Source organism: Bidens hawaiensis, unplaced genomic scaffold, assembly GCF_021521415.1.
Source record: "Bidens hawaiensis isolate Kalapana, Puna unplaced genomic scaffold, B.hawaiensis_p1.1 tig00059135_1, whole genome shotgun sequence".
Classification (NCBI taxonomy): Eukaryota; Viridiplantae; Streptophyta; class Magnoliopsida; order Asterales; family Asteraceae; genus Bidens; species Bidens hawaiensis.
In genome coordinates this window covers 1-66,861 of record NW_027500661.1, presented here as the reverse complement: position 1 = coordinate 66,861, position 66,861 = coordinate 1, and the positions used below count along the sequence as shown (strand labels likewise).

Here is a 66,861-nt window from a genome sequence, read left to right as displayed (position 1 = left end):
GCGGACAGTCGACATTGGCTGATTATTGCACCTATTTTGTAGCTTATTCTGATGGTTCATGTGTCGACACCAACAGTGCACGAATGCCCGACAGAATGTTAGGTGAAGTGCGTGGGAGTAACTCAAGGTAGAAACTGAAATTTAATATGAAGTTTGATAAAATAAAACTTAACGGTGGTAACTTTTAATTATAATTTCTATAGGTGTATGGCCTCGTCATTAGTACGTAACGGGTTTGTTAGAGGTTCTATGGCCCAAGGAAACGGGTGTTACCAACATAGGTGCGTCAACATGACTCTACAGGTTGCTGTTGATGGCATTTGGAAAGCTTGCCCGGAAGTTGGTGGGCCCGTTCAATTTCCCAGGTTTAACGGTAATTTGTGGAAAATGTTATTGAAGTTCTACAGTTTTCATTCTGTTCTTAAGCTTGTGTAAATGGTTTGCAAAACAGGCGAGCTGATTTGCCCACCGTATCATGAACTTTGTGGCGTGAACCCGGTTCTCATATCCAATCAGTGCGCCAACTCATGCAATTTGAACGGGGATTGTATTGATGGAAAGTGTGTTTGCTTTCTTGGGTTTGATGGCCATGATTGTAGCAAACGTAAGATCTTTTTGCGGTTTTGTACGTTATATATTCAGTATAATATCATTAAAGTTTCTTGACGGGTTTAATGTTTTCAGGGTCGTGCCCTAGCAACTGTAATGGACATGGAAAGTGCCTAAGGAACGGTGTTTGTGAATGTAAAAACGGGTTCACTGGGATTGACTGCTCAGCTGGTGAGTTAGTGTTTAGACTTTAGCCTTGCAATCTCTTTTTTTTCAAAATACCTAATTTAGCAACTACTTTTGGACGGTTTTTGCAGCGGTTTGTGATGAACAATGCAGCCTTCACGGTGGAGTGTGTGATAACGGGGTGTGTGAATTTAGGTGCTCTGACTACGCGGGGTATACTTGTCGAAACAGTTCATTGGTTCTTAATAACCTTTCAATTTGCAAAGATGTGTTAATTAATGACGGTAACGGGCAACATTGTGCACCAAGTGAATCAAGCATCTTGAGGCAGGTGGAGGATGTTGTGGTGATGCCTAATTATCACCGGTTGTACCCGAACGGTGCTAGAAAGATTCTTAATATGTTTATAGGCCGAAACTGTGATAAAGCAGCCAGACGACTCGCATGTTGGGTAAGATTTATATTTCCATAATGGTTTCATTATTTTTATGCTTGTAAATCTGCATATAATTATATAACTCGTGTGCAATGAAATAGATATCGATACAAAAGTGTGAGAAAGATGGTAATAACAGATTAAGAGTATGTCATTCAGCATGCCAAGCGTATAATATTGCCTGCGGTGCATCACTAGATTGCTCGGATCAAACACTTTTTAGCGATACCGGTCTATGCACAGGTTCAGGTGACATGGAGTCATGGTTTTGAAGCTTCTTAACTGTAAATTATAGAACAGCTTTTTTTCCTTGAGTATAAGTTTTCATGGTGTAATCTTGTTTATTGTAAAGGATAAGCCATGCAATTTGTTGAAGAAAATAACCCAAAAAAGAAAGAAATTTAGTGGAGTTTAAAATTTTAAACTTGCTTGTTATCTGACTTCTAACCCATCAATTCATCATTAATCTCAGTGATTTTGTAATCAAAATTTGGTAATTAAGTTTTTCAAATCCCAGCTGGACAGAATGTAATCAAGTAATCCGACCCGGAACAAGTGAACGTACTCGATGCATCATCATACGCATAGCTGTAGGCACTCGGGCACGCTGCTTTGAACATAACCGAGAACTGTGTCGGTGCACACGTGGCTGGCATTGCATGATCCCCGGTGCAGCAGAACTCCGGCGCGTTAAAAGCATCACATGCACTTTTACAAGCCACCACCGCGCCACCACCATCAACCACCCTCAGTTCCGCCGGACAGTTAATGTTTAGGTCTGCAATACACCCTGCGTACTGGCAGTCGCCATTCCCACCTGTCGGCTTTATGCCAATGCCGACATTGTACCCGTCCACAAGGCTAACATCATAAAAGTCCTTATCACTGTTACTGTTGCTATTGCCGCCAGCGATTGTGAACTCCGCTAGCGAAACTGGTGGGTCACCACCGCCGTTGCACTTAAGAGTACTGCCACAATCCCCGGTCATGCACTTACCGTTTCCATATTCGTCAAACGTGCATCCGGTTCGGGCCCAGAACCGACCAGACCAGCCTGGCATGGCAATAAACTGAACAGAGGCACCAGGGGATAATGAGAATCCGCCCTCACCTAATACAGGACCGGAGTTTCCACTGAGCGTTCCCGGCCAAACTGTATAGCTACAGCTGTTTTGTAACGTAAACACCGTAGCTGAAACCTCACCTCCTGCAGATCACGATTTAATTACATCACACGCATATATATATAGCGGTGGGATCCGGCAGAAATAGAATAAATAAACCTACTAAATGAATAAATAAATAAAGAATAGAGTAATTAAAGTACAAAAAATGAAGTACTCTAGTTTAAAAACTGTATAATGTTAGAATGAATAATTACTATGTTATTTGTACGCTTCTCACATTAAAAGTTGTTCTTATTTGATGCAAACACTACATACATAAAGATATCTCATGGCAATATGTTAAAATCATTACCGGAAATACAGTAAATGACAGTAGAATCGTTAACCACACACATAATTAACGAATCTATGAATTAAATAACTGCAATGACGTTAAAAGACCAAATTACGAGGAAGAGAATCAGTTGATATCATAAATTGAAGCGATAATTGCAGTATATATAGATATGATAAACGATTAGAATGTGCAATGTAGCAGAAATACGGAGTTGAAGGCGATTTATATCAATCAGGTAATGTTAAGTTAATAGTTATGATGGAACAAACAAACAGACAAGACAGTTGCATTATTACATTACATTCTAATGAACAACAGAAATTGAAACAGAATAATAATAAATGTGACACCTGAGATGATGAAGAAGAAGAAGAAGAAGATAGCGAACAGAAGAAGAGAAAAACAGGCACGCCTGATAATCTCCATCGGAGAAAAAGAAGAAGAAGAAGCACGCAAATGTTGTGTAGAGAGAGAGAGAGGAGGTTGTTTTGTTTACTCGCAACTTACAAAACCCCAACCAAGTATCCTCAACAGGGATATTTAAATCATATTCGAAAATTAATTTCTTTCTTGTTGACCTGCGTTTGTTTCAACCCAACTTTCATGAAAACATTTTTCAACCCTATTTCTATTAATATAATCAATCAATTAGAAACTTAAGGGTTTAAACACCTCAAGGCACCTGCTAGTAGGATTGTTTAAAAAGCTCGAATAAAACTTGATTTGAAACATCCTGAGCTGAGTTGCATCTCCGCTCCTCCTCCCCCTCCGACCAAACGGTCACAACCACCACCACCCTCCGGCCTCTCTCAGGCCAACACCCCCGTACGCAACCACCAAAATTCTCTCATGTGAGTGACAGTTGCATCTCCGTACACAAACACCAAACGTTCAAAACCTCTCTCAGGCCAACACCCCCGTACCACCACCAAACGGTCACAACCACCACCACCCTCCGGCCTCTCTCAGGCCAACACCCCCGTACAGGCCGCCACTCCTCCTCCGGCCATTCTCTGGCCAACACCTCACGTTTCTATCTCCGGCCAATTTTGGGTAGCCCGACAAAATTTTCACAGAATATTCCACCCACACCGGCCACCGACATTACGGAATACACCAAAACCTCACCGTGTTCTTCAACCTCTGTTTTAACAAACCCCGAACCCAGATCCGGTGGTAGTGAGAGTTTTCCGGTGAGTGACAGTTGCATCTCCGGAGGCTTCCAGTTGGTCTAGTGGACTGCTTGCTTAGTTACGCGGGTTTACAGATCCGGCATCTTCTCCGGCTGGAAAATCCGGCTTGCGGCAACCCCACAGATTACCCCAGATTATTGCTTTCTTCCCTTACCTTCCGTTGTGTTGTTATTATTATTATTATTTTCAGTATTATTATTATTACTATTATTACAACCCACTATTATTATTATTATTATTATTATTATTTTTATTATTACCTATTAATTATTATTATTATTATTATTATTATTATTATCGAGTGCCCAATTGCTTGCATTTGTGTGATTAGTTGCAACCATAGAGCGTAGGAACCATGACTATTACTTGAGACCATGTCCTGAAACGAGGGGTGTAGGAAAGAGTAAAGATAGGGAGCGTATATTGCGTTTGGCTTCTTGGAATGTAGGAACATTAAATGGTAAGTTGCTAGAATTGGTAGATGTGCTTAAAAGGCGTAGGGTTCAGATAGCATGCCTCCAGGAGACTAAGTAGAAAGGACATAGAGGGGCTGAGTGTAATGGGTATAAGTTGTGGTACTCGGGGTCTGATGGAGCTAGGAATGGAGTGGGGTTTCTAGTGGCTAAGGAAATACACACTAGTGTGGTGGAGGTGATAAGACATAATGACAGGATTATGGTGTTGAAATTAGTACTAGGAGAGGAAGCAGTGGCAGTAGTCTCCGCCTACGCGCCTCATGTAGGCCTAGGGGATCAGGAAAAGAGAGAATTTTGGGATTGCCTAGACGCAGTGGTAAGGGGCTTACGCGCCTCATGTAGGCCTAACGATGGTTTTCAAGCCGTACATGGGGGTTTCGGTTTTGGTGATAGGAATGAGACCGGAACAGATCTTCTAGAGTTTGCGGTGGCACATGACCTAAGTATTATAAATTCTTATTTTAGGAAACAATATTCTCATTTAATCACTTTTAGCAGTGGCGGACGCGACACGCAAATTGACTACCTTTTGATGAGGCAAGGAGACCGACGTTGGTGGAAGGACTGCAAAGTCATTCCTGGAGAGGCAGTTGTGACTCAACATCGACTACTAGTGACTGATATAGCCTTTAGAAATAAGCTGACTGTTCGAGAGAAGAAAGGTACACCGAGAATTCGATGGGGAAAATTGAAGGACGAAAATCTCCTACTGTTTAAGGATAAACTCATACTGCATACGCTGGCTCGACTAAATGGGGACTCAACTCATATATGGGAAGCTATGGAGACAAAGATCATCCAAGTAGCAAAGGAGACTCTCGGGGTCACAACAGGAAAGACAAGTGGGCATAAGGAGTCTTGGTGGTGGAATGACGCAGTGCAAGACAAGATAAGGGACAAACAAGGATGTTTTAGGGAGCTAATGAGGTGCACCAATGAGGAGGAGCGAGTGGAATTGAGGGACAACTACAAAACGGCCAAGATAGAGGCGAAGAAGGCAGTGGCGGAAGCAAAGAAGGCGGCCTTTAAACGGATGTATGAAAGTCTAGAAACAAAAGAGGGGGAACATGCTATGTTTAAGATTGCCAAAGCCAGGGAGCGTAGAAGGCAAGATCTAGGACCGGTGAGGTTCATAAATGATACGGATGGGCATGTACTGGTCAAGGAGCAGGACATCAAGCTAAGATGGCAAACCTACTTCCACAATCTTTTTAACAATGGGAGAGCTTACCAAGAAGAACATGACAACACAAACTTTCAACGACAACAATCGAATAACTGCTACTGCCGACGGATCACACGAGAGGAGGTGAAGGATGCACTTAGGAGGATGGGAAGGTCTAAGGCGGTTGGTCCAGACAACATACCCATCGAGGTGTGGAAGTGTCTGGGGGAGGAAGGAGTCATGTGGTTAACTACTCTGTTCAATAGTATTCTCAAATCAGGTAAGATGCCAGACCAGTGGAGGAGCAGCGTTGTAGTTCCTATCTATAAGAACAAAGGAGACGCCCAATGTTGTGGTAACTACCGAGGAATCAAACTACTAAGTCATACTATGAAGCTATGGGAAAGAGTGATTGAGGTTAGACTTAGACGAGAAACTCAGGTTACGGTCAACCAATTTGGCTTCATGCCGGGGCGTTCCACCACAGAGGCAATACACCTTATAAGAAGATTAATGGAAAAGTATAGGGAGAAGAAGCGTGATCTACATATGGTGTTTATTGACCTAGAAAAGGCCTACGACAGTGTGCCATAACAGGTGCTCTGGGAGTGTTTGGAGGGTAGAAGAGTGCCAAGGAAATACATAGAGATAATTATGGATATGTATACCAGGAGTGAAACAAGTGTCTGTGCGCCAGTGGGGGATACTGATTTCTTTCCTGTAGAGGTAGGTCTTCACCAGGGGTCAGCGTTGAGCCCGTTTCTTTTTGCAGTAGTCTTGGATGAGTTGTCAAAGTCGATTCAGGGGACTCTCCCGTGGTGCATGATGTTCGCAGACGATATTGTGTTACTTGCTGAGAAAAAACAAGATCTAAACATGAGGCTTGAGGAGTGGCGAACAGCCTTAGAGACAAAAGGTTTAAAGATTAGCCGATCTAAGACGGAGTACCTCCACTATGATTTTGGTGGGATAAACGACAATGAAGACGCACAGATCACAATTGAAGGGCAGGTGGTTCCGCAGGTAACGAAGTTCAAGTATTTAGGATCATTTGTACAGAGCGATGGGGAATTAGACAGTGATGTGACCCACCGAGTTCAGGTAGGATGGTGTAGATGGAAATCAGCCACAGGTATATTGTGCGACAAGAGTTTCCCGACTAAACTAAAGGGAAAATTCTATAGGGTGGCAGTTAGACCTGCAATGCTATATGGAACAGATTGTTGGGCCATCAAAAAGGCACAAGTGCGAAAGATGGAGGTAGCAGAAATGAGAATGCTACGTTGGATGTGTGGGCACACAAGGCTAGACCGAATAAGAAACGTTGTGTTTCGCGAGAGATTAGGGGTGGCGAACATAGCAGACAAGATAAGAGAGTGGAGACTGAGATGGTTTGGACATGTAAAGAGAAGACAGACGACGAATCCTGTTAGATCCGTAGAAAACATTACTATAGAGGGGAGGAGGGGTAGAGGACGACCGAAATTGACTTGGGATGAGAGGATTAGGCATGATTTGATAGACCTAAACCTCTCCGAGGACATGGTTGAGGATAGGAATTCGTGGAGAAGTAGAATTAAAGTTAAGGATCTTTAGAGAGAATTGAATACCTTAGGGCTTAGACTTTACTTATTTAGGTCACATACCATAATGGTATTTCCCTTACATATATTATTATTATTATTATAATTATTATTAGCTTTTATATAGCTGTTAAACTGTGAACTTATTATTAATATTATTATAATTAGTAGTAGTTTTTATATAACTGTTAAACTTTGATTTCCTTTATTTTGCTTCATACACATGTACTTAGAGCCGAGGGTCTCTCTGGAAGCCACCTCTTTATTCCTTTGGATAGAGGTACGGTGTGCCTACATCCCACCCTCCCCAGACCCTACTTATAGCTTTGTTGTCGGTGGAATTTCACTGGGCATGATTGATTGATTGATTGATATTGAGCTGAGTTGGCTCATTTTTGTAACCGAGTCAAAATCGACCTAGGCTCGGCTCGATCTCAATCTCGTTTAACTTCAAAATCGAGCTAGAGCCTTAGCTGAGTTGCTTCGTTTAACTTCGAGCCCGAGCTCGAAATCACCCTGGCTCGACTCGTGAACAGCCCTACCTGCTAGAAGCTAGAATAAAGATGAGCTTAAACTAACATAGTTTTAATAAATGAGCTCGTGCTCGGACTTCCTCGTGAGGCTATCGTGTATGCAGATTTGTAAGGAATGTTATGAATCAAGAAGTGTTTTGGATTGATTTCATGTTTGTTTGTGATCTAGCTAAACAAGCGTGAAAAATGTAAATATGAAAATGAAGGTGTCACATAAAAACATGTGTAAATAAATGTATTCTTAAAATTTATTCTTGTTTATTCTAAGTAACATATCATATCATATCATACAAATACATTTTATAAAAAAATTAAAGAATAGAACTTCTTGTGTAATCATTTTATTTATCAAATTAAAAAAATCATTATTATTTATAGTAGAGATGGGTGGGAAATCAAAATCTAGACTTCAAAGAAGTCGACATGAAACACGCATTATTGTATATGAGAGAGACGGGAAAATCAACTTTTAGTTGACACAAAACACGCATTATTGTATATGAGAGAGACGGGAAAATCAACTTTTAGTTGACATACAAAGCTAACCCGGGTCCCGTTATTTTTATTTGATTGATATATAAGACTTTCTCTCTAAATATTCCTTTGGTGACAATGGACACTCTTAGAAAACAATTCCAACTAGTGATTATTGTATTTTGATAATTAGAGCCTTAGATAGATCAAACAGACACATTCACACCCCCTAAATTAGAACTCTTTGAATCATATTAAGAACAATATATAATTCACCATGTCATCTTTGTTTTCTCTATTATTACATAATAAGTTATAAAAAAATCCCAAGATATGTATATAGAGCAGAAAGAAATTATTGAATTGTAACTTTATGAGTTTATGTCCATCCATCACAGTTTACAATTACAAAAAAGAAAAAAAAAATGTACATTTACCACTTATACAAGAACTTATTCTTTAGCAAACCAAAAATCATCTTAAAACAGTTTCCTAGCAGCAGATAACAAAACTCTACCTGCTTCCCCTAACAAGATTTCTTACCAGGTAAGAACAACCCCTTCACATACTCATGAATCGGCGACGGCCAGAAATTAAAAGCCTTAGCACACGCAAGATATGCACACGACAATACAATGTACACTTTGAACCAAACCGATGAGAAAAACGCAAGATATGCGAATACAGAAGTAATAGCTATTACTATTATGCAATTTACCAGACATTTAACTGTTGAAAGCTCGCCTTCGGTTCCTTCGTTAGGAAAATAACCTTGAGCTATGAAGTCCGAAAGCAGTTGATCTTTTAATTCGAATGTTTTTAGCAACCAAGTGTTGCACTCGGTTTCTGAAACCGGGATTTCTTCTAGAGATATTCGTCTTACATGAACATGCACTTCTGAAGGCTCCACACCAAAAACATTGTCCATGAATGTCGGGCATCGGTTCTTGTACGCGATTGTCACATCGTACACTGAAATAAGCAAAAATGAATTATATGTATTAGAGTAAATTACACTTTTTTGTCGTTAAACTAAGTAAATAACAAAAAATTAATGTTTACATTTTGTCACGTTTACATCATTTCCACTAACACGCGTTATTTTTTTCTGTTAAGTCTTTGCACATGATGGCATTTTCGTCATTTCTATTTTATGCACATGAAATAGCGTTAAAATTTTCTATTACATCTTTGCACATGATGGCATTTTCGTCTATGCACCCGAAATATTATTTCTAGTTAATGCTGAAAGCCAGATACTAACCTGCATCAAGAGAACCCCTTAATATTTCAACACAAGCATGAAAGCCTCTTGTTTTGGGCAGTAGCACATTTTTTAAAATCGGTAATCCATTTTCAGCAGCATATTGTTGGCTTTTTATGCACTTTTGTTCTCTGCATATAAAAACCAAACAAGTTATAAAATGAGTTAAAACAATTTTTAAAAATATAAAAGTTGAGAAATTACGTGAAATCAGTTCCTTCGGGAAAAACAGCAAGCCATAACGGGTCTGACGGGTTGGTAAAAATCGAGAGCCTTTTTCTCATTATAACTTCATCAACTTCCCATTTTCTTTCCACTGAAATAAACTCGAAAATATGAAATCCCCAACCGAATATTGGTAGTTTCATCAAGCTGCTTTTGAGGACATACTTGATGCATCCTAAAGAACCTTTTCTGAGTGCAAGATCCCAAAGATACATCCAATCGACTTCGGTTCTGTGATTAGCAATAAGCAAAACACGTTCCTTTTCGGGAACCGTTTCTCCAGAAAAGACCACTTTGGTTTTATTAATCTTCTCGAATAAAAACGGCCATAAAGCTAACCACATACCAAAAAGAAAATATGAAGCTTTTCTGCTGTAATGTATGCTAAAAAACCGAAGAAAAACTGCAGCAACCGGACTGAAATAAACCATAAACATGAAAGCAGTTGACAGGTAAACCACTAAACATGCCAGACCCCTTAAGAGTCTTAACGGGGTCAAAGGATAGTGTTTTAATCCATTGTTTGTGTCTGAGTTTAGGGTCTGGCAATCTTCCATCTTTACTGAGTTAACCGCGTGTAAAATCTCCCACTCTTTGCACTTGCAGCTTTGATTGTATAATGATCTTTAGCGTATAAAATGGTTTATATGTTCAGCAAACATCATGGTGACGTTAAACTCATGGGGCGTATGCATCGACTGAATACTGGAGCTTATTTCTGCCATGACAAAAGATATAACAAGTCTCGGTCACGCATAATGATTATTCATTAAATAAAAACTTTAAAGACAAGAAAAAGAAAAAAGAAATCAGCAAAAGAATTAATATCCAAGAAAGCACCAATCCTTAAATTGTTTGTACCATACATATGGGGTCCTCAATAGATGCATATGCCCATTATTTGCAACCACAAAAATAGTTGAGGCTAATTACTAAGGTCCAAGAACATGTAACAAGCCAATTAATGTAAGACACGTGGCAGCGTTACACAGCTATATAGTACTAATGCACATTCATTTGCAGCACCACAAATTAGACCACCAAAAAAGCCTAATTGTTTGGTTGTCAATTGCAGTATTTAGGTATCGTAACTTATGGTCCCAATATGCTCAAATCTATCTATACTTACAAATACACATACACTAAATTCTCAAGAAAATTATATAATATGACCAAGGGTGGGATCCGGTACAAATGAAACCTACCAAACGTACATACGTACAAATAATTATTTATAGTAATTATTAGACCTTCCACATCATCACCATTTCCATAGCCACACGACAATATTACGCAGGCGCCAAACCTGCCTTCCTTCTCTCGCTATCCCCATAACGCCCAAGAGAGCTCAAATAGGTGGGGTCCACCCCTTTTCAGCCAAGCATTTTTTTTGTTTTGTTTTTTTTTTCAATATCTAGTTACCACAACGCCCTTGTTAGTTAAAGGGTTGGTTAGCTAAAGCCCACTGCCTACGTGGCAGTGACGTTACGCGTTAAGTAACCACAACACACGCGTTAAGTAACCAAACCACAACACATAGTCTTATTACTCCACAGTTTAGAACTAGAATAATTACAGTCATTGCCATAATAAATTAATAATTACTTTAGTTACGTGTACGCTTCTCACGCTAAGAGCGGTTTTATTTAATCCTTAACACAACCAAGATGGATAGGGTTGACTTTTAAAGAACTCATCTCACAGATGTAATTCCATCTAACAACCACAAATAATATTATAATCAACTCAACACATCATTTATTTCACTACAACAACTAGCAGAATTAAACACATCCTTAAATAATATTAGATCTATAAAATCAAACTGCAATTGTATGAAAAAGTTTTTAAAACATCAAGAATTTAGTATAAATTAACCCTAAACTATAACATGTTAAAAATTAGGAACAATAATAATAACATAAACGATAATTGAATGCGGAATTGAAAATTAGATCTGAAATTGTAAAGTAAAGAATTGGTAGAACAATAATAATAATAATAATAATAATAGGAAGAGAGATGAATTATAATTATGCGTACCGAAATGAATAGACGGTAGAGATGATGATAATAGATGAAAATGTTATTATATGGGAACGACGGATGAAGCGTAATTGTTGAATCGAGAGGCAAAGCCAAATCTTGCTCTGTTTTGTGTGAGGGAGAGACAGACAATACAACAGTTCTGGTGAAGACTCAAATCGTATAATAAGACAGTTGGTAAACTTACACTTGTTATCCTTTGGGTTTTTGGTTTTGAACTTTTGTACCTTTGTTTTATGGATTCGATTGATATATATAGGGGTGTACACGAATTGAACCGGATTGGACGAGAGTTTGTCTGTGTCCGTCCGTTAAGCTTTTGACGGACAAACGGACAGTTCACGAACACTTTACCGAACAAAAATTCATGTCCGTGTCCGTCCATTTAGAAAGTGAGTTTATCTGTGTTCATCTGTGTGCGTCCGTTAATATTGTAAACGAACGTTAACGGACAATAATGAACAAATGAACATGTGAATATTAATGGACAACATACACTAATGGACACTAATGCACAAACATAAACGGTTACATATTAAGGGGAAGGTTAACGTACAAATGAAATTAACATCTAAACGTGAGAATAAAGTAGAGTAATTATATAATTACATCATAGAGTAATTATGAGTAATTATCATAGAGTAATTACATAATTACTCTACCTGTAAATATAATTACTCTACTTGATTCTCACGTTTAGCACATTAATTTCATTTGTATTTGATCTCAACCCTACATATTAATTCCAAACATAAATCCAAACAAATTCACCTACAAATTTGGAATTACACCATATAATATCCAAATATACTTAATACTTAATATATTAACAAAAAGTGGATCATTATAAGAGATATCAGACATATCTAGCAATACAAAAGTGTGATTAATAACACTAGAAATTCCATAATTAAATTACAATACTGGATAGATCTAAACACTTACAATACCGGACGGGCGTTACCGGAAGGACATTACAGGACGAACGTGACCGGATGTTCACGAACACTATCGAACGGACTTGGCCCTTGTCCATGTTCGTCCATTAAGCTTACCAAATGAAATTTTTTTTTGTTCATATCCGGTTCGTTTATTAAATGGACGAACATAAACAAACTTCTTGCTGAATGGATGACCGGACGTTCGATTCGCTTACAGCCCTAGATATATGCATTTTCAAATTAATGTAACTCTTTATAATAGAGTGTGTTAAGTTAGCAGTTAAAACCGATAGTGGTTATTGGGTTACCTTAGCAATAACTTATATTCGTGGGAAAGTCCATCATCGGCAACTCTTTTAGAACGTGTTATTGTTTATGATTGACTTGTGAGTAGTAACTCAGTTGTTGTTGATAGTCAAGTTACTATTGATTCATAATGTTGTTGATCGTAGTTGCTGCTAGCCTGTTACTCGTACTTGCTATTAGCCTAGTTACCACATGTCGATCTACTTGTTGCTGATCATGGTTACTGTTGCAACCAATTACCACTTATCGCCATCTACCATTGATGATCGGCTACCGTTGCGATAAGTTCTAATGCAACCTACCATAAATCATACAAAGGCAAAAAAACTTCCATTGGCCTTTAAACAAGCAGTAGCGGAACTTTTTTCACTATAGGTGTCAGGCATTTTCCGAACAATGAGAACTCCACCACGGGCTCTACCCCTTGAACCCCTCATGGGACGCTGCTCCAGGACCCTCACCAAGGGCCCGCAACCCCTTGAACCTTTGGTTTGTTGGTGGCTGGACTCATTAGTCTCGACTCTCGAGCAAGTACTTACTACACACCTTCTAACTTTTATCGACGTATATTACAATTTCATTATGGTATTAGATATATCTAATCATAATAAATTGATACTAATGACCCTTAAAACACCAACAATAAATTATGTTTGAGTGACATGCTCACACATCAATAAATGCACATTATATTGTACACGATGAAACTTAGAATCCTTGGGTGAGACACCTTTATTAATATCTTGATATCATTGGACTACTTAAGCCCTTTAATAGCAACAACAAATAGGTTGCAACAAACTTAGTGAATGGATTAAACACATATTTGTTATGTTACCTCTACTATTATGATCAAAGAGATTCATTTTAACTACGTTGAGGTCTAACTTGATTGTTACACAACTTTCTTTTTCACTTAATTGAACTTCATCAACATTAATATTTATAATGTTTGTAAATATTATCTTAAAAGCAATAATATCTTTCAAAAAGACTAAAACTAAATACATAAGAGTTTATAAGTATATAAACACACATATTTAGTTTGTTCTTCACTACGTTTAAGAGCTTAGCTCCAACTATGTTTGACAGCCCCAAACGAATAATTCGGAAAGGACCAAAACTGGAACTTATATAATAAAATGAGTAAAACCACATTTTAAGAAAATACTTTAGGGACTATTTTGTAAATTAGCATATCGGCTTCCAAGGTGGATAGAACAAACAAACCACGACCAGTACTAAATAAATCTATTTTTCGGTTCGAATCAGAAAAAGGAAAATAAATATGATCTGTCTTGAGTTATCATCATGTGTAGTTGTGTACTTGTCTTACACGATAAGACTTGCCACTTGGAGGACTTTTCTTCACGAGACCGCAATTATTTCAACTTTCAACCAGTAACCATCATGCTTTTCTTACTCTTCCTTAAAAAGAACTCAAAACCGTTTCCACAAAAAGATGCATTTCCACATTATTAACTTCTAAATTTATACGTAACAAAGATAAACATCAAACTTTCAAAGTTTATTGTTACATGTATATCTTTTGTGTGGGTTACCATAATGATTTAGTTAAAACGGATTACGTCACTGTCACTTATATAAAGCAGGCTTTAAATAACTCATTTTAACAAATGTGTTGTGAGTTAATTATGTTTAATTATTTATAAAAAAATAGACATGACTGATTGTTAATGGAAATGGACCCTATCTTTGAAGCCCGTTAGGCGCTAACAGGTTAACGAGAAAGGGGAAAGAGGAGTTGCCCCCCCCCCCCTCCAATTGATTTGGCCAGCATGGTGTCGCAAGTGTTAAGTGTTTTTCTTTTTTTTGTTTGAAAAACCAAAAATATTAGAAAACCAAAGAGAACCACTTATAAGAGGTAAGTAACTAGCACACAAAGAAAAATAAACAGAAAAACCTAAAGAACAATACAACAGAGGCAAGCAAAGACCCACAATAATGGAAAGTTAACAAAATTAAACCTACACCACCTCCCAATCCAAGCATGGCCTCTTGCTCCTTTGTTTAACCCATAAAAAAGACGCTGATTTGATCTCAAATACCATCTTAAACATTGAGAAAGAGATGTTAAAAATTATATCATTCCTCGAGAACCATATCATCCAACATGGCATGGTGGCATCTTTAGCGCTCCACTTGTTACTCTACAATGTGTAGTCTAAAACCTTATTTGAAAGTATCTATATATTTATTTTCTCAAAGTCACAAAAATAATTTGTGCATTATAAAAGTTATTAAAATATAAAAGAAGATAAAAATGAAAAGTGTAAGAAAAATTTATAGTCTTGAAAAAACTCTCACAAAAATATCAAGAAAAATGATTAAAAAAAATCACAAATCAAAATATAAATCAAAAACGAAAAATGAAAAGAAAAATACTAAAATGTTTCCCAGGTTTTTCTCGTTAAAAAAACGAAAAAGATACAATATCGAGAAAAAAGATACAATGACAAAAATAAACAAAAAACACAATGATAAGTAAAAAAGACACAATATAACGCAAAATATAACACAATATTGAACAAAATATAACACAGTTTTGAGTAATATAACACAATGTTAAGAAAAAATGACATAATGTCAACGAAAAAAGACACAATGAATGACGAAAATAAACAAAAAAACACAATGATAAATAAAAATACATAATAAAATTTTTTTTAGAACAAGGAAGATGTGGTGTGAGGGGGAGGAGGGGGGGACATATTTTTACGCCACAAATCTTTCTATTCCTCTTCTTTTTGTCCTTATTTATAGAATAATTTGACCCTTATTAATAATACATGATTACTTTTTGAAATAATTTAAAAGTAAATGCGATATAAAAGTATAGTTAATAAATCCTTAGAGCATTCTCAGCCTGTTCTCCTCTCTATCTCTATAATTATACTGAAATCACTATAATAATACTTTAATTAAATAATATTTTTATATACTTTTATCTTTCCCCTACTCACAACAAATTTCAACAAATATATAAAAATAAATAGGGGCAAACAAATTATCCAAAATTTTTAAAAATTACTAATTTTTCTCTCTTATCTACTCACAGCTCCACCTTATAATTTGCAAATCCCCACACAAAAACTAACGAGTTGGGCTGAAAAATGCTCTTAGAGCATCACCAATAGAAAATTTTTCAGAATGTGTTTTTGGGTGCTTACATGGCATTTGGCTAGAGATGACAAAATAACTCGAGCCCAAAGGGTATACCCGAAAGATAAAAATGCGAGTATAACCAACACCCGACAAATACCCGACGGGTAATTGGCAGGGCATGAGACTAAGTTTCACAACCGGGTATGCGTATGGGATTAGCAATACCCGGGCCGAACCCGTCCCATTATCATCCATACATAAATGGCTCGGCAAAGTATCATCTTTCTTTTCTCTCTTCGCTCTCCCCCTCACAAACTCATCTTTAGAGATTCTTCCCTTAAGAATCTTACCACACATTCTCCTCCCGAACCTCAATATCTCTTTCTTCCACCTTATTTTTTCTCTCTTCTAAAAACACAAAAGAATCTCCTATTAAAAATGATTTTATTGCATTAGAAATGAACTAAAACGTAAAGAAATACGGATGGAGTTCTATTTAACTAACAAGGGTCCCACATTCAGTGAAATGGTATATTGAAAGGATGTCTGTTAGATGCTATTGTTAAACGCTTAAACACATGTAAGTTAGAGCATATCAAATGGGTTTCTTCCATCTTTAAAACTTATATAACAAACACAATTTCTTTAATATATACATCATTTAAAACCTCTCCTGACTCATTCTTCATTCACATCTCTATATTCTTTTTATTTTTTTTTCTATTTCTTTCATTTATAATTTTAAATACTAATTATTTTGTCTTATTATCATTTTCAATATAAATTGATTTTTAATATATTCTTATAGAATGATATTTGGAAATGGAGTGTTGTGACAATGCTCTAAATTTGGAGGCTTCATATACCATTTCACTCAAATTTAGAAATAGAGTTTGGAGATAGGGAATGGGTTAGAGTGATTATCTAGATGTTTTTTTTTTAATTTTAGAAATGAAGATGGATATGAAGAACCATTAGAAATGCTCCTATGCATATTAGATATAAGTAAATAGAGGAAGAAAGACTTTTGTTGCTAAAACATTATATTAGTATAATTTTGTGTAAGTACGGGGATTAATTACCGTACTTACAAACCTAGGGGTTTTTGGGTCTGATAAGGATTTGTATAGGTTAAGTTTTTGACGGTTATAAATAAGATTTGTTGTAATTAAGTTAATTATCACTATCAATAATAGAAACGAGAATTAGATTCCTAATATGTGAGATTACCACTTTTACATTAGATTGAATGATGTATATATTAAGTAAAAAGATGTATAAAATGTTTATATGGTTATGGCATTTCTTACCTATTGTTTTTCATTTGACAATATTTAGATTTTGGGAAAATTCTTTAAATGAATAATTTGAAGAGAGAATAGAAAATGACTCACTAATCATTAGTATTTTTAAAATGAACCAAGAAATTTAGACTGGGGTGAAACTTTGGGTAACGTTCCGATGAGATTTCTTGACAAATTAAAATCTGACACGTGTACAATGTATGAAAAATCCAGCCAAGAAGTTTAAAAGTTGAGGGAGCCGTCCATATTATTTCAATAAATCTTCTGATAACAAGCAGCCTTTCCAGACGGTGATTTTTTACATGGTCAATACAAAATTCTTAACTTTTGAAAAAATGTGTTTTTTGAATTCTGTCTATCAAGACGCATTTAAAAAACATTTATTCCAAGAAGACGAGATTGATATGTTTCCTATATGGTCCGTACAACACTTCATAACCCTTCTTCTTTAAAATCTCCAAGAATGGAGAGTTCTTAACTGCCTTCTTGCTTTCACTAGTGATCGATATGTAGTACTAATCACTTTGACCCTCCATTTTGCTCACATAGTCCATCAAGCTGGTCTTGTTTTTAGCAATTCTGGTCACATATTCCTCCACATGATTTTGGTTTGGTTTGGTTTGGTTTGGTTTTGAGAATTAAGCCACTCTTGATACAAATCTTATCCAAAATCATTTCTCTTGGTAACAATTTAACTTTCATCCAAAATCATGAAGTTTAAGAGGGTAGATCGTGTGGAGGTTATTGATATGGGTTATGGGTTCATTGGTTCCTATTACGACGGCAACATAATCTCAACGTTCAGAAACAAGTACATTGTTCAATTCCGTGCCTTATTCTCATTGATCTTTAAGTCGTTCCTGACTTGAAGATCAATGAGAAGGTGGGAAACAAAACAACTTGAAGATCAAAATTTTTTTCAAAAACCTAAGAATTTGTACGGACCAGATAAGAAACATATCAATCTCGTTTTTTTTTGAACAAATGTCTCTCAAATGCGTTTTAGCAAACGAAATTCAAAAGACACCTTTTGAAACAAAATAATTCAACCCAAAATATAAAAGACTAGCCTGATAGATGATTACATCTATTTATCTTATAAATCTCACATCAACCGCCTACAACTAACACAAGACAAGTCTTGTACATTAAAATGGTTTCCGTAACGCTCAAATCCTCGAACATTGTAGTGATACGTTTTGGCATCAGATCCTCTTCACATGACCTTAAGATGAGTGTTCACAACCTAATCATTACAAGGTGTTAATATATAAAACGGCGGCGTCAGTGAATCACTGACGTCATCCTGAGTTGCCACCTATTACACCCTACGACTCTGAGTTGCCATAAATGGGTCTAATTTCATAGCCTTAAACATTCACCAAAAAGGCAATAATAATAATAATAATAACCCATTTTCAAAACCTAACAATGGCGACTAGTACCACTCTTACCAAAGGAACCACCGTAGAAGTACGCATTAACGAACCCGGATTCGACGGTGCATGGTACACCGCCACCTTCATAGCCAAAGTCAAATCTTCCGACAAGAAAACCAAAACCGGGTACTTGGTAAAGTACAAAACATTGTTAAACGATGATAACTTGTTTGAGACGTTGACGGAGGTCGTTGACCCTTCGTTCTTACGACCTTCGCCTCCTAATAATAATAATGTGAAGGGTTTTGAGGGTGGTGATGTGGTGGATGCGTACCAAAGAGACGGGTGGTGGGTTGGTGTTGTCAAGAGTGTGATTGTTGAGGGTGGGTTTAAGAAGTTTGTTGTTGAGTTTGAAAACCCTCATGAGGAGTTAGTGTTTGATGGGTCAAAGCTGAGACCTCACGTTGACTGGATTGATGGCCGTTGGATTGTGCCACCTAAAAGGGTATATTTTGATGTTTAAGTTTTAAGTCATGTTAGATTATTATTTTGAGTTAAGTGTTATTTTGGTACATGTGGCTTGTCCACTTACACAACTTTAGTATCGTTTTTAAATTTATTGCAAATGGCTAACTCACATTTCTAAAACTTGCAACTTTAGTACTTTTTTTCTAACACCGTTTATTTTTATCCGTTAAATCAGAGGTAGTATGGTAACTTTGTTATTTTCTTTATTTTATCCTTTTCTTTTAAACAAAATCCCCCTTTTTATACTTTCCTAACCAAAAAAACCTTCCTAACACACAAGATTTCCCACCCCTGGTCATCGATGTAATTTCAAAAAGTCAACATCATCTTCATCATCTATCACCGTATCCTAAACTATCACAGTATCACCCATGTTTCTTTCAATTTGAAATGAAAGTCTAAAATTTAACCATATGAGCCACCACATTCTAACACACAACTCCCATCACCATAGATCTCAACAAACCCCAAATTTCAACCGCACTTCCAACCTTGAACTTGCAGAAAATAAACATAAAATTGATGTTAATCAACGGAAATCAAGCAAGAATAGCCTATTTGACAAAGGGTGTACGATTTCACGGTAGCCGGAACCATCAAAAGTCAGGCGGCCAAGGCATTTATACCATAAAAGGGTCTTTATCAGCCGTGAAAACTAACCCCAAACAAATAATATTGATGCTAATCGACGAAACTTGCCTCAAGTCTAGTCAGTTTTGACCCTGACGGCAGGTGATTGAAACCCTAACCCCAAACACATAGAACAACCTTAAACTTGATTTCTTTCATATCTCACTGCTACTCAACACCTCAACTGCTCGACATTGAAAACCCAATCCGTCGTCCTCCCATGCTTTTCGATTTAGCGAATTCAGACCGGCCGAGTGCTGCCCTCGTTCATCCAGCATCATACAAGAGAGAGAGAGATAGAGGGTGTGCGGTGGGTGGTGGTGGTCGTCTGGCGGTGGCAGTGACGGGTGATGGTAGGCTAGGGTTTTTGTTAAATTTGGTGAAAGGGGATGAGGGATGGAGAATGAAGATGATGATGATGCATATTTTCTATAAAAGGGTGGATTTTGTTTAAAAGAAAAGGATAAAATAAAGAAAATAACAAAGTTACCATACTACCCCTGATTCAACGGATAAAAATAAACGATGTTAGAAAAAAAGTACTAAAGTTGCAAGTTTTAGAAATGTGAGATAGCCATTTGCAATAAATTCAAAAACGGTACTAAAGTTGCGTAATTGGATAAACCACAGGTACCAAAATGACACTTAACTCTATTACTTTTGATGCAAATGTTGTGTGATTTTGGGTGTTTTGTTATCATGTTATGTTGTTCAAGATAGTAATGGTTGACTTTTAAAGTCAAAAGGATAGTATTATTCAATTTTTGAGTAATGTTCCTTTTTTTATTGTTGCACTATGTGTAGTGAGGTAGTGGTTTAAGTGTTTAACTAAACTTTGCAAAAGTGATTTTCCCTTAAAACACACACAGATTCGAGTCTCAGATAAAGCTCGTCTAGTTATCGATTCTGAGCTCGAGCCTTGTATGGGAAGCTTGTTTAGGCATGTTGAGGCTTAACGAGGCTTATGTGTTTTTAAGTTTGGCCTCTTTTGGACTTTTATGTATTAACACTTCACAACCTTGGTCTGGCTTGTTTAAGGTGCTAAATGAGCTCAAGCCATGCATAGGCTAGTTTAAGGTTTTTCTTCAAATATATAAAAATAATAAAAAAAATGTTTATAAATTAAATAACAAATAGAAAACGATCCGAGCCCAAGCTTAGAAAAACAAATCATGAGTCAAGCTTGAGCTTTAGAAAAAGAGCTCGAAACGATCTGCTCGTTTACATTTACACGCATTATTTAACTAAAGGCACAAGTATTTCATGATATTTTTTTAGTAAATTTTTTGAGTTAAATGGTGATGGATTAGAAAATAGGCTAGCCCCACACCCGAACCGAACACCTCACGCCCACCATCCCCCTGGCGCTCTTTCTTGAGCCTGTAATGGTGTTCAACACCTGGTTTTGCTGAGGTGGAGTGGGGCGTGAGCCCTCTACGCTCGGTCTTAGTGCAGACAGAGCCGGAATTATGTCATAGAACTGGTGGAAATTTGTTTGATTAAAAGAGACAAAAGCTAATGTAATTCTGTATTTGTTTGTTAATATTAATGCAGACAGCAGAGCAGGATGCTGGTTCAGGCTTCACTACACCATCACGTGGGAAAAGGTTCCAATCTTCAGCAAGTGCGGGAAACACACAACTTGACAGCCCGGGTGAGCCATTTCGCCATATGAAGTATTTTTTTATCTGAATTATAGTCATTTAGGAGGTTAGGTTTTGTGGATTAAGAGTAAACTTTTGACTCGATAAAATTTATTTGATTTTCCCCGTTAGATAAAGACACAACTCCCGTGTAAATGGTAAAAAAAATGCCGCCTATGCGCAGTACGCAAGCTGTTCACGCAGGAAAAACCTTCCAATGGTGACGTACTCCGCCTGTTCCCGCAGCTACGGATACTAGCCATCAGGGAAGGCTACCCGCACAGCAAGGCTACACGCACAAGGCACTATTCAGTAGTCACCTGAAGAAGGAATGAGCAAGCCGGGAATACTCCCGCACAAAGCCGGGAATACTCCCGCCCAAAGCCGGGAATTCTCCCGCCCAAATGAGCCAGTCCGTACGCTACTGGAGGACCTTTTGTACTATACCTGCCAAGGTATGGACAAAAGATCTGACCAAAGCTGCGACAGCTCACTGACAACAGTACGACGAGCAGCACGCTCTAGTACTTAATGTCACTATCAGCCGCTGCCTACTCACCAACCCTTGTCGTGGCACGTGCATAGCCTGCAGTTGGTGGAAAAAGAATAGTACACAGCCGGCCACGTCACTATCAGCCGCTGCCTACCCACCAACCACCAGCACGGCATGTGCGTAGCCCACAGTTGGTAGAAAAGGAATATAATACAGCCGGCTGTACCTTCTTGGACGCCTACCTTCGGCTATAAATACTCCAACACCTTGGAACGGTATTATGATCTTATCATCTTCTCTCTAGCTATTTCTCTTAATATACACTTATATTCAAGAGCAATCTAGTCTGATTCTCACGCCGGAGGGTGGTCACAAGGAGGTACCCCCCCTTCTCAGTGACGAGCTCACGGTGTCTGTTTTGCAGGTCATCAGAAGAACAACCATCTTTGCCGGACCTAACCCTCGTGGGAAACATCTACTTAACCCCCAGATTATCCGTAATCTGCCCGGGGTCACTTAGTGTTTCTTCATTGGCGTCATCCGTGCATAAAAGCTAGAACTTTTCTTTCAGTTTTTCAAAACTTCTGGAAAGATGGTTAAAGTTACTCCGGTCCCAAGGCCAGTGAGTGACCAAGAAACCCCGGTAACCACAACCCCAGCTACTGGGGGGGAACACCGGCGAGTATACAATTTTTACGAACACTACCCCGGTTACCCAAGCCGGGGCAAGTGCAGTAAACAATCCGGGACAAGCCGGTTACACAAATTTTACGAACACTACCCAGGTTACCCAAGCCGGGGCAAGTGCAGTAAATCTATCACTGGGATTCACCGATACCCAGGTGGAAAGACAACAGACGAGGTTCCCCCGCCAAACACTTGAACAAGTTAAAGCGTGGGCGGAAGTACGTCAGAAGAAATTCCAAGATGAGTTGGACGAACGCTTACGTTCCATCCAACAGGCTGACGAATTTGGAAGCACTCGACAACAGCTCAACATGAGCAACGAGTGCGAGTCCTCGGACGATGATCGGGAGGAATCCGACAGTGACGCAAACCCTCGCTATAGGGCGAAAGGGAAGCGTAACGAAACGGACTTCCAACCGAGAAGGAAGTTTGGAGAAACCTTCAAACAAAGGAACGCGGGGGGAAACCCACGTGACTTCTCCAAAGCCTTTAGACCAACTGTTGCAAATGCGGGAACGTCCAAGTTTGCAAGGGACATTGCGGAAGCAATCGCCCCGAAGAGTGCCAAGCAGATGCCCAACATCGGCACTTATGATGGTATATCCGACCCAGACGATCACTTGAACAGATTCATAGCGGGGGCAACCGTCAGCAACTGGACGGAACTCACGTGGTGTTATATGTTCCAGATGACGCTGGTTGGAGCGGCTAGAGCGTGGTTTGACCGTCTACCGGTCCACCACATCTACGATTGGGCGGACTTCCAACACAAGTTCAGCCAACACTTCAGTCAACAGAGGAAATATACTGAAGAACAGTGGACGATACTCAACTGCGTTAGAGAGGAGGGTGAATCTTTACTAGACTTCATCACTCGCTTTAACTTGAAAAAGCTGAGTCTGGGCACCATAAGCGAAGATCTTGTTCGCGCCGCTTTCATCCAGGGCGCCGAGTACCCAGAGCTTATCCGCACGTTGACGGGTAAAGACGGCATGCCATCCACATGGGATGCCATCATGACGGCGGCCAATCGCTTTGCCGAAACGGAGAAGGAACTGGGTAGGGATCTCCCCCAGAGTACAAACCTCTACACGCGGGAGACTAGGGAAAACGTCCGGACCGCCCGGCAAAACAAAAAAAGGAAGCTAGGCATGTGGCTGTTAAGGGTAAACTTTGACACCTCATCCAGCTCTCGCCCTCTAGTAGGCGGAAGGGATAACACGCACCCATCAAGCCGACACCCCAGGTGGACGCCACTCACCAAAAGCGTCACGGAGATATTTGCCACCGAAAAACTCCCATGACCAAAAGCTCCAACAGTCCGGCAGCGACCTAACGTGGATCAGAGCAAATCCTGTGACTTCCACGGGACAAAGGGTCACACCACTGAGGAGTGTACATCCTTGAGGAATATTATTGAAACATTCGTCAAGGATGGCAAACTTACACACCTGGTGGCATCAATCAAGAATGGGGGGAAGAATGACAACCGATACAAAAGCAACGGACGAAAGTCCGTTGACATCAGCATCCACATGGTTCATAGTAACATCAGAGGAAGAAAAAGACGGATGACAGAACCATGCGCATGGAAGGAAGCTGAGGTGCGCTTCCCGCGAGTACCGGGAGGACCCAGCAAAGAAGGCCCTGTCGTCATCAAAAGCCAGCTGGGGCACTACATCACTTTCCGCACTCTTGTTGACAACGGCGCCTTGTCAACGATTATGTACAGGCAGTTCTTCGACAAGCTAGACGACGAAGACAAGGAACGCCTGGAAACGGTCTACGCCTCGATGGAAGGGTTTGACGGCAGCACAAACACCCCCTGGGTATCCTATCCTTCCCCGTCATTCTCACAGACGGGAAACACTCCCGCACAGAAGACGTGGACTTTGTCGTAATGAGGAAGCCACACCACACATACGACATTCTCTTCGGGAGAGACGGGATGGCAAGATTCAATGCTGTGGTATCTTCAGTCCACGGCTTGATGGGATGGCCAACAGCTGAGGGCGTAGCGATGGTCACCGGTATTCCCCAGGTATGCATCGCATCTGTCTCATCAACACCCAAACCAAAGATGGCTAAACCAACCATCACCGAACCAGAAGAATGGGCCTTCAATGGCAAATATCCTGACCAGGCTGTTACCATTGGCCCAACAGTCACTAATCCTACGCGCACCTTACTCAAACGCATACTACATAAAAACGTTGACATCTTCGCGTGGACACCAGCTGACATGACTGGTGTACCCCGAAGTAAGGCAGAGCATAAGCTCAAGTGTGACCCGGCTTTTACGCCGGTCATACAAAAGCGCAGAGTAATGGGGGCGGAACAAGCTAACGCGTGTAGAACCCAAGTCAAGGAACTCCTTGTCGAAGGCATTGTACGCGTTAGCAGATATCAAACATGGGTTGCAAATCCTGTCATGGTACCGAAGTCTAACAAACAATGGCGCATGTGCATAGATTTCAAAGACTTAAACAAAGCATGCCCCAAAGATTGTTACCCGTTACCCGAAATTGATCTTAAGGTAGATTCGTTAGCACCGTTTCGCCTTAAATGCTTCCTTGATGCGTATAAAGGGTACCATCAAATCCACATGGCCGTTGACGATCAGGACAAAACCGCATTTCGGACGCCCGATGGCACATTTTGTTATCAAATGATGCCATTCGGACTCAAGAATGCCGGGTCCACATACCAACGCCTGATGGACAAAGAGTTTCACGCCCAAATTGGGAGGAGCTTGGAAGTCTACATGGATGACCTGCTCATCAAAAGCCTTGACCCAGAAACGATGTTGAAAGACATCGAAGAAACTTTCAATACACTCAGAAAGATAAACATGAAGCTCAACCAGAGCAAGTGTTCCTTTGGGATGGAAGAAGGGAAGTTCTTAGGAGTCATCGTTACTAAAGATGGCTTCAGAGCGAACCCTGAGAAGGTCGAAGCCATTATTAAAATGGAATCACCTACTACCATCAAGCAAGCTCAGACACTGAATGGACGCCTAGTCGCGCTTAACCGCTTTTTGGCAAACCATGCGGATAGGTCGTTCCCATTCGTGTCAACGCTGAGAAACTGTTTAAAGAAAACGCACTTCCGCTGGACACCAGAAGCGGAAGCAGCTTTTCAGGAAATTCGGTCACGCTTGATCGAACTCCCAACGCTCACAGCACCAGAAGCGGGAGAGGAATTAATCCTATACCTCTCCGCCACAGATAGAGCAACCGGGGCCGTCCTGCTAGTCGAGCGAAAAGGCATCCAGATGCCAATCTACTATGTTAGTCGTCTCCTAACAGACGTCGAAACCCGGTACTCTACCCTGGAAAAATTAATCTTAGCACTTGTACAGGCTTCACGCAGGCTAAGACGATACTTCCAGGGTCACCCCATCACCATTCTCACCAACTTCAAACTCGCAAACGTTCTAGGCAAACCCGAATTATCGGGACGCCTAGCCAAATGGGCAATAGAATTGGGAGAATACGCGATAAAGTACAAGCCGAGGCCAGCCATAAAAGGCCAGGTCTTGGCCGACTTTATTGCAGAAGTCCCCGCCTCGCGGGAGAAAGAGTGCCAGGAAGAGGCTCAACCCTCTCTAGCACAGGACATCGATGATGTCTGGCGGCTCTACACTGATGGAGCAGCCAACAATGAGGGCTCAGGCGCAGGGTTGAAATTAACCAACCCAGCAGGCCAAGAATACACTTACGCTATTCGACTGGATTTTCCAAGTACAAATAACGAAGCGGCATTCTTGGCCGGGCTGAGAATTGCGCGTAAAATGGGAGTGAAAAACTTGGAAGCCCACGTGGATTCCATGTTAGTAGCCAACCAGATAAATGGGACGTACACGGCCGTGAACGACACAATGGCCCTATACCTCGCACAAGCAAAAACCCTTATGCGCGATTTTAACGACTGTAAAGTCATACACGTCAAGCGTAGCGAAAACAAATCTGCGGATGCGTTAAGCAAGCTTGCGTCATTGGCCTTCACCCACTTGGGAAAAGACATCCGCATTGAACTCCTTGGAGCACCGTCAGTTCCACACAAGGAAGTCTGTGTCATCCAAACCGGCACAAGAACGTGGATGACACCAATAATAAATTACCTTGCGGCGGGTATACTACCAGAGTCAAAAACGCAGGCAAGAAAACTACGCTGTAAAGCACTGAACTATCAACTCATCGATGACATCCTTTACAGACGTAACTTTCTTGGCCCACTCCTACGATGCGTGGACGACCAAGATGCTGGCTACCTCCTAAGGGAAGTACACGAGGGCATCTGTGGGATACACGCAGGTCCACGCGCTGTTGTAGCTAAGCTAAACAACGCGGGATACTTTTGGCCGGGGATGCATACGGATGCGCTGGCATACATCAGAAAGTGCAGGTCTTGCCAACTCCACGCACCTAAAACGCATCGCCCGAAGAATGAGCTTGTTCCAGTCACCTCCTCATGGCCATTTCAGAAATGGGCCATCGATGTGACAGGCCCATTTCACACAGCAGCAGGGAACGTTCAGTATCTAGTGGTAGCCATCGACTACTTCACCAAGTGGATAGAAGCAAAACCCTTAGCCCAAACAACCGCAAAACATATCAAAAAATTTATTTGGGAATTAATAATTTGTCGTTTCGGACTCCTACAGAATTTGGTGAGCGATAACGGCACCAACTTTGCTGACAAGAAGCTACAACAGTGGCTGAAAGAACTTCAAATCACCTACACCTTTACCTCAGTGGCGCACCCACAGGGTAATGGTGAGGTGGAAAGAGCAAATAAGAGCATCGTCGACGGCATAAAGAAAAGACTCTTGGAACACAGATCCGGCTGGGTGGACGAAGTTCCACACGTCCTTTGGGCAAACAGAACAATGAAAAAGGCAAGCACGGAAGAAACCCCGTTCAGCCTCACTTATGGCACTGAAGCCATGGTCCCGGTCGAAATTGGTCTACCCTCACCAAGGGTCATGATTCAACCAGAAGACGATAATGCAGAAAGACGGTTAGACCTCATGCTAACCGAAGAACGCAGAGACTTAGCCGCAGCGCGTGAAGAGAATTACAAGCGACAAATGCAAAAATACTACAACACGCGGGTAAAACTCTGCAACTTCAATGTAGGAGACTACATATTGCGTAACAACGAGGCTTCGAACCAAGAACGCCCAGGAAAGCTGGCCCCGGTCTGGGAAGGTCCATACATTATCAAAGAAGTTCTGGGAAAGGGCGCATACCGGCTCGAAAGGCTCGATGGCACTCCCGTCCCAAGAACATGGAACGTATGTGACACCCGGTAATTTCCCAACCCCATAAACCAAGTAACCAACCTAATTATTAGGAGATTGTGAATATTATGCGCTCCATTATCAGCGCGGGCATATGTTATATGCGCCATGCGCTGATGCGATGCGCGCCATGTTAGGATCAGCGCGGGCATATGTTATATGCGCCATGCGCTGATGCGATGCGCGCCATGTTAGGATCAGCGCGGGCATATGTTATATGCGCCATGCGCTGATGCGATGCGCGCCATGTTAGGATCCGCGCGGGCATATGTTATGTGCGCCACGCGCACAGGTTTTGTGTTTTCATAACTTAATTTCATGTCGTTTGTCTAATGGGTTAGCCGCCCCGCTTGATGCTAAGGCGGGTGCATACCTCTTCAATAATCAAATCATTTGTGCGCGTGCGGAAAGGGAACTAACCTCCCCGCATAGCGGGAACATTGAGAGCTAGTTTGTCTGAAGCTCCAAGATGGAATTGACTTCAACATAACTGATCACTATGTTGAAATACCAAGACCTCATGGAGAATCTACAAATGAAACTCAACGTCCCTGACTACGAGAAGGTTACGCACCCACAACGTTCAAAGAAATGGCCTTCACGCAGAAGGCTATACGCGCAAGGCTACACGCACAAAACACTTAGTCTATTCTTCAGATGTACGGGGATTACCCCCGCCCAGAAAGAACCAGTTGCGTGTTTCAGAGATTTTTACCCTTTTGACTGCACACTGACAACAGTGCCAGGAAAAGTATACTGTAACACGAAATGTCAGCTGTCAGCCGCACCTACTCTCACCAACCACAGTCCTGCATGTACTGTCAAATCCATCAGAATCTTTATAACCACTCCCTAGGACCATCACCCCCCATCCCTAAAATAAATAATAATAATAAACCCCATACCTTGTCATCATTACACCCAATATAAATAAGATTTCAATCCCCTAAATCAAGGGATTGTGTTCCCTTGAATTTGCCTATAAATAAGTATCAATTCTTGAATAAAAATATCACAACCACAAGAAACACACTCCAAACTCCTCTCTTAAACCTGTAATTCTGCACTAACCATTCCCCAAGCATCCGTTTCCAGTTCCATCGCTAGGTAAGCCGAAACTTTAGTCTTGAGATTTACTTTTCTGACCAACCCTTATATTCTTCGATTTCTTGATCTTAATATACATATTTCTTGTTATTTAAACATATTCTAGACTTCCAATTTCGAGGCTAACATCAGGAAACCCGAATCTCGTTTAATCTCTCTCTAAACCATCACTTAACAAGAATCACAGGTGAGTCTCACAACCCCTATTTTCACTGTTTTTAAACTGTTTTCGGGGCGAGGGACACGTGTTTAAATTATGTTTTATCATGGTATATTTACAAGCAATGCAAACGATTATCTGTTCATGGTGTTTATCTTGGTTTTCAAAGTGAGTGCGCAAGATTTAGAAAGTGATCACTTCGTCAATGGAACTCTAAGGGTAGGGACTACTGTGTTTGATCAACCCGCTCGTAGGGGTCGCACCTCTTTGCATAGACGAGTGCCTAGTATGGTCATGGGGTAGTACTACTGGTTGTAAAGCCCGCTCGTAGGGGTCGCACCTCTTTGCATGGACGAGCGCCTAGTTTTCCGAGCACAACGTCCGCGCGTAACCCGCGGGACGGTATTGTTTTAGCTCGTAGTGGCAGCGCCACTTTGCATGGACGAGCACGGTTTTCAGAAATGTCCGCGCGTAACCCGCGGGACGGCTTTATCAAGCAAATGTTTTAATGATGTTATCAGAAATATGTTTCAATATGGTTTTATCAAGGATATGATGCAATACGATTTATCAAGTCACCAAAACTTGTGAACTCACTCAGTTTATACTGATTCAAATGTTTTTACGTGTCTTTCAGGTGATAATTAGTAGCGCAAGGAGTCACACATAGAGCACTTCACGCAGAACATCTATAAAAATGGTTTTTGGAAGATTTTAGTTCTATCCCTTCCACACGCGTGGTTGTTCCCGCGGTGTAAGGGGATATGGCGCGGAAATCTTCAACGTTTTTCATATGTGGATGTTTTTATATGTAATTCTAAACAATGTAATGTATTTTGTACTAGACATTTCATGCGCAATGGAAAATTTATTTGAATGTTTGCAATGACCCGTGCTTGCTTATCAATTCCCACTCGCGCGCACCCGGCTGTTTCCGCCGTTTAGGGCCGGGTGTGACAACGTAGCTCAATTACGCAAATGTTACATGTAGATCAATTCCAAACTTATAAAGAAACGGCCTAGAGCCACTTCTAATGGAAATGATTCTCCTTTATCACATTGTGTTGATAGTCTTACATTTACACTTATGAACTTTCCGGACGGATATGCCGGTATTCACCGCATAAATATGGAAAGAAGTCGTTGCGTGTAGACGGCGGCAAAACCCGCATAAACACAAAAAACGGCAACAATTTCTAAGGAAGGAAAAACCCGCATAAACACAAAAAACGGCAACAATTTCTAAGGAAAAGATGAGGAAAACCTTCACGCAGGTCAGTTATAGGTAAAGGTTGGTCATCCCACTAAATGAAAGTGACGGTCCTACCCGCACAATCATGATAGAGGAAACTCTATTAACCTATTGACAACCGCGCGTCGACAGGTTAATTATTCAAAAACACTTAGAAAATTGCTAAGTTAAACTAAAATATGCACGAGCAAGTCATATAACATTTATAACGCAAATCAAAAAGATTCAAAAGTAAGCGGGACCATACCCCTTACCTTGGCAACCAAGTAACTATAAGACAGGTGCGGGTATAGTGTCAAGGCAAAACCTTTCACATACTTAGCACCTGCAGGGAATTGAAGCCAAGAATACCTCGGCAACCAAGTAACTATAAGACGGGTGCGGGTACAGTGTCAAGGCAAAACCCTTCACATACGTAGCACCCGCAGGGAATTGAAGCCAGGAATACCTTGGAAGTAAAGTAATTATAAGACGAGTGCGGGTACAGTGTTAAGGCGAAACCCTTCAAATACTTAGCACTCCGCAGGGAATTGAAACCAAGAAGGATCTTCTGGGCCATGCTTGCGGAAAGGGATATAACATCCCCGCATAGCGGGAACGTTGAGAACTAGATTGTTGGAAGCTCCAAGATGGAATTGGTTGTTTAACATAATTGATCACTATGTTTAAAACTACCAAAACCCCGTGGAGAATCTACACAAGTAAAACTCAACGCTCACGACTTACGAGGAGGTTACACACCTACCCGCATCATACCCAAAGATCAAGCAGAACAGTGGGAAATTCTGCACATGACATTAGGACTTCCGCGGGAAGAATCCCCATGGAAAACCTTAAAACTAAACCCCTTGCTTAAGTCCAAAAGTTCACCTCACTTATTAACAATTCATGAGAAGAACATTGGACTGGGGGGACTTGAAGAGGTAGGTCCCAGCAGAGCCCAGTTGGACCCGCAAGACTCACCTTGAACAGGGACGTCTGCGCGGTTGGACCCGCAAGACTCACCTTAAACAGAGACGTCTGCGCAGTTGAACTCGCAAGACTCCTGAGGGACGTCTGCGCAAAGACCAACTGGATCCGCATGACCAACCATGCTCAGAGACGCGACGTCCTTACGCGCAGTACGCAAGCTGTTCCCGCAGGAAAAGCCTCCCAATGGTGACGTACTCCGCCTGTTCCCGCATCTACGGATACTAGCCATCAGGGAAGGCTACCCGCACAGCAAGGCTACACGCACAAGGCACTAACTCTCAAATAATTCAGTAGTCACCTGGAGAAAGAATGAGCAAGCCGGGAATACTCCCGCACAAAGCCGGGAATACTCCCGCCCAAAGCCGGGAATTCTCCCGCCCAAATGAGCCAGTCCGTACGCTACTGGAGGACCTTTTGTACTATACCTGCCAAGGTATGGACAAAAGATCTGACCAAAGCTGCGACAGCTCACTGACAACAGTATGACGAGCAGCACGCTCTAGTACTTAATGTCACTATCAGCCGCTGCCTACTCACCAACCCTTGTCGTGGCACGTGCATAGCCTGCAGTTGGTGGAAAAGGAATAGTACACAGCCGGCCATGTCACTATCAGCCGCTGCCTACCCACCAACCACCAGCACGGCACGTGCGTAGCCCACAGTTGGTAGAAAAGGAATATAATACAGCCGGTTGTACCTTCTTGGACGCCTACCTTCGGCTATAAATACTCCAACACCTTGGAACGGTATTATGATCTTATCATCTTCTCTCTAGCTATTTCTCTTAATATACACTTATATTCAAGAGCAATCTAGTCTGATTCTCAAGCCAGAGGGTGGTCACAAGGAGGTACCCCCCCCTCTCAGTGACGAGCTCATGGTGTCTGTTTTGCAGGTCATCAGAAGAACAACCATCTTTGTCGGACCTAACCCTCGTGGGAAACATCTACTTAACCCCCAGATTATCCGTAATCTGCCCGGGGTCACTTAGTGTTTCTTCAGCGGGAAACACACAACTTGACAGCCCGGGTGAGCCATTGCGCCATATGAAGTATTTTTTTATCTGAATTATAATCATTTAGGAGGTTAGGTTTTGTGGATTAAGAGTACACTTTTGACTCGATAAAATTTATTTGATTTTCCCCGTTAGATAAAGACACAACTCCCGTGTAAATGGTAAAAAAATGCCGCCTATACCGTACCTAACTGAAATTGGGAATTAACATATTTTAATTGTTTTATGTGATGGTATATGTAGGTAACAAGGGAAACACGGAAGTTATTATGTGTGATGAAGATTCATCTCCTGCGGAACATGAAAGAGTCGTTACAGTAAGTAGTTATTTGTTTTAGCCCTCTGAATTGTGACAAAAGTTTGATTTGCCATTGTTGTTAACAGCGAGCCCGTGTGAAAAGGAAGAGGGGAACAACATCAAAGTTGGTTGCTAAAAAACCAACTGCTTTACCAGAAGGTACTGAACATTTTGATAAGTTAAGGTTTTTCGTATTTTTTGCAATTTTATTTATACGTTACGGTTTAACCAAATTGGTGTGTTTTCACATGAATAAGTTAAAGAGCCTGTCAACTTTTTTTGCAATTCTATTTTTGTTTGCTAGCAACCCAAAATAACTTCTTTAATTGAGTTGAGCTTGTCATTTTTAACAGCTTTATTTTACGATTAACCCAAATTGACCGTTTTAGCATAAATGAGTTGAGTTTGTCATAGTTTTAGCAATTTTATTTTTGTTTTATTGTTAACCCAAATTGACTTGTTTTTACCTAAATGAGTTAAGTTTGTCAATTTTTAGCAATTTTATTTTTATTCTATGCATAACCCTAATTGACCCGTTTTCACATAAATGAATTGATTTTGTTCATTTTTTTTGCATTTTTATTTTTATTTTACGTTAAACTCTAGTTGACCCGTTTTCTCATGAACAAGTTGATTTAGGTCTCTCTTTACCAATTTTATCTTACGGTTAAACCCAAATCAACCCATTTTCTTATAAATGAGCGGAATTTGTCATCTTTTTAGAAGATTTATCTTTTAGTTACGGACTGGTTTACCCAAATTGACTCATTTTCACATAGATGAATTTATTTGTCATTTTTTTAGCATATTTGTTGTTATCTTACAGTTAACTTAAACTAACCTATTTTCACATAGTAAGTTGAAATTGTCATCTTTAATCAAATTATTATTCACATTCAATCAATTAAATCAGTTATCATCTGCTGGTGTATACAGGAAGTTCCTGTTCTAGTCCTCCGAATCACCATGGCAACGCAACCAACGCCAGAACCACCACCACCGACTACCAACACGATTGGCCTTTTATCGAGCGGTCTCCACTCTGGGCTGCCATGGAGTCTAGTGAGTTATACTTAACACCGCCCCAAAAGCCTCACTTTTCACCACTCAAGGAACTAAAACATGATTGCCGCGAGGGCTGAGCCATTGCTCGCATGGTCACATATGCAAACTTGGTTGCAAGTCTTTCAGACTTGCAACCAAATGATACCGTTGACACAATCAACGCCATTTTGGAAACATTATCCGATCGGGAGACTCACGGGTTTGACGTTGGCTCAATCAGAGATCGTGTTAACAACTGCCTCTTCTTAAAACTAAAAGCATGTCGGGACACGCGTGAGGAACTTGAAATTGAACTTGAAAAGTGTGATCATGAAAAAAGTATGGTGGAGAAAGAAGTGGATGAGGTAAAAGTAAAGATGGAAGAGTTAACCGAGAAGATGCGAGTCTTGGAACCAAAATTGGCGCAAATTGCGGCTAAGGTCAAAACAAAGGAGGAAAAACTTATGAGGGTGGGGTCGGATTTGGAGCGGGTTGTTAACATGTTTGCAGCCAACCCATAGTAAGAAAGTTGTTCTTTTACTTGCATGTAATGTATAAATGTAATAACTATAACCACTAGCTTAAACTTATTATGTGTGACTAACTTATTTTTGTCTTTGAACTTGAATAACCTAAGGCTAAAATAAAGTATCAACTTGTATCATTTAATAAAAGAACTCCAGCCGATTGCATAATATGATACGCGAGATGAGAGGTCAAAACTTGAGGGCTAATGGCTTAAATTTGATATTTAACAATTCTAAGTTGCACCCGAAAAAGCAATTTTGTTGGTCAAAATGTTGCTGCTATATATTGACTCTGTTTTATTTGAGAGGTTAGATATCTATTAAAAGAATTAACTAATCACGTGGTATAAATTTCTGAGTGTTAGGTCCTGAGGTATACTTTAATCCTTTTACCTTCACATAAGGCCATGAGGTATACTCTAATCTATTTTAACTCTATATAAGTTTCACATCACTCATTTTTTCTCTTTCACTCCATATCATTCAAAGGAAATGGTTTAACCCATTTAACTCCATCTCTCTCCTATTATTACATAACTAAAATAACAAATCAATTAATAATTAATACATAGTAAATGCATATTGTTCATTTTAACCCGTTAAAAGCATAACCCATGGGCCTTTTTAACACACTTAACACAAGTGGGAAGTGGTTTAATCCATCTTTAAAGTGCCATATCATTTTAACCTTTGTAGGGGTTAGAGTATACCTTATGGCCTTAGGCCATAAGGTATACTCTAATCCATCTTAATTACACATAAGCTTCACATCACTTATTTTTTTCTCTTTCACTCCATGTCATCAAAGGAAATGGTTTAACCCATTTAACTTCATCTCTCTCCTATTAATACATAATTAAAATAACAAATCAATTAGTAATTAATACATAATTAATACATATTGATCCTTTTAACCCGTTAAAAGTATAACCCATGGGGCATTTTAACACACTTTAACACAAGTGAGGAGTGGTTTAATCCGTCTTTAAAGTGACATGTCATTTTAACCTATGTAGAAGTTAGAGTATACCCCATATCAAAACACTTTTTTCTCTCTCTTTTGCTCACGGCCTCATCCAAATGAAATGGTTTAATCTATTTAGGGTGTGTTTGGGATTCTTTATTTAAGTGAAAAAAGACTTCTTATTAAAAGACCTTATTAACTTATGAATTTTTTAAAAGAAGTTTTAGAAAAAATGTTTGGATTAGCTTATGTGTTGAAGAAAATCAAAATGACTAAAAATGACATTTTTTTAAAAAAAAAGTGTAATGGGTTTTGAGAGTTAGATGAGTGTAATATATAAATCAAACCCATTAAGTTAATAAGTTATAGATTCCTAACTTCTCAAAACCTCTTTATTTTGCTTTGTCCATAAGTTAAAACCCATAAAGTCTTATGGTTTGCCAAACACCTTATACACCTTATTAATTTTTCAAAAAGTTTATAAGTTATAAGTTGATGAAAATAAGGAATCCCAAACACCCCTTTAATTTTATATCATTTCTATTAATTGTTATATCACTTTTATTAATTGTTAATGTAATATATTTCTTTGTCTTTTAACCCGTGAAAAACATAATTCATGGCTCTTTTTAACAAATTTAAAACAAGTGGTGAGTTGTTTAATTCATTTTTAAAGTATCATGTCATCTTAATTTATGTTGGCGTTAGAGTATACCAATAGGCCTTATATTAGCAGGTTCGTTGAATCATGTAACTAGAACTTTTATACCAAAGGGTCTTGTGCATAGCAGAATTAAGGTGTTGAATAAAACTTGTCCTTTTTAAATGATGAGGATACATGCACTACGAGCATTAAAAAGTATAACAGCGGAATTAAGGTGTTGAATAAAACTTGTATATTTTAAATGATGAGGATACATGTACTATGAGTGTTGAAAAATATAATTTAGTAGAGTTAAAAAATATACATAAAAATGATTTTTTTTTATGTAATCTTTATTTGATGGGTGTAGAGGTAGGGTACCAAACCTACCTATTAACATAACATACCTCCGTTAGCTGTTGGGTCATGCGCCAAGCAAAAGTCATGGCGCTAGATGTTATATTTTCATGCGTCAAACATTCCCTGATACCTCGGGGATGGGACCGCTAAAGATCTTCATGAGCATGGTCCAAAAAGGAGGTATATTCATCGAAAAGAACGCCCAGCCAATAAAGAATGGACAACACATAGTCAATAGTACTACATAGTATAAGTGTACAACATGTCAACATCAGACGACCATGATGTCCACCAACTATCCTTAACACACGTTTAAGGGATCTAATTGGTGGATTGCCTGACAGGGCAGGTGGCCATACCCTTTCTCTCCTCCTCAACGGCTATAAATATCAAATTACCTCCAAATGGTAAAGGATTCACACTTTTACTTACTATTACTCTATAGAAAAGTATTATATACATTGATATTGATTCTCATGCTGGATGGCGGTTACGAGAGGATCCCCTCATATTCTCTCGTAACGAGCTCACGGTATTTTGTTTTATAGGTGAACTGCTCATTTGCGTCAAAGAATATTTAACCCATCGTGAGGAATACTTAATAATCACCCTTAGACTAAACAATTAGACTAAAGGAGAATTGCGTGTATGTGATATAAAAGAAAGACGCCATCTTTAAGGGCGGAACACGTCATGTTGAGTGTGTTACTTTATACTTTAATCTAAAGTATATTACTTCATACTTTAATATAAAATATTATTGTTTCTCTAAGTGTAACTACACTTTGTGTAAACAACATGAGTACAATTATGATTGTTTTGATTGTGTTGCTAATGTGTTGGTGAGATAAGATAATGTTGATTTTTATTTTTATAAGATGTTTAAATACGGAATTGTTTTCTTTCTATACCTTAATTACGTACGTATCATGTTAGATTATCAGGAATATACTTTTACGTGTGCCAACTTGTTTGATCAATCTATGGAAGAAAACATGAATGCAAGGATGGTTACGGAAATGGCCGTTTAAGTAATTTTTCTATTAGTTTTTTCACATTAGAGAGAATATGCAATCAAATAATTATAGTCTCTACGAAAATGATAATTGTTATCACGTAATGCAAAAACATAATTATCTTACGATAATTAGGTTAAATGTGTATTAGTATTAAGGTGTTGGATTAAACTTATCTTTTTTAAATGATGAGGATACAAATCATGTGAGTGTTGGAAAATATGCGAGTTACTGTTATACAAAATTTAAAATTTATATGTTATCTTTATTTGATGGGGTTAACTAGATGTGATATAAAAGGAAGATATCACCCCCCCTCCCCCCTATTTTTTGAACGACGGAAGACATCATCTTGAGTATATTACTTCATACTTTAATCTAAAAATATTCTTGTTTCTCTAAGTATAACTACACTTCATGTGTAAATATGTGCAGAGTTTTGATTGAGTTGCTAATGTGTTGGTGGGATAGGACGATGTTGATTTCTATTTTTATAAGATCTTTAAATACGAAACTGTTTTCTCTATACTTTAATTACGTACTTATCATGTAGATTATCAAGAATATCCTTTTACGTGTGCTAACTTGTTTGATCCATCTATGGAAGAAAATATGAATGCAAGGATGGTTATGGAAATGACTCTTTGTGTGATTTTTCTATTAGTTTTTTTAGCATAAAGAGAGAATGTAATAAAATAATATATTATAGACTATCTACGAAAATGATAATTGTTATCACGTAATGCAAAAACATATCTTATGTTAATTAGGTTAAATGTGTAATAGTATTAACATGTTGGACTAAACTAATCTTTTTTAAATGATGAGGATACAAATCCTGTGTGTGTTAGAAAATATGTAAGTTACTATTATAAAAAATAAATAAAAATTAAATTTCTCTGTAATCTTTATTTTACGGGGTTTGCTAGATGGAATGCGTGATATAAAAGGAAGACATCATCTTGTTTTAATCTAAAATATTATTATTACTCAAAGTATAAGTACGCTTTGTGTAAACATGTGTACAACTTTGATTGAAATTAGCATTATTTCTATTTTTATAAGTTCTTTAAATACGAAACTATTTTATCTCTATACTTTAGTTAATTACATACTTATTAAGATTATCAGGAATATCCTATTACGTGTGCTAATTTGTTTGATACGTCTATGAAAGAAAACATGAATGCAAAGGATGGTTACGGAAATGGCCGTTTGTGTGATTTTTCTATTAGTTATTTTCACGTAAAGAGGAAATGCAATTAAATAATTAATTAATTATTGACTATCTACGAAAATGTTAATTGTTGTCAAGTAAAAGGCCTTGAACTATGAGTTTAATTGTGAAGGTAAAACTAATTGCAACTATCTTTTATTAATGGTAAACACAAGATATCACTTGCGTGGCCGTGATATAAAAAAGGGACAAACTTTAATGTTTTTTAACTAAAGATTTGTTAAAAAAGGACAAACTCTAATGTTTTTTTTAACACGGGTTACACATATACAATAACAAACTTAGAATCATATCAAATCGAATATGGGCATGAGTTATGTTGCACCAACTTCATAATCCCTAACAATAGTAATGGTGGATTCGGAAATTCAAGGTTCATGATAATGTCCTATTACATTTGATTCAGAGCACAATTTAACATAATAGAATGACGAACTAAGTTAAATTTAATTCAACAAAAATTAACATTCAATGGTAATATGTCCAACAAAGTTTAAATAGTCAAATACATAATAAAACAGCCAAACTATAGTCCCGATTGTGATTATAGAACATTTATTTGCTTATGGTGTGTTGAGTAGTTGCAAGTTTGCAACCATGGTGAAAAGAAGGACCTCAACAATCTTGAATTAACAATCAAAATAATATCATATTTATTTAAAAAAAATAGTTGATTCAAAGAATAATCAGGAAATAGTGTAAGTGAAAATTATATTTGCTTCCATGTAAAAACAAATAAAACAATATAAACAACCACAAAACAAAATTTTAGTATACGCGTCGATTATATTTTGCTACAAGACCCGTATATGCCAAATAATTTTGTGAGCAACACCTAAACAAGGAAAATCTATGCATATATTATTATAATATTAAAGGAGTATTCTACTTGACATGTGCCCTTTTCTTATTCATCAAAATTCCTTAATATCTGGCATGTGATCTCATGTACTTTGTCAATGGTATATTATCGTGGTTAGGTTATTGGTCAATTCGTATATGACATTATATTCTATACATAATTAACTTTGAATATATATTCGTTATACATAATACCGAATTCTTATAGTAAGAGAAAGAAATATGATGAATTGTGACTTTAGCAACCACGTCCTATATCATATTCAAAAGAACGTGTAAAACAAGTACTATGTTATACTTTCTAGAAATAATATGAGAAAAGAATATCACTAAAACAACATTATCGTGCACTTTGTTTGACTCTAAAATTACAAACAATAAACAAGGCTCCTACCTCTCAACTATACAAAAGATGTAAACTTGACCGCGTCTAATGTTGTGTTCATAATCTGTACATAACAATTCATGTACCCGTAGCCAATTACGGCTAAACGCTTTTTAAATTCATCTGTATACCCTGCATGATTTGAATATTCGACCTTTTTTTTCTCATCTGAAGTTATAAAATCATAAACCGTCTGAAGTTAATCAACTTTACCATTAGTAGTCCTTAATTCTAACGCCTTTTTTCGAATCCAACGCATTTTAATGAACGAATTCAAGAACATGAACAAGAAAGCCCCATTAATGACCGAGTTAATAATCCAAGCCCCAATTCCATTACATCCACCTCCCCATATTTGCAAACACAACACCCCACAATGACAAATCAAATTCATCCCCAATAATATCATTTGAATATTGGCTACCAACGGAAACGACACCGTTGGTAGTCCCAGTTCCATCCAGAACCGGTACCCGTACACGACCGAATACGTGAAACACGTGAAAATGATTTCGAGTACTTGAAAGGATTGCGAGAATTCGAGCCAAAGGAACGACATTACTATCGGAATGGAATTAGCAAAGAGGTGGAATAGGGTAAGCCTACGACGTCGTAAAATGGTGAAAAGGGTACGGAATATATGGAGGTAACGTGATACATAAAACGCATATGACCAAAAGAACACGCGCCCGGAAGAGCGCGTGCCAAGTGGGAAACATAATAGCCATTGGATTGGGGTTTTAGTCCGGCCCCACAGCCAGCGTGTGTCTCGGATCTCTGCGGCGGCGGAGGCTAGGGTTCCGGCGAGGATGACGGTGGAGATTGCTGACATGGCGAGGCTGTGGACGGCGGGGATGGGGCCCAGGGGGACGGGACGGGTGCGGCGGCGGAGGAGTAAGAGGATGACGTGGAGGGTGACGGAGACGGCGAAGTAGAAGGAGATGGAGGAGAGGAGGAAGATCCACGTGGCGCCCCATGATTGGGCGTGGCTCCAACGGAATCCGACAACGGTGGGGTGTTCCGACAGGAGGTGGTTTAGACGTTGTAATGTTGTTGAGGATGTTGAATATGATGTTTTTTGAGGTTGCATTTTGACTTGGACGAGGATAATAATAATTTGTGGGAGATTGAAAGAGGTTTGATGAGGGGATGAGGATTTTTATTTATATATAGAGGTTTTGAATTGATTGGGTCTTTGGAAACATTTGAAAAGGGGGTTTGACTTTTAATATGAAGGGGTTCATAGATGGCATGCCATTGTTGATGTTTAAGATTACTTTATTTGTGGAATGTTCTTCAATGATTCTAGATTTGCATTAACTAATGTGAAATAAAGAAGAAAAAAGATATATTATATATTAGTTTGTTAAATGACAAAAATAAATAAATTCTGTTATTTAAAAAAAATAAACAAAATGAAAGGTAAAAATAAATTAAATAAATCAGGTAGGATATTTCAATTGTGATTCTTAAAATACTTCACATGATTGATATTACGTGTAGCTTAACGTACCATATAATAAATCTAAAATATTCCTTGATGATGATAAACTGAGTTGCTTTAAATGCAAGGTCCTCCACAAGCATTTGAGGCTATATTAGTTTTTATTGAAGTTGTTTTGAAATGAACCAAAGTCATCATTTTTTAAAATGACCCAATACGTATTCGATGATTCCCTCATGTCGAATCAGAACGAAACATGTGATACAATTGTAGTTCGAAGTGCGACAAACACAATTTGGTAATAGGATTGCATGTCCGAAAGGTGTCTTTATATTAAACGCAACATATGATACAAATTTTGTATACAAAGAAGTATTTTCGAATTTGTAATCATCAATTTAAGGTCTCATTTACCATGTAAATTAATGTATTAGACAAGGTATACGATTGAATTATAAAATTTTCATGTTTCATGACTTATAAAATGTATCTTCTTCATGTTTCACTACATGTACTACACATGATGGATAATATGAACTTAATGTAATTTTTCGTGTAACAATGTTTAAAAGATGATGATCAATGTGCATATAGACAATAATCTTGAGTAAAATGTCATCAGATTATATATATGCACACCTAAATATATACTTTATGTGATGTTAAAAAACCACAACCAACCCAATAATTGATTATATTTAGCATCAATTCTTCTTGAATGGTGATTATAAACATGACATTTATACACCCTTAAATAGTTAATAAAATCCATCTAACTACGCTATAACCCAATTGATAAAATGGTTTTGACTATGCATAATTAGGATAAATGAGATAAGATATTAGGAATTATGATGAAAAATTAAGCTATGAGTGAATGTAGGCTTGACATCTAAGCATCAACACTTTTTTTTATTAGTAGAATAACATTAAGATTTGTTTTGTTGAAATTGATTATGTAATAAATGTTTATGAAATAAAAAAAGAATTTTCCAGTTTCCAAAAAACAAAGAATTCAGTTTTATAACATTTTAGAAAAATTTTGAATTACAATTACAGGACTCCAAATTTCTTTATAACTGATCATTGTTTTAATGCTTAAGATTTTTTTAGTATGACTACGATTAGAATATTAAATTAAAGATACAAAATTAATAATCACATTAATTGGAAATTTAAATTAAACAGAATAATGAAAAATTTATATATATGAAGTAAGAAGTCTCACATAATTCAAACTGAATTCACGAGTCCTTATTGTAAAATCATGTGTTAACATTTTTAATAAAAAGTAATGTATACATTGAGCAAAATTATGTTTTAGGTTTTATATCTTGAGATGTAACTCATGGGTCAAACCATTTTTATCAATGACCCATGGATAGTATGGATTAAGGAGAAGAGAGATTAGAAGATTAGTATGGAATTTTAATCTAGGAATGAATGTGGTTATGACACTTAGGCATCATTATTTTTGTTTATTAGTATTGTAAGATAAGTCTGAAAATTAATACGAGTTTCTTTTAGTAAAGGTAAGTTTATTTTATGATTATCAAGTTATTTAAATGTTGTTGTAGTTATAGATTGATTTTGTTTATTAATCTACGTTGTCTCATTTGTGTATTATTACAATTATTGTTTTATTATTAGGTTACTTTCATAACAAAATGAAAGTTGTACTCTTTGAAATAAAATAGTTAATTACACTAATGCTCACGTGTTTATCAATACTAGTAGAGTGCTCGCGCAATGCAACGGCGAACAATAGTTAAAGGTTGTTAACGAGCTAATATAATCTAAACCAGGGCTAGCTCGAACTGGACTCGAACTTCATTCCGAGCTGAATTGGCTAGGCTTCAAATTAAACTTGAGATGGTATGCTTGACTGTCAGTGTATGATTTGTTGTCCACAGCTGATCGAATAAGTTAAGGGGTAGTTTAGTCTTTATGTTTAATGTAATATGGCTTATTCGCTAGGCATGTTTAGCGAATGAGGTCCATTCATTATAGATTAAGCTCATTCGCTAAGGGATTTAGCAAATGAAGGCTCATTCGTTAATGTAATGTCCATTCGTTGAGGATGTTTAACGAATGGGAGGTCATTCTCTATGGGAAACCTTATTCGTTAGGTGTGTCTAACGAATGAGAGACCTCATTCATTAGTGATGATTAACGAATGATGGTAGCTTATAAATAGGCATTTCCTAATGAATATACGTAGATATCTATGCCATATTTATTCTCCGTGTAACGTTACCATGTCGAATTCTCTATAAGCTTAACTTATGTAATGTATGAACAACAACATATATCAATAAAGTATTGTTAACGTAATCGTCTCGTGTACGTATCATGTTATGCGATTAGATCTTGCAAGAGGACCATACGTTTTCTCATTGACTCAATTTGGCTCAACTTTACAATTTATTATCATAAATATCACACATATAACTTAATCATATCGATGGATTAATTCTAAGACTTTACTTAACCAAAAAGTTGAGTAAGTCAGTTGCTTGTTATAAGGACTGAACTTGTGTTTATAGAATATATAGTCTCTCCCATATTGTTTCTCCATTCACATGGACAGAGAAACAATAATAAATGTTTAACGTTAAACAAAAAGATAAATTATTTATAAGATTTCTAATGTGTTTTAACACTTGTATTTACTTAAACTATTGAACTTTATATGCATTTCTATTTTTCCCCTACTTATACGAGAACCTAAATTAAGCATAATTCTTCAACTTTTAAAACATTGATAACTTTTCTCCACAACATTATTATATAAAAAACAACATCATAAAATCAAGCATTTAAAAAAAATTACATAAGTATTTTCTTTTCTAAAAAAACAAACTACTTTTTTTTTGCTATACTATTTTTTTAAACAAAAAAAAATGATTTTCTTTATACCTAGATGTGTTGTGCGTATAATAAGTGTGATTATAGTCATGCGTAAGTATGAAAATATGTTGTGTAATTATCATAGAAGGTGTGTAATTATCTTTCTTTATGCGTAATTATGTGCATGCAAAATTGCAACATATATTGCGTGATTATGTACGTGTCAAAATGGGTTGGTGTTATTTACAAACAGGTTAGAATTAGGTGGTGTTATTTTCCAACAGATCAGAATAGGTTGATATGGCATGCACAACCCGACGTTAGTAGGCGCGTCAGGCTCGCTATGCGCGTCAACCAACATTGGAACGAACACAAACCCACATTTGTGGCATAAAGCAATATCAAACTTGTAATCAATGTCGATACACATGTAACGAAGGCACATCGACCACATAGTTGTTACCGGTACGAGCGTAACTTGATGCCCATAAACGCATAATGCATCATCGGATGCGTAACCAGATTTGATACCTGGGTAACCCACGCTTGAACGCATGAAATCTAACATCGCCATGTGTGTAACGCGACATCTGACTCGTAACCGATGTCGGTACGCATGTAACCCGACATCAAGCGCTTAACCAGTGTCGGTGTAACCCGACGATGTTAAACGTCTTGCCAAAACCCGGTTGTCGGTCGTAAATCGTATTCATGTAACTTGCGAATTTTGTAAAATTAGAAAGTATAGCATTAATATACTCAAATTAAAGAGAACAAAATTCTCGTTTTTATGGAGTAGTTTCTTTTTTTAAATATTAACGTATGAAATAGTTATGATCTTTTAAAAATCGTGAGGGGTAGTTGGTTTTACTTGAGGGGCCAAAAATATAATTATTGTTTATATAGTAAAAAGTTGATAAAAATTGAGGGGCCAAGATGTAAGTATTGATAGAAAGACATCTTTACCCTTAAAAAGAAGTTAAGACATGCATTAAGACTTGTAAACTTAGCAATATGTGTTGGACCTCTTAACTTTTAGAGGTCCTTCACTCACTCTTTATATATAGTAGAGATTACAAGTTTTGTCAAGTTTGAAAAATTACGTTTGTGGATCTCAATGTTCATTCATGAGTAACACTACGGGTACTTGAATTGAATTTAAACTAATTTTGAATAAATTCTTTTATTGAGCATGTTATCGATCCCAAAATACTAATTGGGTTATATGATTCATTGAATCGTATAACATAGAGGATTGATCTTTATCAAACTTGCATTCAAAGTCAGAATTTGATAAAGGGGGTTACTGCTATCGTTGCTACAAATTATTATAAACTTGTTGACATTATCAACACGTACACTGAAATTCAAACATTCTTACTCTCCTAGTTTTGATGAGCTGCTCCAGATAGAGTCATTTAAACCAAGTTTCGAAGAGTTAGTTCCTAATTTTTTTGGCAAAACGAAGGTATTGTATTGTTTCGGTCAAAAATTGACAAAGCAACTTTTGATCAAATTAGTGCATGAGGTGAAGTACTTAATGATGGTAATATCGAACACAAAGATATGATTACGAGGGAAAAAACCCTTGATTATGATAATCTTCGTTTCGGTCAAGAGTTTACAACTTAATCCTTAGTCTAATTGCTTCGGTTAAGGATTACGAGCTTAACTTTTGGTCGAATTAACGTTTGATTATTATGATCTCCGGCACAATAAACCCCCGGACGGTGAAAACTATCACCGTCAATATTATTAATAACAAAATCGGTGAATACAAAGTATTGGAGCTGATAGAATATCGAAAGCTAAGTGTTACAGTGATTGCTAGTAAGCTATATCGTGAGAGTGTGTGTGACCTATTGATATTATCAGCTCAATATATAATAAGAAGATTACAACTGTTATTCTGATTATTCCAGAAACCCTAGACTACTTCTTCAACAAGCCGTTACTACCCACGTTGTTAGTTGACGAAGTTCAAATAGCATTCCGTTGCAATCCACCTTCTTATAAACATATTTAACACGTGCTCTTATCTGCAAAACAGTTAGATAATATAGGACAATTGAATTAGTCAACGTACCTTCCTCAGAATAACCGCTTGAGCCAAGATCCTTAAGTTAAGCTTAACTCCGAGGATAAAAATCCACACCTAACAATTGCCCCCAATTTTTACTGCGTGACAGCTGTAAAAATTTTAAATTTCAAAAGCAATAATATCTCTGATATGTGAAATGACGTGCGCGGGAATCGAGGAGACTCTAAAACTGTTCCTCTAGGTTATAATTAAAGCATTCCCCAACTTTTTCACCATAATCCTCTTCCACCGATATCAAAATCAGGTTAGTTCTCATCTCCTGTATTCTTAATTTCTTGAAATTTTCTTTCGATCCAGACAAAAAATGAGGAAAAGAACCCCTCGCGCGCCCAATCCTTTCTCTTTTTCAACCTCAGATGATTTCGTTGACCAGGCCCTTATTCCGGCGACCAACGAAGACCAATGTCTTTTCAACGATCTTGATATTAGGTTTCTGAAAGAGACGGGTTTGTTACCTGCCGGAACTGTTATTAGTCCATACGATCCCAAAGTCAAGGCTGATTTTTCCTCCAAAACTTGGACCTGCTTCTTCTATTACCCCTTTTCGATTGGCCTTTCATATCCGTTCCCCCCGCTGAACAAGAGTTCTTTGACGTGACCGGATTCTCGTACTCACAAGTCATGCCAATGGTGTGGAGGGTTTTGGCAACAGTAGACCGTCTGAACAAAACCCGTGGACTATCCATAGGTGTGCCTGAGATTGCCGCAACTTATAACCTTCGAACCCACGGATCCTTCCGCTATTCAATCCAAATCCAGCCATCTTTACATGGTTCCAAGGTGTCCGGTAGCGACCCTGATTGGAAAAAACATTTCTTTTTTCGTCCGTCGAGATTCTATTCCGAACGGGATGGACTTGCCAATAAAATGGGTTCATAAGGGTAGGAAATCTGTAGGATAAAACTTCTTTTTGTAAACGATTTATTTTGATATGGTTTGTTTCTTGTCAGTTGTGTTTGAGGATTTGATAAAGCTTAGGAAGGATACGAAGAAAAGGCTCAAAGCGTTGTTCAAGATTCCAGTAGAGGAAAGGGATTTTTGGTTAGAGGAAGAAACGGGAGAGACAAGTGTGATTGCTGCAAAACCCGCTGAAAGCATGAATTCTGGTAAGTGTTTTGGGGATTTTAGGTTTTCTAGGGATTTTGTTATCTCGAAAATAACTCGATAAATCATTGTGTAGGGATGCCGAAGCCAAAGTCTTTCAGCTTGGTGGATCTGGATGATCTTATTGAGGATAGGACTGTGGTGAAACAAGAACACTCCAAGACACTTTCCCCTTCGGTGAGAATTCCAACTACTCGCCAAAAAAGTGCTGCACAAAAGAAGAGGAAAGCCACAACTTCGGCTGAGACCGAGCCCTTTGCTGATATGACCACCTCCAATGCTGTAGAGAAACTTCAAGCTCTTGCTAACTTTCTCGGAATAGTAAGTACTTTTTGCTTATCCTGAAAATAGTAATCTGCAGAAAAACTAATATTAATTTGGGAATAACAGAAAACCGAAAGTTACCGTCAGATATCCCAAGATGCTGAATTGTCCAAGAAAGAGGCTGAAGCCAAGCTCGCCGATCTTCTACAGGCTGTTAACACCAAGGACAAACTGCTCAAAAAGAAGGACAAAGAGATTTCGGATCTCAGAGCCTCATTTGAGTCAGAGAAGACTGAGTTTCTTGAAGATGCTAAGAAGTGTGCAGCCGCCAGCATTCTGGAGTCTATGATCAAGATGTCAGAGGAAGTACAAGCGAAGGGTCATGTGATGGAGTCTTGGAATTCCGTAGCTTGGAAGAAAAAGCTCAAGATGTTAAGGGGGAGAATATTGAAGAGGATGAGACGGCTGGGACTTCTGAGGTGGTCAAGGATGCTGGAGCTAGTGAGAATGTGAAGGAGACTAAGGCTGGGGAGGCGACGGATTTGGAGAAGAAGGAAGGTGACAATGCTGAAGGTGGGAAGGCTTGAACCTGGTTTCCAGGTTGTTTTTATGTGTTTTGAATGGCTGTTCTGAATAATTTCTATTTTGGTTATGTATGGATAATGTAGTATGCTTAGGATAATGGTTTGGGTGGAGGAATCCTGGTTCAGGACGAAGCCCAAACTGTCTTTTACTTTCTGCAATTAGAACAATTATGATAGTTCGGGTGGATGGGCTCCGTTTTGAGTGAAACCCGGACTATCTTTTTCTGCATTATAATATTAGCACAACTTTTTATGACTTATATTGGCATGCTTTCTTTTTTTCTGTTTTTAGAAAAATCTAAGTTTCATGAAAAATCTTTTAGTAAAAGGTTTATGTTTTACCAATAACCCAATACCAAGTCATAAATTTTATATAATATGAAAGATAAAATACTTGCAAATAGTAAATCATACCAGAATCATGTATCAATTAACCTGGAAATTATCCAGACCGTCTTATCCTTGCAATAAGATCACTGTTTAGAATATTCTTCTAATCCTGGGGATATAGCAATAGAATTGTGACATTTGCATTATCCTGAAAATATTTTTAGAAATTCTGGCGACAAGGCCTAAATAAATTGGCGACAAGGCCCTTTAGGAGAGATGAAAAAATCTCTTAAACCATTAGAAACAAACTTGCGAATAGGCTTTTTAGAAGAGATGTAAATCTCTTAAACCTTAAGAATGGACTGGCGACAAGGCCCTTTAAAAGAGATGTAATTCTCTTTAACCTTAGATTATGGTACGTCTACCATAAACTTGTGATTCAAACCAATAGCCGAGGACAGCGAGGTAACAAGTCACTATATTTCATGTGCTGGCCCCGCCTATCAAACTAAGGCCGAATAAATCATGCGCTACATGCGTCTTAAGAAGAGATGAAGATCCCTTAAACCTCAAGATCCAAACCAGTAGCCGAGGATAACGAGGTAACAAGTCACTATATTTCATGTGCTGGCCCCGCCTCTCAAACTAAGGCCGAATAAATCATGCTCTACAGGCGACTTAAGAAGAGATGAAAATCCATCAAACCTTAGAAGAGGTGAAAACCCCTTATACCTTAAGGATAAGCTGGCGACGAGGCCTTCAGATATTGGCGCTACAGGCGACTTTAAGAAGAGATGAAAATCCCTTAAACCTTAGAAGATGTGAAAATCCCTTATACCTTAAGGATAAGCTGGCGACGAGGCCTTTAGATACTGACGACGAATTCCCAAGTTAACTTCATTCTCTCATATCTACAAAATAGTCAACTCTAAGTGAGGGGTGGGTGTTAGCAAGGCTAACACCCCTCCGATGCTTAAGTCAGTACCTTGTTAGAAGAATAATAATATTAAAAAATAAATAAAAGTATAAGTTTGAGTACATACCTTGAATTTTTAGTATAACAGTTATCCTCGGGATCGAAGTCTTACATGAAATATTTTTTGAGATGTATAGCATTCTAAGCCCCTGGTAGTAAGTCACCATCCAAAGTATATAATTTGTATGCCCCATTTCCTGCTTCCGAATCGATCAGGTAAGGACCTTCCCACTTTGGTGCGAGCTTCCCATCCGTAGGATTGGTAGTATTTTGAAAAGCTTTTCGGAGAACCAAATCCCCTTCTTTAAACCTTCGAACTCTGATATTCTTGTTGTAGGACTTTTCTATCTTCTGTTGATAAGAAGCCATTCTGATCTTTCCCAAATCCCAGAGTTCTTCTACCACATCTAGATCTTCAAGTAGACTTCAAGTGCTATCTTCGGGATTTTGATGAGTGACTCTGGCCGTCGGGATAACCATCTCTGTGGGGATAACTGCTTCAGCTCCAAACACTAATGAGAAAGGAGTCTGACCAGTAGCATTCTTCGAAGTGGTTCTATCTGCCCAAAGAACGAAAGGTAGTTCCTCGGCCCACTTTCCTTTCTTAGACCCCAACTTTTTCTTCAGGTTATTGATGATGATTTTGTTGCTTGATTCGGCCTGTCCATTAGCTTGAGGATGGACAGGTGTTGATGTGATCATCTTGATTCCCCAACTGGCACAGAAGTTAGTTGTTCTCTTGCCGATGAATTGCGAGCCATTTTCACATACTATCTCTGCCGGAATCCCAAATCTGGTCAGGATATTGCGCTTGATGAATGAGATAACTTCTTTTTCTCTGACTTGAACAAGGCTTCTGCTTCGATCCACTTCGAGAAATAATCTGTCATAGCCAACATAAAGACTTTTACTCTTGGAGCTCTTGGTAGTTTCCCCACGATATCCATTCCCCACTTCATGAAAGGCCAAGGGGATATAATAGGATATAATGGTTCTGCTGGCTGGTGCAAAATGTTGCTATGTCTCTGGCATGCATCACATTTCTGAGAATAATTCATAGCATCCCTCTTCATCGTTGGCCAGAAATACCCCGTCCTCAGGATTTTGGAGAATAGTGCTCTTCCCCCAGTGTGATTCCCACAATCTCCATCATGGATATCTTGAAGAACTTCTTGAGCTTCTGCCTTCTCCAAGCACCTAAGATATGGTCCAGCAAGAGATTTTCTGTATAATATATCATTCATTATAGTATATGGGATTACCTTTGTGTGAAAAGCTCTTGGGTTTTCATCCTTGGGGATAACCCCATCCTGAATATATTCCTTGATTGGGATAATCCAAGAACTTTCATTATTCTCAGGATTCTTGGCTCCCACATCTTCATCATCTTTTGATATTTCATTGACACCTTGCTCTTTTATTGCTGGGCTCAGGATATGTATGATAGGGATCTTAACACCTTCTGGTATCCTGAAGGATGAAGCTAAATATGTTAAGGCGTCTGATTCAACATTCTCTTCCCTAGGTACCTGCGAAATATTAAACATTTCGAAGCACTTTGTTAGTTTTTTAACTAGCTCTAGATATCTCATTAGTCTTTCTTCTCTAACAGTTTAAGAAGCATTAAAGTGATTAGTTAATAATAATGAATCAACATGTACTTGAATAAACCTGATTTTCATGTCGATTGCTAATTGTAATCCTGCTATCAAAGCTTCATATTTTGCCTCATTATTTGTGGCTTGAAATCCGCAGGATATGGATTGAGGTATAATGTCCCCCTGTGGCGATTTCAGTATAATCCCGAGACCTGTTCCTCTAACATTTGAAGCACCATCAGTGTATAGGGTCCACTTATCTTTGGTTTCTTCAAGTTGTTGGACTTCCAAGTCTACCTTTTCTTTAAGTTCACTGGTGAAATCAGCCATAAAGTTCGCTAATGCCTGGGATTTGATAGCAGTCCTGTGTTCATATGTTATAGCATATGCACTTAGCTTTACTGCCCATTTTTCCATTCTACCTGACATTTTTGGTTTTCTCAAAACAGACTTAATAGGATAGTTAGTTTTAACACATATAGGGTGAGTTTCAAAATAGTGTCTAAGTTTAGTAGATGCCATAATAAGCGCTAAAATTAATTTCTAAAGATAAGAATACCTGGTTTCATCATCCAAAAGGATTTTGCTTACATAATATACAGGATATTGTTGACCTTCGAGATCCTTAGCCAAAACTGCACTTATAGCATTATTTGATACAGCAAGATATAGAGATAGAGATTCACCTTCCTCAGGTTTTACCAATAGAGGAGCAGAAGAAAGATAAGCTTTTAAGGATGCTAAAGCTTCCTCATGCCTATTGGTCCATTCGAACCTCTTGTTTTTCTTCAGGATATCGTAAAATTCTTTGCACTTTTCTAAGGATTTGGATATGAATCTGTTGAGTGCCGCTATCCTGCCAGTTAGCCTTTGAACATCCTTAACCGATTCTAGGGATTTCAGATTCAGGATAGCTTGTATCTGCTATGGACTCGCCTCTATCCCTCTTTTGGTGACCATGTATCCCAAAAATTTGCTAGCCTTCACTCCGAAATGACATTTCGAAGGATTCAGCTTCATATTGTATTTGCCGAGGATGTCAAATGCTGTCTTGAGATATTGAAGGTGATCTTTAGCTTTTTTGGATTTTACCACCATAACATCAATATAGACCTCCATTGTGTCCCCTAGTTGCTCTTTGAACATCATATTAACTAACCTCTGATAGGTTGCTCCTGCATTTCTAAGTCCAAAGGGCATAGCAATATAACAATAAATACCTGTGGGAGTCATGAAGGCCGTATCTTATTGATCTGAGGGCTCCATCTGGATTTGCTGAAATCCTGAGGATGCGTCCATGAATGTCAGCATCTCATGGTGTAGGTTCCCTGGACGGATCGCACGAGATATCTCGATCAACTCAGGTGCGGAATCCCTGCGTAGATCGATACGAGTATAGAACACGAATCACATGAACACACGAAACGAACACACGTTATATAATAACTCAAACACGTGATGTAATATCACTGTTACAGACACACGTTACAGCTCTCGTAACAACTCGAACAAACTAACACAAAACAACTGATTCAACCACAAACAGCCGTAACCTAGGACTATTTATACATGACAACTTCGCCTGGCATGTTCAGGCGAAGTTGTCCATAACTTCGCTTGACTAACAAGTTCGCCTAGGCGAAATTGTTAACAACTTCGCTTAAGACATATATAAAACATAATTAACATTACAGACTCGATTACAGACACTAGACTATGAACTACTGACATTATGCACCAACAGACTCCCCCTTGGCAGTAGCTTCATGTCTTGATCTTCAAGCACGTGTCTTGTAACCTTCAATCTCTTTGTCTTCATGCATGTACTCCTTCTCTCACACATACCGTGACTACTCGCTGATATTTCCTCTCTTCGTCTTTCCAAGCAGGAATATAAAATATCTTCTTTTCATTTAACACCTGCAGATCAGCTTTCGATAAATTAACAAGATGCATCGGATCATACACTCTTAGCACTTCTTGTTCGTCTTCGTCTTCCATCACGGCTTCAGCAGTCTGGCAATCAACATACCACCATTTAAGGTTCTTCAACACATCCTTGGGCATTGTCTTCATCGGCACATCTTTAAGACACCGAATCGGTTTGTACTTCATTACCATCCAAGGTTTGCCATCTGCTCTCATTCCCCTTTCTTTATCTTCCACTAGCTTTCCTTTCTGTGGCTTTAATAACTCAAATTTCTTTTCTTTAATACTTTCTTTCCATACTATCTTCCCAATAACTCTGGCCATGTTGTCGTCGCTTCTATTAATCAACCCCAATCTAGCCAAATCCTTCACCTCACATTCAGGCAAGGTATTGAGAGATCTCAACGTTCTCTTAAAGTATTGTATCCCATCATATCTTTTCACCACGAACACTTTTAGCTGTTCATCATATAGCCAACAGATAATTCCTTTCTTTGATTCAGCATAGCCTTTGATATTATAACTTTTCTTGAACATGGTTGGAACAGCAAGCTTCTTAGTTTTGATAAACCAATGAGCATAGCCTTCCTTCCACCTAGGCTGCTCCTCCCATTCAGTCTCATCATTTGCCATCTCATTACCCATATCGGCTTTCTCAACATCTGGAATGTCATGCTCCACATTCTCTTCTACTATTTCACCTTCTTCAACATCATCCTCTATCACTATCTGTGCACCAATCTTCTCAATCTCTTCGACTGGTAGAACATCATCTTCACACATAAATTCATCATCTAACATATCATCATCCAACTCCTTCAAAGCATCGATCAACTCATCTCCCATCTCCTCGTCATCTACCATCACCACCTCATCACCACCAGAACCGCCAGCTGCGCCTGCAGACTCCCCCTGAGCTGTGGAAGTCCCAAGAGCTTGAGTAGTTCTTGGCAACTCACCACCTGCACCTTTCGATGCATTGGGATCATCGTCTCTGTCATTCTTCTTCTTTGTCCTGAGCTCGTCGCCTTTACAGCTTGTCTCCCCCTGAGATGCCAAGAACTCCTTCATAGCATCTATAATTTTCCCATGTTCAATCAGGAGGGACGACTGTAGTTGATTCTCTGTTACTAGGCGCTGAATAGCCTGGGTCTGGATAAAGTTTATCCTCGATTGCTCTGCCACGACCCGTTCCAGTGCAGCTATTCTCTCCGAGTCTGATAGGGTTGCATCGAAATCGAACCTCATGTGAGATATGTCTTGAGAATACTGAGGTGGGATTTCACATGCAACCGGGACATCAGAAGTAGTTGTGGACGTAACCGCAGGTGGTATCGTGACCGACAACCCTGCAGTTGCAACGACTGTCGACTCAACAAATTGTGCAACAACCTCCGACGGAGTAAGCGTTGGAGGTGGTAACGACACAATCTCCGGAGTCGTCAGCTGGATAGTAGTGAGTGGGATGCCGAAAGAAGATGATGTAGCCACCACGGGAACATCCGCGGCGCTTAAACTTGTGACCTGTAGTGATGTAGGAACAATCGACATACCTGACAGTGCGGGCGGAGCGAAACGTACAACTCTTGAAGTCTCTCCAGCTCCCATACCTGCACCTGTCCTTTCCCGTCTTGAACGTCTAATCAACTTGTGAATATCCTCTTCTTCTTCTGACTCACTATCATCATCTGTCCTCTTTCTCTTCCCAAACGTCCTCTCTTGAGTCACCAACATCCTTCTCGCCTCATCCATAACATCATCAAGATCTGAATCAGCCACCGTCGTAGCTGCTCTAGTAATACGCACAGTCGAGACACGTTCAACTGGGATCTGAACGTTCTCCTCTGGATCCACCCGATCCATATCGAAGAATCCTTGACCTCCGAATTCTGCATCAAGGTCCACTTCCTTTTCCGGTGACACAACAAGAGCAGCAGGTATAGCTTGAGATGCTCCTGCTTGTTGTGGTGCCGGGTCTCTGAACTCATCCCCACGAGCTGGCACATACCCCGGGTTTATTAAGTACCCAAAGAGTGGAGTATGCCTTGGACGCAGTTCAGGCTTGCTCCTCGCACTGGATGTTCGGCATTGAGCGAAGATACGTTTGCTCACACTCTCCACGTATCGTATTGGACGTCGTTGAGGCAACGTGGGAGCAACATGATTCAAGATCATCTGAATGAATCTTGGATACATGATGAACCTCTCACGGGTCATCGCTCTTCTCTGTCTATCGATCTCGTAAAAGACCATCTGACTAAAGCTATAACGTTTGTTATAAGTCAGAGCAGTCATTGCTGACTGCATGGTCGCACCCATACCATCAGTGCCCGCCTTCCTCCCAGACATGCAGACAATCATTACGTGCATGAGGAAGCGTCACTGATCAAGTAGGAAACCCTTCCTCCGTTGTGTATCGCCCAATGGACCAGAATAGCCCATTCGTAGAAATGCTCCATCGCGGAACGGAGCAACAAACTCTGTAGGGTCATCTCTAGTCTCCTCTCCAAAACGTAAAGCCACCCGAATTTGTTTAGACGAGAACTGAACTTCTTGATTGTTGACGGTTGCTCGCATAACCGGGGGCTCAACGCGGCAATCGTATTCCACTGTCTGCCAAAAATCCTCAATATTGGGTAAGGAAATCGGCAGAGTCGTGGTGATTGCGTGGAATATCCTCGAGCGAAGGAGGAAAGTGATTATCTCGCGGTAATCTTCAACTCCGTTCGCTTCCGGGTCTAAGGTGATATACATGTTGTGACCCGGGAAGAATTGCCTCTGATTATCTCCTCCATCATCTCCTCCAGCGCCTCCAGCACCTGCTACTGCAGCCATATCTGCAACAAACGAACCAAGTTAGATAAACGTTAAGGCATAACACGAGTTCGCTTGTTACCATGAGCGAAGTTGTGATAAAATCTGTATAGGCGAAGTTAAAGTTGGGGCGAAGTTGGGAACAACTTCGCTTCATCTTTAAGTTCGTCTAATAACTAATAAGTAAAAAGGTCCAGGCGAAGTTAATGATAACTTCGCCTCACCACAACATCGCCTCAGGCGAAGTTAAGCCTCAGGCGAAGTTACGGATAACTTCGCCCAAATCGTAAGTTCGCCTGAATCTGAATCGGCGACAGTAAGGATTTCGAACGACGTGCAGTTGGCGATTTCAACGATTGTGGATTCCGTAAAACTCGATTTTATGATGGTCTAGACGTTCAGGTTGTTCACAACCATGTAAAAACAAGTTTGAAACCGGGTTTAAGGATCGAACGTCCGAGGTCACTAACCGGTTGTCGAAACAACCTAGGATTAACAACATGAACATCGATTATAAGATATAAGAACCCAAACACACCTTTAATTTGAAAAGAAATCGAAGAAAAGATGAACAGATGAATCGACAGATAACTTCGCGAAAATTATCGAGAAGTTCGCTTAGGGTTTTAGGAGACAAGTTCGCTGATTTTGAAAAATATGAACAGTTTGACCTTTGAAAATCCTTATATAGGGACGATGTTATACAGGCGAAGTTACGGTTAACTTCGCCTAGGCGAAGTTATTCACAAGTTCGCCTGTTTAACAACTTCGCATATATTTACAAAATCAAACCTTATAATTCGAACATTTTGCATTTAAGTTTTAGAACTTCCCTTTAAGAATTTAAATGACATGATCAAGTCCAAGTAACCAGATACAAAATCATAAAACTACCTAAGTACAAAAAACTTTTAAAAATTAAAGTACAAGGGATCAAATTTCAGTCTCGATAGGGACTACTACGTTTTAGAAAAGATCCGAACAGGAATCATACTAATTACGTGACTGTCACATAGAACCGTATTTAGCTGTATTATGACATAAAGAAACAGGTTGTAAGCAGGTAGATAACTTAAGATGGTTTTCATCGTTTCTGTGATACGAGTTAGGTTCAATTATGCCTCAAAATTTAAGTGGGCAACAACTCAGAGATTATGATGCCTCCTATCTATTCTCAAAGCGTATTTGGCTTTCCCAAGTCACCCCGAATTGACCTCGACCCATAGTGTCTGATTAAGTTTGTAAGTACTCTTCATCTGCTTCCCGTTCTCTTTCTTACTCCATGATTGAGAAGTCTTGACATTTTCAGCTATAGAATGTTTCAATAACTCCTAATTTTTTTTTTATGATAAACATTTACATAGACTTCAGAGTAGTAAACAACTGCAAGTCCCGAATCTGGATCACTGCAGTTTCTTCACACACTATCTTTGCGGGAATCAGAACACTTACGGGCTCGTGTATGACTGGGTAATCGCTTTTCTGCCTATCATTCGGAAAGATATATATGAAGACATGCAAAACTCTTAAGGAGTTTCCACGTAAAATAGAGTAGATTTAGTTTGTATCACATCTACTTTTACGCACCATAAAAAGCTACCATGACATACAATGACTGTCCTAAAGCCTTTTAAGCCTAATAACTTCACTAGTTAAGCACACATAATCAGTATATCTATCATTTTCCAAGGTTGGATCAATTTTCTGTTAAACATAGCAAACGAACTTCTTACGAAGTAGTAGACTTGAAAAATAATTTCATTTCCCTTTAAAAAATTTGAACATTAATCGCCCCGACCAAAACAAAGTCTTCAGGTAAACGGCTATCCCGAAGATCCAATGGATCAGCTGGACCGACCACATACTAGTATGTGTCCTTCTAACTAAGTATGATCGACTAATTTTAAGCGAAAGAATGAAAACTCATCATAAACCGCCCCGGTCACTTTCAGTCATCTGGTTAATGGCTATCCGCATATTCTACAAGTAGAAATGAGGACCAAACATATCCTAAGACATGTCCTTCAAACTGAGATAACCGACATAATTTTAAGCGATATTGACGTTTTTTTTATTTTTTTTTATTTTAATATAACATGAAAAGCATGGTTACTCGGGATTGATCATCCCATTCAGCTCGATAAGGTTTTGAAATCTTGTTTTGTCAAACGCTTTAGTATATAAATCAGCGAAATTATCAAGCGTATCCACCTTTTCAAGCACAATCAGTTTCTTCTCAGCATAATCCTGTATAAAATGATGACGTATGTCAATATGTTTAGTTTTACTGTGCTTCACGGGATTGTTAGTTACTGAGATAGCAGCTGTGTTATCAATGCAAATAGGAGTAAGCGAGAAATTCAGACCATAGTCGCGGAACTGTTGTTGAATCCAAAGAACCTGGGAGCAGCAGTTGGATGCTGCCATGTATTCTGCTTCACAGGTTGAAATTGCGACTGAAGTCTGCTTCTTGCATTGCCACGACACCAATCTTGTAACACCCCGACCAAAGGCGGATTATACATCGGGGCGCCACATATTGTTTCATTACTCGTGACACTATTGGGTGTCAATATTTAATAAATACATTCATTCGCGCACGCGCAAAGTAGACATAAGATAACATAAATCATCATAAATCAATATATTATAAATCATAATATTCGAACAGCAAAAACTTGTCTTGATACATTTTAATCTAGGTCCAAAATAAAGAAAACTTCCTATGTGTCCACAAGCTCCAAAACAGCTACTGCAAACCTGAACATGTGTTAAAATAAACGTCAAACACTTGCGTGTTGGTGAGAAATCAAGTTTAATACAATACATAGATAACAATAAATCTGCGCGCAACATGTGTATGTCTGGTTTTCAACAAGGGTGTAATCTGATCGGGACCAACTCTAAGATTCATAGACTGCCAGTGCTCACAATTGAGCTCACAAACAAGACAAACTGTGCATGTGCAAACAAAAGAGAAAATCATAAACGATAGTTCTCCCGTGTTCATCTAATGGTACCATGAGAACTGCGGAATAGACCGACAAGACGGTTAATGATCCACACATACAAATAAACAGCCAAGTCTACGTCCTCAACACATGGGATACTGCGCGACTAAAGTTCATAAACAAGTTTAAGACTCTAAGTTTGTATGAACACATGAACATCCCAAAACATTAAAAATAAAAAGGGACTAGGTACGAGATTACTCACTTGATAAACGATGCGGTGTAAGATAAAGCAAGAACCAACTTTAAACAAGCACAAATTAACCTATAAATAAGATTATTGTTTTAATGATCGGTTTTAAGTCTTGATATAAGTTAGCATAAGTAAATTATTATATATATATATATATTACCGGAAAAGCAGGACAGAAAAGGGAGGAAGACGGAGGCAGAGAGGGAGGCGGCAGAGAGAGCAAGGAGAACATGAGAGATTAAGTGTTTTGTGTGTGTAGTGTTAGGAAAAATAATACTATTATTTATAGAGAAACCCTAGGGAACACATTCCCTAGAAAAAGGGGAAAAGATCTCAAAAAGCAAAAGATTCCAAAAGCAAAAGATATCAAAAGATATGGCAGCAGGGAAAAAGAGAAAAAGCTGACAGGGAACAGTAAAAAGGCATGGGCAGTTCAGAAAAAGGTACTGGTCAAGCAAGGAAAAAGCAGATCTCAAAAGATAATGTCAGTCACTTTTTCTGCCAACCAATGGGGTTGGTGCGCATGCTGCGCCGAAAGTAACTTTTCAGACATAAAGCAGATTAGGTCAACAGCACAAAAGATAAGACAACACAAAAGTAAACGGCTAGATTAAACAGAAGAAAACTCAAAGGGTTCAGCGCGAGAAAGCTCGAGCGCGAAGGCAGACACAGAAGGTCAAGAGAGCGCGAGCGCGAAGGCAGACAGAACCAACCTTAACGCGTCGCGGAAAGAAATACATTTCTAAGCGCGCCGCGGGAAGAATCACATTTCTTAGCGCGCCGCGGGAGGAACTAAAATTCCTAGCGCGCCGCGGGAAGAACTATAATTCTTCGCGCGTCGAGGGATGAACTACGATTCTTAGCGCGCTGCGAGAAGAACTACAAATCCTTAGCGCGTCGCGGGAAGAACTACCGTTCTTAGCGCGCTGCGAGAAGAATTACAATTCTTAGCGTGCTGCGAGAAGAGTTCGTCTCGCGTATCGCTGAAACAGGTGGTCTTCACGCAGGATTCCTTGTAAGGGGTCTGGCGCGTGGAGCTGCGCAGACAACCTTAGGCGGGAAGGAACAAAGGACAAGCAAAGAGTTAGAAGAAAAAGAGGGAAACAAGGCGTAAGGGCGGGACGGCGACAAGAGGGAAAAGAAGACGGAAAGAGAGAAGGAGAGGGACGGGACGGCGGAAAGAAAGAGAGAGAAAGAGGCGGGAAGGAAAATATATATATTATTATTAAAAGTAAAATATAAGTATAAATATTAAATCATAAAAGAAAGAGATCGGATCGGAGAAACGGGTACCTGGGTCGGGTCGGATCGGGGCAGATGTCACAGTCTCCCCTACTTTAAGAAATTTCGTCCCGAAATTTATCTCGAAGTAGGTTGCGCAGAGAACAGGTGCGGGTACTTGATCTTCATTTGATCTTCCCTTTCCCATGTAAACTCGGCTCCGCGCTTGGACTCCCAACGAACTTTCACGATAGGGATACGACTGCGCTTGGTTTGCTTTACCTCGCGATCCATAATCTCAACAGGCTTCTCAACGAAATGCATAGTTTCATCAACTTGAACTTCATCAAGTGGAATGTGAAGGTTCTCGTCAGCTAAACACTTCTTGAGATTGGATACATGGAACGTTGGATGCACATTACTGAGCGCGGGCGGCAGGTCAAGTCTGTAGGCAACTTTTCCTACACGCGCGAGAATCTTGAATGGACCAACATAACGAGGAGCAAGCTTACCTTTCTTCCCAAAGCGGACAACACCTTTCCAGGGCGACACTTTGAGGAGAACAAGATCACCAACTTGAAATTCGAGAGGCTTCCGCCTACGATCTGCGTAACTCTTCTGTCGGCTTCGGGCAGTCAGCAGATGATCACGGATCTTGGCGATTTTATCGGTTGTCTCTTGAACCAGTTCGGGTCCTGTGATTTGAGCTTCTCCCACTTCGTTCCAACAAATCGGGGAGCGGCACTTACGACCGTAAAGTGCTTCAAATGGGGCCATACCAATACTGGAATGATAGCTGTTATTATAAGAGAACTCGATCAAAGGCAGGTGCGAATCCCAATTACCTCCAAAATCAAGAACACAAGATCGGAGCATATCCTCAAGAGTTTGAATAGTTCGCTCAGACTGACCGTCAGTCTGAGGATGATATGCCGTACTCATGTCCAAGCGAGTTCCTAGCGCAGATTGGAGAGATTTCCAAAAGCGGGATATAAAACGGCCATCGCGATCGGATATGATGCTCAAAGGAGTACCATGGCGGCAGACAATTTCCTTGACATAAAGCTGCGCGAGTTGCTCAACACGGTAGTTTTCACGAATGGGCAGAAAGTGAGCAGACTTAGTCAAACGATCCACTATTACCCAAATGCTATCATGTTTGCTTGCTGTCAAAGGTAACTTGGTAATAAAGTCCATCGCTACACATTCCCATTTCCACGTAGGAATTTCTGGTTGTTCGAGCAAACCAGATGGGCGTTGGTGTTCAGCTTTCACTTTAGAACAAGTCAGACATTTAGCTACGAACACAGCAATATCCTTTTTCATACCGGGCCACCAATAAGTAATGCGCAAATCCTTGTACATCTTATCAGCGCCAGGATGAATAGAATACCGAGATTTGTGCGCTTCACTCAGGATATCAGCGCGAAGATTCTCATCAAAGGGAATCCAGATGCGATTGAGATAGCAGAGAATTCCACTCAGATTGGGCACAAAATGCGCTTCCGCGCCACACGCTAACTCGGCGCGAAGGTTACCATTACTGATGGATGCGCGCTGCGCGCCACGAATACGCGATTCAAGGTTGCTTTGAATCGGCGCGAAGTGAAGCTGGGTGCGCGGCAAGATACAGTTAAGCTGGCAGGGTTTTCGGCTGAGCGCATCGGCTACCACATTAGCCTTACCAGGATGATACCGGATCTCACAATCGTAATCGCTGATGAGTTCGTTCCATCGGCGTTGCCTCATGTTGAGTTCCTTTTGATCAAAGATATGCTGAAGGCTTTTATGGTCAGTGTAAAGGATGCACTTAGTACCATAAAGGTAGTGTCTCCAGATTTTCAAGGCAAAAACAACTGCACCAAGTTCGAGGTCGTGAGTTGTATAATTCTTTTCGTGAATCTTGAGTTGCCTTGATGCGTAAGCGATAACCTTGCCTCGTTGCATAAGAACACAACCGAGACCTTGGTTGGATGCATCGCAATACATGACAAAATCATCATTACCCTCAGGTAGCGCAAGAACAGGAGCTTCACACAACAATCGCTTGAGCGATAGAAAGGCTTCTTCTTGCTTCGAGCCCCAAATATACGGTTTACCTTTGTGCGTTAGAGCTGTTAAAGTCAAAGCGATCTTTGAGAAGTTCGAAATGAAACGCCGGCAATAACCAGCTAAGCCCAGAAAGGAACGGATCTCGGAAGGAGAGGATGGCGTAATCCAGTTCTTGATTGCCTCAATCTTGGATGGGTCGACATGAATACCCATCTTGTTTACAACATGACCAAGAAACTGTACTTCATCAGACCAGAATTCACACTTGGAAAGCTTAGCATAGAGCTGCTCGGTTCGAAGCTTTTGCAACACCAACCGAAGATGTTGCTCATGCTCGGCCTTGGTCTTAGAATACACCAGAACATCATCGATAAACACAATCACGAATTTATCCAAGAAAGGCCTACACACCCGATTCATTAGATCCATGAAAACGGCGGGTGCGTTGGTTAAACCGAAGGACATGACCAAGAATTCAAAATGGCCATAACGAGTTCGAAAAGCAGTCTTCGGAACATCTTCATCGCGGATGCGCAACTGGTGATAGCCAGAGCGGAGATCAATCTTGGAAAAACAAGAGGCACCTTGGAGTTGATCAAAGAGGTCGTCAATACGCGGTAAGGGATACCGGTTTTTAATGGTGAGTTTGTTCAACTCGCGGTAATCAATACACATGCGAAACGATCCATCTTTCTTTTTAACGAACAACACCGGAGCACCCCAGGGCGAAGAGCTAGGGCGGATGAATCCTTTAGCAGTCAACTCTTGAAGTTGGCTTGCCAATTCTTGCATTTCAGCGGGTGCAAGACGATAAGGAGATTTAGCTACGGGGGAAGCACCAGGGACAAGATCAATACGGAACTCGACTTCACGAGCGGGAGGGATACCAGGAAGATCATCAGGAAAAACTTCAGGGAAATCACGCACAACAGGGATATCGCGAAGCTTCTTTTCTTCAGCAGGTTTAACCACATGGGCTAAGAATGCAATACACCTTTTCCGCATGAGCCTTCGGGCTTCGGCGCAAGACATAAGCTTAAGACCACTGGAGGGTTTTTCGCCGTAGATGTGAAGATCACCATTTTCTCGAGGTATGCGAATCATCTTCTTGGCACAAATAACTTCGGCGCGATTCTTCGAGAGCCAGTCCATACCAATGATAACATCAAAGCTCCCAAGAGGCATGGGGATGAGGTCGATCAGAAAATCGTTTTCGTTAAGGTTAAGCGTGCAATCTTTAATCACAGAGTTAATTAAAACAGTTTCACCGTTAGCCAATTCAACTGAAAAATCTTCTTTTAAGTTATCGCGCGGTCGCGCAAGCTTCTGCTCGAAGGCGCGAGAAATAAAACTTCGATCGGCGCCAGTATCAAAAAGTATAGAAGCATAAAATCCGTTAAGCAAAAATGTACCATTAACTACGTCATTATTCGCTTGCGCTTGGTGCGCGGTTATGTTAAAAGCTCGTCCACGCGTTACTTGGTTTGAAATCTGGTTTACCGGATTCGCTTGCGTAATCTGAACTTGTAGTCTCGGGCACGCGTTCCGGAAATGACTGGGATCACCGCAGTTAAAGCACGATCTGGGTCGTGGGTTTTGGTAGGTTGGTTGAGGGTTTTGCGGGTAGACTGGTGGTGTTGGCGCAATTGGATTGGCGGGAAGGACTCTACAGTTTTCTGCAAGGTGACCAGCGCGGCCACATCGGTTACAAAGTCGACATGGGACTTGAGGTGGGTGGTGGAGTCTACAGGTTGGGCAGAAGGGGTGGTTTCCTGTGTAAGGTTTCTTAGTTGGCGGGGGCAGGGAGTGCTGGATTGGTTAAGGCATAGTTGTGGGCTACAGGAGGTGTTGGGTAAGCTGACAGAGGGTTAGGCGCGTAAACTGGGGGTTGGTAGATGGGTTGCTGGACAATGGGCGGGTTGGTAAGCGCGTAAGCTTTGCGCCTGCGCTTGAGGTTGTTACGGTTTGAGGGTTCTGATTTGGTCTCTGCTGGTTCAGGAACAGTCTTGGTGAGTTTGGTCTTCTCAGATCCCCGCAGGAACAGGGTTCCTGCTCTGACATGGTTGTCGCTGAGCACAGCGGCCAACTCGATGGCGTCAGAGAGGGTAACTGGGTTTCTAGCCCATACAGAATCTTGAATTTCCATGGGGAGACCCCCAAGGAATTTCTCTATGGCTCGGCGGGAAGGGGTAACAAGGTGAGGGACAAGCAGGCTTAGTTCATGGAAGCGCGTCGCGTACTCGCGCGCTTCACCGCTGTATTGCTTCAAGTTCCAGAATTCTTCCTCCAGGCGCTTAACTTCGTTGGGAGGGCAGAATTCTCGCGTCAGAATTTCCTTAAATTCCTCCCAGAGCATGCTGGAAGCAGCTTCTGCGCCACGCGCATGAGCTACTCCATTCCACCATGTAAGCGCTCTAGATTCCAGGACACTGGAAGCATATAGGGTTCGTCTGTCTGAGGGGCATTGGGTGTGGAGGAAAGTGTTTTCTATTTTCTCAAGCCACTGGAGCATCACGGTGGCTCCTTCAAGACCTGTGAACTTTGGAGGGTTACCCGCGTTAAAGGACTTAATGTTGTAACCAGAGGTGTTGGTATTGTTTTGGCTCAAAGCTTGGGCTATTGCGGCGGCCATTTCCTGGGAACGTTGCTGCAAGCGTCTGCGCGCGGCTTCTTTCTTCTTGAGATGGCGACGAGATAGCGGAGGCATTCTATAAAAATTTTAATTTTAGTTAATATCTTGATTTTAGCGCAAAGTTTTAATCTTATAAAGCTTGGTTTCGCGGAGTCAGTTACTGTCAAAAGTTAAAGTAAAATAAATGACCCTAAATGCAGACTTAATAAAGGTAACAAATTCGAATCAAGAATCGACAATTTATGTATCACCATGACTTTCCGAATTCCCAATTTAAAATATACGAGCAAACGAGTATTGGAGATTGACGATTCATGTATCACCATGACTTTTCAATCTTCAATATAAAATACACAAGAAAATGAGTATTGGAGGTTGACAATTCATGTATCACCATGACTTTTCAAGTCTCCAACCTCAGAACATAATCGTAAATGGAAATTGAAAATCAACTATTCATGTATCACCATGACTTTTCGGATTTTCAAACCCAACAAACGAATATGTAAGAAAAATCAATAAAAATCGAAATTCAACAAAAATTGAAATATCGCGAAATAAAACATAAAATCATATACTGCGCAAGCGCGAGCATATTCATAAATAACGAGTAATTAACAATAAGCGCGCAAACATGAGATTTCTCTCATGCGCGAGAAGGGACTCTTAGGTATTTTAGGCCGTTACGTCTAACCACCTATCCTAAAGTCAACGAGCTCTGATACCAATCTGTAACACCCCGACCAAAGGCGGATTATACATCGGGGCGCCACATATTGTTTCATTACTCGTGACACTATTGGGTGTCAATATTTAATAAATACATTCATTCGCGCACACGCGCAAAGTAGACATAAGATAACATAAATCATCATAAATCAATATATTATAAATCATAATATTCGAACAGCAAAAACTTGTCTTGATACATTTTAATCTAGGTCCAAAATAAAGAAAACTTCCTATGTGTCCACAAGCTCCAAAACAGCTACTGCAAACCTGAACATGTGTTAAAATAAACGTCAAACACTCGCGTGTTGGTGAGAAATCAAGTTTAATACAATACATAGATAACAATAAATCTGCGCGCAACATGTGTATGTCTGGTTTTCAACAAGGGTGTAATCTGATCGGGACCAACTCTAAGATTCATAGACTGCCAGTGCTCACAATTGAGCTCACAAACAAGACAAACTGTGCATGTGCAAACAAAAGAGAAAATCATAAACGGTAGTTCTCCCGTGTTCATCTAATGGTACCATGAGAACTGCGGAATAGACCGACAAGACGGTTAATGATCCACACATACAAATAAACAGCCAAGTCTACGTCCTCAACACATGGGATACTGCGCGACTAAAGTTCATAAACAAGTTTAAGACTCTAAGTTTGTATGAACACATGAACATCCCAAAACATTAAAAATAAAAAGGGACTAGGTACGAGATTACTCACTTGATAAACGATGCGGTGTAAGATAAAGCAAGAACCAACTTTAAACAAGCACAAATTAACCTATAAATAAGATTATTGTTTTAATGATCGGTTTTAAGTCTTGATATAAGTTAGCATAAGTAAATTATTATATATATATATATATTACCCGGAAAAGCAGGACAGAAAAGGGAGGAAGACGGAGGCAGAGAGGGAGGCTGCAGAGAGAGCAAGGAGAACATGAGAGATTAAGTGTTTTGTGTGTGTAGTGTTAGGAAAAATAATACTATTATTTATAGAGAAACCCTAGGGAACACATTCCCTAGAAAAAGGGGAAAAGATCTCAAAAAGCAAAAGATTCCAAAAGCAAAAGATATCAAAAGATATGGCAGCAGGGAAAAAGAGAAAAAGCTGAAAGGGAACAGTAAAAAGGCATGGGCAGTTCAGAAAAAGGTACTGGTCAAGCAAGGAAAAAGCAGATCTCAAAAGATAATGTCAGTCACTTTTTCTGCCAACCAATGGGGTTGGTGCGCATGCTGCGCCGAAA

At 39.4% G+C, this 66,861-nt stretch overlaps 3 protein-coding genes and 2 pseudogenes across 3 annotated transcripts; 2 read left to right on the top strand and 3 right to left on the bottom strand.

Annotated features, from left to right (window-relative positions):
• Nucleotides 1–5: 5 nt before the first annotated feature.
• Nucleotides 6–1,575, top strand: LOC143602548 (uncharacterized; the record flags this gene model as incomplete). The annotated part of the gene is made up of 6 exons (XM_077079613.1): nucleotides 6–127; nucleotides 204–373; nucleotides 452–604; nucleotides 685–780; nucleotides 867–1,186; nucleotides 1,273–1,575. Coding segments are annotated over 6 exons (1,032 nt in total), but the record flags the coding sequence as incomplete, so codon positions are not given.
• A 94-nt stretch (nucleotides 1,576–1,669) lies between these two features.
• LOC143602547 (pathogenesis-related thaumatin-like protein 3.5 pseudogene) lies at nucleotides 1,670–3,845 on the bottom strand (annotated as a pseudogene).
• A 4,553-nt stretch (nucleotides 3,846–8,398) lies between these two features.
• LOC143602545 (putative 1-acyl-sn-glycerol-3-phosphate acyltransferase 5) lies at nucleotides 8,399–10,152 on the bottom strand. Its single transcript, XM_077079610.1, has 3 exons — nucleotides 9,528–10,152; nucleotides 9,324–9,454; nucleotides 8,399–9,031 (listed from the first exon to the last, which is right to left on the bottom strand). Exons 1-3 carry the CDS (start codon nucleotides 10,103–10,105, stop codon nucleotides 8,586–8,588), a joined length of 1,155 nt encoding a protein of 384 aa, XP_076935725.1. The 5' UTR covers nucleotides 10,106–10,152; the 3' UTR covers nucleotides 8,399–8,585.
• An 8,550-nt stretch (nucleotides 10,153–18,702) lies between these two features.
• Nucleotides 18,703–33,882, top strand: LOC143602546 (DUF724 domain-containing protein 9-like). Its single transcript, XM_077079611.1, has 5 exons — nucleotides 18,703–19,155; nucleotides 21,363–21,462; nucleotides 32,686–32,759; nucleotides 32,827–32,899; nucleotides 33,677–33,882. The coding sequence occupies exons 1-5, from the start codon at nucleotides 18,703–18,705 to the stop codon at nucleotides 33,880–33,882; spliced, it is 906 nt and encodes a 301-aa protein (XP_076935726.1).
• A 5,860-nt stretch (nucleotides 33,883–39,742) lies between these two features.
• Nucleotides 39,743–41,069, bottom strand: LOC143602549 (fatty acid elongase 3-like pseudogene; annotated as a pseudogene).
• Between the last annotated feature and the right edge of the window lie 25,792 nt (nucleotides 41,070–66,861).

Excerpts from the sequence above, each read along its gene's own strand:
- LOC143602545 (XM_077079610.1), bottom strand. The coding sequence starts at position 10,105 with ATGGAAGATTGCCAGACCCTAAACTCAGACACAAACAATGGATTAAAA. Across the intron at positions 9,455-9,527 it reads CCCGAAGGAACTGATTTCAC|AGAACAAAAGTGCATAAAAA; the intron begins GTAATTTCTCAA and ends TTTTATATGCAG. Across the intron at positions 9,032-9,323 it reads AAGGGGTTCTCTTGATGCAG|TGTACGATGTGACAATCGCG; the intron begins GTTAGTATCTGG and ends TGCTTATTTCAG.
- LOC143602546 (XM_077079611.1), top strand. The coding sequence starts at position 18,703 with ATGGCGACTAGTACCACTCTTACCAAAGGAACCACCGTAGAAGTACGC. Across the intron at positions 32,760-32,826 it reads AACATGAAAGAGTCGTTACA|CGAGCCCGTGTGAAAAGGAA; the intron begins GTAAGTAGTTAT and ends TGTTGTTAACAG. Across the intron at positions 32,900-33,676 it reads ACCAACTGCTTTACCAGAAG|GAAGTTCCTGTTCTAGTCCT; the intron begins GTACTGAACATT and ends TGGTGTATACAG.